This window comes from Akebia trifoliata, chromosome 12 (assembly GCF_017979445.1).
Source record: "Akebia trifoliata isolate Shusen 1 chromosome 12, ASM1797944v1, whole genome shotgun sequence".
NCBI lineage: Eukaryota > Viridiplantae > Streptophyta > Magnoliopsida > Ranunculales > Lardizabalaceae > Akebia > Akebia trifoliata.
Genome location: NC_141386.1, coordinates 33,032,801 through 33,093,748, shown reverse-complemented (window position 1 = coordinate 33,093,748; position 60,948 = coordinate 33,032,801). Strand labels below are relative to the sequence as shown.

Below are 60,948 nucleotides of genomic sequence, written 5' to 3'. Positions count from 1 at the left end.
GTGAGAATCCCAGTAAATTAAAATACAAGTAAGCCTTGGGTCCACCTTCAATTTCTTGACTGTGTGGTAAATGATCAAGATTGTTTAAGGAGGACACATGGTGAATAATATGTGATGCTGACATGGTAGGATATTTTCATTTGCCTCTTGGTGGATGGCTCACATTTTGAATGTGAGGACCAATTGATTCCATCCATGTGAATATAATGTATAAACTTTTATCTTTATTTAAAAGGGAATGCTAACGTCGAAGACGAAAACTCTACAAGGACGTTAGTTCTTTTCATCATGTTTTTTTTCAATAATACCTTTGTTCATTTTATCTTTTAGTGAAAAAAGTAAAAGTATATTAATTTTTTTACATAATAAATGTTTGTCTTTTACATAATAAATATTAAGAATATTTAATTTTTAAACTTAAATGTCTTGTTTACAATAAAAACAATGATTTTATAATGCCTCCCTTGACACACGCCCCCTTGATGTTGCATGTGCTAGAAACATAGATTATTTTTCTCAAGATACACAACGCATATATTTATGGGGATGTACAATTGTGTATCTCAGGAAAAAAAATCTATGATTCTAGTCCATGCCACGTTAGGGGGCATCAGAAAATCACAACTCTTACATAAAAATTATGACAATCAATGTAAATAAATATTTATTATGTAAAAGACCAATACACACATATTATTTTCAATAAAAGACAAGATGAATAAAATTATCATTAAAAAAAAAAAAAAAAAAATTGTGGTAGAGAATGCAAACATCCCCATTTTAACATATCTTAAAAATTAATTATTTGTATTCAAAGGTTAGAAAAGAAACTTCTTTATCATCTTAGATTTATTTTATTGATCCCAAGATAGAGATTTGGCGGTGGTACTAGTGATGCACACCAAAAATCTCGAGAACCATCCAATGGTTTAAATCTTACTATAACATTGGAAACTATCGTTTTTCTCAGCTTTGGTAGTTGTTGCATTATCATGGTTCAAAAGTCTTTGATAAGAATTGAATGAAATGTAATATTAAAATATATAACATTTCTGAGTTGATTTTTATTATTTCACGACAACGGATGAGACGACATATATATGTATATATATATATCTTAATTAAGACATTGTCTTGAGATGAGATTTTAAATACTAAAACAAATTCGATTGATGGACTTCGATCATATGTCCAACCAAAAAAATTTGGTTCGATGTCCATCTCATTTGTAATTATCCTTATTATTAAAAGGGTTATGTCAACATGTGCCCTAATGGCACACGTTAAGATGCATTAAATATACTTTCAAACTTGATTTTCCTATAATAAAAAATTATCGTCAAAAGTTTTTTTTCTACCAGAATTACCCTCAAATGCGTGTTTCCTTTATTTGAAACAATATTAATCTTGAAAAATATTTTATCTTTATACAAGAGTATACATATATATAATTGTTTTTTTTTTTTTTTTTGCTCCAAACAAATTTTCCCTGAATTGAATGAGATAGTGCATGATCTTTTCACACATTACCTTTAATCCCTACCTTGCTAAGTGGTCCGAACCCAATCTTTTTCGGCCACAACAACACTTTTCTTTTAAGCCTGACTCATAAAAACTTGGCCTTGGTAGACTTATATATTAAAAGTTATCTAAAACGACAATCTTTAACCTTGAAATCCCACAAAAATTGAGTCACCCGACAACTTGGAAGGGACACAAATTCCAATCGTTAGGGGTGTTCTAGTCAATTTAAATACTAGAAAACTTATAGATAGAGTAGGAGATACAAGGAAATGGTACACAATTTTGATCGATTATTAGTTTATGCTTAATTTTGTTCTGGTTATTGACTTTAAGTGTAAAAAATGAATTTTTGATGGGATTGTAATAACGTGCAAACCCAAATCTGAAGGTGTAAGAGATATTTTCCTCTTACAGGGAATTAAATATTTTTGTGCTACGTGGTGTGATAAATAGAAGTATGGGACACGTACTCTCGAGGGTGTGACATTGTAATAAAATGGGGAGTGAAAAATATTAACTTCAAACGACATTTAAGACTCTTCGACAAACAAATGATTGAGACCGGAAGATATTTTCTAAATATTCTAAAGTTGAATTGATGCTAAAAACTTTACTAATCCATAAAAGTTATTTATATTTTGTCCCCCATCACAATATGTTGGATTTTGGATATTAGAATTGTCAATGGATTGATCCCTGTCAAATCGATCAGATAGACCCAAAATCAATTTAGTAAGCATCACACCAAATCCTTGTAAGATCACATTATAATTTCCGTACTTCTTCATGTTTTAATGGATTGGGATTGTTGATTTAGAAACAATCAAAACATAAGTTATGATTCTAATATGCGGTAGGAGTTCGTAGGTTGTGTGTTCGATACCTAATATAAGTAATATTTCCTCGGGATCACCTGTGAGGGTGTTCCCTCACTTACTTGGTACATGTGATGTGCTGGCGTTGCACGTGCCTTGGGGAGGGTCCATATGCCTTGGTTTCGGCCCTAACGCATCCAATCCCCCTTGTTGGATGTAAGTCCGGACACCCTTATTATCAAAAATTAATAATAAATAAATAAATATTATGAAATTAAATCCATCTGGGAACTCAAATCATAATTGATCGATATCCAAAATTATTAAATCTCAATAAATTGGATTTTTGGTCTCATTCGACCCCCTTAAAACCCTGTTATGCATCTAAAAATGGTTTGAGATTAAACAATTCCATGTTGACTCACGGGTGATGAAACTAAAGAAACGGAGAGAAAACGACCCTTTTTTGGATCAGATCGAATTCCCACTTGTAAAATGTCCTGTATATGAGAATGATTGAAGCTATGTTAATTTTCTTATTAAATGTAAAAAAAAATAAAAACATACCTTTCATACTCTCTTAATATGGGGATCCTCTGTGGTGGATGAGTCATGTCATGTCACCTCATTTGAAAGCTCCTATATATGTTTCATAACTTTTGCTCTTGATGGTAAGAAAAAGTCTAAATGGTCCTTCATTTAGATGGGAAATATTTCTTGGACAGACTCTCAAAGGGTAGGCTTAAAGGTATCCCAATTATTTTCAAGGGCACCCAGGCCATAGTTTTTTTATTTTATTTTATTTTTATTTTGTTCTTATATAGGTTAAAAATTCTGAAATGGACGAGTCCATTTCAAAACTTCTAACCCCATCAGAAGTGATTAAAAAAATGGATGAATTACTGTTCTTCAATTTGTTTTAATGGGGTTAGAAGTTTTGGAATGAGATGATTTTTGAGAAAGATAATCTCCTCGAATAGAAATCATCCTTACAAAAAATCAGCTCATTCTGAAAATTTTAATTTATACCAGACAAAACAATTCGATTATAACGTGCGGTGTCCTTGGTAATAATTGGAGTGCCTTTAACACTACCTACTCAGAAACTCTTTAATGGATGACAATATCTTCAAACATGATAAGCCAACTGGATCCCATCTGTTTCACCTTATTGTTCTTAATTTGTTGATGAAACACATAGTTTTAATATCCATATATGGCTTCAATAACAGTCGTTATTACTGTTACATGTACTTCAATTGGCTAAAACATTGCTTACAGTATGAATGAGCTATGATCTTTGACCCCCTTTGACTCAGTCAGTAAGGAGGCCTAGAAATAAAAAAAATAGAAATAGAAATATCTTTGATTGATTATTATTAACTTGACCATATCTCCATATATTCTCCATTCAATCGTTTTGAAAGTTTTAATAGAAATAGAAATATCTTTGATTGATTATTATTAACTTGACCATATCTCCATATATTCTCCATTCAATCGTTTTGAAAGTTTTATGTGTTTTTTATTACTATATTTTTTGTTAATAAATACAAGAGAGCTTTACCGAACATGCCTATTTGCCGTAATTTTATTACAAAAGCTTCCTTACTTTATCAAATTTGTTACTGAACAAACCTTGCTTTTATGAATCAAGCGTGATTAATTTAACAAGATTTCAAATCTTACTATAATTCTTTAAACCAACATTAATTATTAGTGAAAACTAAAATTTATTAACTTCAATAGTGAAAATTAAAAATAAAATTCAACAGTGAAAATTAACTTTTAAAAAAAAAATTATTTTATTTTCCAAAGTTCTTAAAATTCCATCCTTCATGACTTTGTGGCATCAGATCATGGTTTTGGATGCGACAAATTGATGTGGTTAGGTTCCACTCCAAGGTATGTTAAGTAACAAATTAACAACATCTATTTGAATTTTATGACGTGGATCCCTACTCGAAGGTTTACTCGGTAACAAACTTGTTAAAGTAAGGTTTGTTTGGAGTTGTCAAAACTCCAAGGGAATTTTATAATAAAAATACAACAGTTAGGTATGTCGGGTAAATCTCTTCGGATACATACCATCTTTATATTATTTTATTAAGTTCCCCATGTTTTCAAATTAATAATATATAACCCTTGACTTTTCGTCATTCACGAGAGGTTAATAAGGAATGACCAAATGCCCCCATCTTCATCTCTTGTAAAAAAAAAAAAAAACCGTGCAAACGTTAAACATGATATAATTTTTAGAAGAAAAAAAAATCAAGAATTTTCAACAAAAGGATGAAGGCAAAGTTCAATGGGTTTAAAGATGAGGGTATTTCGATTATTTTTATTAGAGTCGTGATGAATGCACGAGGTTTTGGATACGTGGTAAGGGCACAAAATTATAGATCTTTTTCTTCAAGACAAATAGAAAAAAGATTTGTGATTATGTACCCTTGCCACATCAATCACATACCAACTGCATATCCAAAACCGTGTGCATTCATCATTATTCTTTTTATTGGTCGCTTACAGGTGTGAGTGTTTTATTGGTGCGATGTCTTATCTTCTAAGTAGGCCCCATTGAAATCGAACACATTTATGGTGAGGGGCAAGGACCTTAAACTGTATACCAAATAGGGTTTTAAATCAGATTTTAGCTAAAATACAGGTGGCCCTTGGTCCATCTTCCATTTAATGACTGTATGACACATGGTCTGCATTTTTTTCAAGTAAGTCAAGTAGTGGGTAAGGTGTACAGCTGACATGGATCCATGTCATGTGTCATCTGTGGTTGGTTTGGCTCATGGTATGAAACCCACAAAGTGAGACCAAAACGATTCAATTGATGAGAATGCGACTTATAAACTTTATGTTATTTCAATGTCCTAAAAATCAATTATTTATATTCAAAGGTCTAGAAACTTCTTGGCTCATTCGTAGATTTATTTTATTGATACCAAAGTAATAGAGATGGACATGAACAATCTCGAGAACCATCCAACGCTCTAAACCTTATGATGACATTGTTACACTATTTGACTAGGGAAACATTGGAAGACGACCACAACAAGAGAAAAAGAGGAGAAAAAAAGAATTAATTAAAAAATTGAGATGAAAGGTAACGTGAAAAAGAAAGATTAGACCTTTGAATCTATAGTAATTTATTAGAAGAATCCAAGGGTGAATTATAGTGGACTTGAAGGTGATTTAAGTTGGACATTGAGAGTTTGAGATTTTTTTTTACTATTTGGATTTAGGATTTTATTAGTTTAATGAGGTTGATTTTGGTAAATTGACTTGAATCTTTTTGAATTTAATGTTATTGACCATGTTATCCATACTACGCTCTATGTGCATAGATCGGGGGACAAGAGTTTGACTTTGAAGCAGTCAAGCCGCTTCAAAATTTTGGAGAAACCCTTTTCATTTTTTATATTTATTTTACGCCCCACTTTTTCATTAAGATTTGGGATACCTACTTGGTGTCATGAGAGGGTTCTACAAAAACTTCTAAGTAAGATGGGTGCTTCAAAGTTTTTTCAATGGATGGTAGGTGGATAAATATTTATACTTTGGACTCATTTGCTCTCCTTAAAATAAAGATAATTATTTTTCGAAGTGCTCATCTCTAAAATTACTCTCCACTTTTTTGTACTAAAAGCATATTTAGGATTCGATAATAGACTTTTTTTTTTGCTTTGACGGACCACACGTACCAACCACCCTAACACGTGTTCAACAAATAGATATAACCACTTTTATGTAGAAGGACGTATAGAGATTCAAAGGTGTGACCTGGGGAGCAAACTCAGTCATCCTTACCATCTCAGCTAAGCCTTGATGATTCCAATAATAGACTTAAGAAGTGTTTCTTATACATAAAAAAAAGTTGGCTCAAACCCACTTTTGATTTCTTGCATTTGGAGGAAGAGCTTTTCATAAACATGAACTTTGATGCCTATTTATCACTTTTTTTTATAGAAATTTTAGAGTTCCCTTTGAACTCTACCACCATGATCACCTTAATATCTTCTTTTTTCGTCTTTGCTTTTACATTAATGCCAAAATTACCCTCCTCAATCATGGCATTATTATATTTTCTTTTTATTTTTTACGAAACCTTCCTCATTCATAGTCATCATCACATCTATCTCTTTAATACTCTAATTCTTATTTAAGGGATACTAGGTCATTAAAAAAAATCTAGTGTGCATAAATTAATTTTCTACCAATAGATCAACCTTACTTTTAGACCAAGTAAAGGAGTTTTAAGCATTGTTGCGTTATCCAAATGATTAATGATTTTCTGACTCCATCACCATTTTTGACATACTCCCCCATAGTCTCCTGATGTGGCATGTGTTAGAATCATAGAATTTTCCTTGGGATACACAAGTGCATATATTTATGAGGATGTGCACTTGTGTATCCCAAGGAAAATCTATGATTCTAGCACATGTTACATCAGAGAGTATGGAGGAGTATGTAGATATAGGAGGGAGGGAGGGAGGGAACATAAGTGATTTTGTAATTTAATAATGATTATAATTTGATATTAATTATAGACGTTAAATGAAAGCAATGAATGTGAGTAACCTAAAATCATTTTTTTCTTTTCATTAGAGCCTTTTAAAAATTATCTTGTTGTGTGATCAGAGGAATTTTGAGATGAAAAAAATGATAAATTTTTTCGCAACATAAATGAAACTTTCACATTTGTCTCGGTAGTATTTTGAAGAAACACATCTACAATTTTGAGCATACCTCCAAGTTAGTTCACTTTAATATTTTTCTTTTGAAAATGAGTCATCCTATAATGACTTTGCAGAACATTGGCTTCGTCACGGAGTTGATATGGAGACGTGCAGAGAACTGTTGATGCATTTTGCTCAAGGAAAGCACATATGATTTCGGGCACACCTCCACATCAGTTTAGTATCGAAACTAATGTCCTGCACAATCGCTTGCTTTTTTCCTTTGAATATATAAAAATTAAGTTTAAAAAAAAAATCGTGATAATTTGACGGCCCCCTCTAACACACTCCACCCTACGCCTTCATCACAGAATTGTAGATCATTTGCGTCAAGATACACAAGAAAAAGATTTATGCTTATGCATATCCCAAGGCAAATGATCTACGTTTCTTTGATGGGGGTGTTAGGAAATCATTACACTAAGAAATAAATTTGCAGTTAATTTTTTTAAAAAGTATCTAAAGAATAATAATAAAGACTAAAGATAACTAAAATATACTCAATGACGTGGAATGTGCAACCATAGATTTCTTTTTCTTGAGTATCCCGAGGAAAAATGGTTTTGTGCACGGTCCACATCAGTTCAGTATTTTTTTTATAGTCAGCTTAGCACAACTCTATTTTAAAAAAACACTACTACCGTCCATTGTAACGGTGACTCCTAGGCCGCTTGTTTTCCTTTATCTTGTTTTAGATTAAAAATTTAGATTTAGATAAGAGTTTGTGGTGTTTAGGGGGAATCTTACAGGGCGTGAATTTAGTGTCCATCGCCATTGGACATTCCATTGTCCACAAATAGCCGAGATTAAAAAATATTCTCTAATATCTCTAAATTATTCTTAAAAAAAAAGTAATCAACGAAAAATTTATATTCTTTTTTTCCATGTAAGGCGTTCGCCGAATATTTTCGGTCCAAGGATGTATGTATTTAATCCTTTAACGCCCAAGTGCGCTCGTTAAATACACGCGTTCTTTTGGTCCAATAGAGCCCGCTCTCTCTCTCTCTCTCTCTCTCTCTCTCTGTGAGGAAAAACAAGGATTGATGCAAATTCGAGAGTTGAATCTTTGGAAGAAAAAGGGGAAGCCCAATTTGATTATCTTCGCCATCATCTTCTCCTATTTTAATTAGGGTTAAAGATTTTGTTTTTCTATTCTCATGGGGTCTGGTTTCTCTGGTCTTGCATCTCAGACTGATAGAAGAGGATCTCCTCCATTAAAGCCAAGTCTCGGTGATATACCCGAGAGTTGCGTTGCTTCTGTTCTTATGTATCTCGATCCAGAAGAAATTTGTAAACTTGCGAGGTTGAATCGAGCTTTTAGTGGTGCTTCATCGGCTGATTTTGTCTGGGAATCGAAATTGCCTTCGAATTATCGATGCCTTATTGAGAAATTGTTGGGTGGGGTTCCAATGAATTTGAGTAAGAAAGAGATTTATGCTAGGCTTTCTCGGCGCAATCTCTTTGATGGTGGTACGAAGGTAGGGTTTTTTGATTATCTGTTTTTTACATAATTGGTTTTTTTTTTTTTTTTGGGTAGTTTTATTGATGGGGGTTTTTGGCTTTTGCAGGAAATTTGGCTGGATAAGAGTACTGGTGGGATTTGCTTGTCGATTTCATCGAAGGCGTTGAGGATAACTGGGATCGATGACCGGAGATACTGGAATCACATACCAACTGAGGAATCTAGGTATAATTTGAACTAAAAATTTGATTTTTTTTTCCCTTGAAATGGATTCCAATTTTTTTTATTTTAAAATTTATGGTTTTTGATGAAATTCCGGTATTTTTCTCTTTTTCTTGCTAAAAATTCAAGTAAAATAGTTGGTTTCTTATAGAGCCTTCCAATCTATAGTGGATTGGTTTGAGAAAATCTTACATCTAAAGCTGTTTGATTGTTTCTTGTGAGGATCCCTCTAATTCAAGAAGCCAGATTATCAATGTGTATTGGGTTCTGGCCGAGGATAGGTTCTGAATTTGATATAATTTAAATGCATAAAAATTATTGATTTGGAAAGGTTCATGATATAGGGAGATTGGATCATCTAGTTTTCTTTGGTGTGGGGTCATAATCTAGTTTATGTGATTCTAACCAGAAGAACACTTTCAGTTTGTTCAATGGATATGGCTTGTTTTATTTAGTTTTAGATTAAAGCCAGTTGACAGTTGTTATGAATTGTTATTTATCTCTTTAATAATTAATAATGATTCCTCATTTTAATATTTTATTTTATGTACTTCTTTAATAAATATGCCCATCCCCAAATATTGGATAAGAGATTGATGATTTGGATCCATATTTGTAAATAATAATATTCTTCAATGCAAATTAATTATAGAAAGAATTAAAACAGATTGACATCTGATCTAAAAAATTAGGGACTAAGGGATTTTTTGAAATCTAATAGAAAATTCTTGGCTTGTCCAAAATCCCCCCCACAAAAAAAAAAAAAAAAAAAAAAGGATCTTTACATTTGATGTATGGTAATAATCAACTTTACTTGGGTATTGTCTAGGAAGTTAATTTGAGAAGCTTGACTATATTATATATGTTGTTTTCTTAACTTTGATGGAATTTATCTTCTATGACTCTTTTTGAGTTATATGAGAATATCACAATATAGCTTTCTATGTTATAATACTTTTGAATATTTCCTTAATGTGATAAAGATTTGAACTGATATAAGGCTCCCTTTCTTGTTTATATAGGTTCCGTAGCATTGCATATCTTCAACAAATCTGGTGGTTTGAGGTCGATGGGGAGGTCGAGTTCTTGTTTCCAGCAGGGACCTACAGACTATTCTTCAGGCTCCAATTGGGCAAGACCTCCAAGAAATTTGGCCGTCGGATTTGTAACTCCCAGCACGTCCATGGGTGGGACAAAAAGCCCGTTCGATTCCAGCTTTCAACATCAAATGGCCAGCATGCCCAGTCCCAATGTTTTTTGGGTGAACCCGGGACCTGGATTGACTACCACGGTGGAGATTTTGTTGTCGAAAATCCCTATGTACCAACCAAGATCAAGTTCTCAATGACCCAGATAGATTGCACCCATACCAAGGGTGGTCTCTGTTTAGATTCTGTGTCAATATATCCTAGTGAGTTTAGAGAAAGATTAAAGTGATTTTGAGTTGCAATTTAGGCTATAATATACATAAGAAAGGGGTGGACAGCCACCAGAAGGAAGAGAAAAGAATCAAATACAGGTTTATTTTTTTTCGGGCTTTCCCCCACCTGTTTCTGAAGCATTTGTAATACAAAAAAATGTGTATATTTTGCTTCTTTGTTTGGTTTAATTTAGTTATTGAACTATGTTTTGTGAGTTTTTTTCTCCAACATATGTCTTGTATAGTTATAGTTGTAGAAATGTTGTGAAGCAGTGCTTGTTGTTGTGTGTCACTCTTGTTTCTTCATTTCCATCTACTTTGCATCATAACTGTAGGATTATTTGTTGTGTGGTTGGTGGATGTGTGGTCCTGACGTCGACAGATTGATGAAAGTTGGTCTTGATTGTAAAGGACAAGGGCGGCTGCAGGGTTTGCCATGTTTCTTGAATCTGTGAGCTTGATCCTGTACACTTTAACGTGGTCAGCTTATGCGATGTGAGGTTCAATGTTGACGTCACTTCAGCATTTTATTCAGGGTTTGCCATGTTTCTTGAATCTGCTCTTGAGCTGGTGCCACCCCAACCCCCACCAATAAAAGAAAGATTGTGGTTCCTGTACACTTTAACGTGGTCAGCTTATGCGATGTGAGGTTCAATGTTGACGTCACTTCAGCATTTTATTCTAAAGGTAAATAGTGCCACCCCAACCCACACTAGATGGTCCCACGTAGACTATCTTTTATGCTCTTAACAAGTTTGATTGGATGATTCTAGAAATTATTTTTTTATATAAATTTTAACACCAAAGAGACCTATGAAATAATGGTCGAGATGGAGAGAAAAAGAGATGGTTTTGATCATTGACATTGGTTGATTTTTCGGCCATAGTCACCCTCCTTGATTGGGATCCATGGATTGTGAATTATTATTCATAGTGTGAGATGTAGTAGTCAAAAGAATCTCATAAGAAATTCCAATTGGAGGGTCAAAGAAATAGAAGTTGTCGCGCGAATATGTACTCTCGAATCTAATAGCGATGGTGTCAAAAGATGTGGTTTTGACTAGAGTGGAGTGGAGGAATAGGATTCGTTTAGCTGACACCAACCCCTTGGGGCAAGGCTTTGATTATGATTCTAATAGGGATGGCAGATGGATCCCTTTCCATGAATGAGATGGACCCAAAAGCCTACTTCTTAAGCTAAATTATAGATATATTTCTTAAATGAGATTGGATGGTTTTGCAGGCAAAGAAGCAAATTCTTTTGAAGTATAAGCCCCAAACATATCTTTCAAATGTCTTCATCAATATATTTTTGACAAAATGGTGTTGATTACGTGTTAGCTTATTCGGTAGATATTTTCTGTGGGAGCTCCAGCTTTTAGACTTGGCATCTCATTCACAAAAAATAAAGAAACTATTAATGTTGCAAAATCAATTTTTCGTTTTTTAAAAAACATACTGTAAAATTTATTTTTCTATGTTAAAATCTTTTTTATTTGGTTAATAAGACTATAAGAGTGTACTTATAAAAAAAAAAGACTATAAGAGTGTAATGCAATTCAATGCATTATATCCATATGTGCTATCTATGGAAAAATGAAATAGCAAAGATAACACATTAGCACAAAACACAAAGATTTACGTGGTTCGGCAATGTGCCTACATCCACAGAACATAATAAGAACAATCACTATTTTCTCACCGGTTTTACAATCCTATAGATCTCTATTTATAAAATTAGGAGTTACTAAAACATGTATATCTCCCCAAAATAGAAACCCCCCAAAAATTGAAAACCCTTAAGAAAATATTACACGATTGCTCTCTGCACCCCCAAGTTCTACTTATCGCAACAGAACCCAAGACATTTACACAATACTATCTATTTATCAAACTCCCAATAAAGACCTAACATTTAAAAATATTTTGTTCATCAATATTAACCATGTAGACAACTTATATGATCTATAACTAAATTACAGACATTTAGTATTAATTGGGTTTAGAAAGGTAGCACAAAAATTCAACACAAACCTAGCTCACAACCAACGAGTTTCTCATAATCAGGTTAGGCCTGAGGATAAAACATGTATGTGCAAGCTTGACCCACTATGTGTGGGTTAATTTGCAGCTCATTTATGCTCTTTAAGACTTATCTAAAGTTTTTGACATGCAAGACAAGGGTGGCCCAAAATTGCTTGATACAATACCGCACTTTTGTTGGACTAAGTGGGCTGATTAAGCAATAGAGGAAGGAAATCGACAAAGATAGAGCTCCACCTTGTTGGACCATGCAAGCGTAGAGAGTCATGTATGTAGTGTGCATAGGGCCAAGATCGAATGGAGCATATATGAGCCCAAAAAGGCGAAATGAGGGGATGAAGCATACAAAGGAGACAGGCATTTTATAGTTTCCCCTGAAGAAAAGTTCTAAGTAACATACATTTTGACACACAGGTATCGATCATCGTTTAATTAATTAACACAGTAGGGCTGGCTTGATTAACACAGTGGAGCTCCCAACCTTCCTAAAGCTTTGGTAAGGCTTCAACCTCAAAAAATTTACATTGGAATCATTTACGGGTTGAACAAAACTGCCTGATTGGCATGCATTCATAGCCCAGGACTAGCCTAGTTCGGGCCAACTCGAAAATCAACCAAGCTTATTTTCCCTACCACAATTAGATAGATATACATGTTTGAATGAAAAGGAAAACATAGAGAAAGAATGAAGATCGCCTTCTTCGTCACGAGGATAATAAAAAAAAGGACCTACTTCATTAAGCCGACAAAACAACGTTACATTGCAAGATGGGCTTAGACCCATAGCTCAGTTGGTTTGACACATTGCAAAGTTTTGTATTTTTTACAATCACCAGACCTTAGACTCTATTGTAGTATTTTTTAGACAACAAAGTTTTGTATGATTTCTTAAGGGAAATAATGGTGGGGTGGACAAAACTTTTTAAACGATCAATTTTAATCTATTTTCAAAGTCTACAGAAAAGAGAGAGTGCGATATATAAATTTACGAATACTTCTTCCCATAAGCAACAAGAGACTAAATAATCAAGACAAATAAACAATAACAACAAAACAAAATTAAAAAAAAGTACAATTAGGAAAGAAGTTTTGAAATATTTTCAATCAAAATTCAAACTCTTTTTTCTATTTTATGTCCTGGGTATCCCCAGCGGACCAGGACATCGAATCTGGGCTTTGCCCAGTCCATAGGCCCATGGTCATGCCCGGCAATACTACTCCCAAGACCACATAAATCATTAATAAAATAATCTTATTAATAAAATCAAAAACTTAATTTTACCTTTTTAACTTTACAAATTCTTGATTGAGATTTCAATTCAACACTTTTTGAATTGAAATGGCTAGGATCACTTATAATCTTCTTAGATGTTTGATTTGATTATAAAGACGAGCCTCCAGAAAAAATTAAATGGGGGAACATGATTCATTTAAGAATCGTGATAATACGCTCTTTTTTTTATTCTCTCTGACTTTGCAGTTCATATAACCATAAATCTTTGTCCTTGTGTATCCCAAAAATAAGAGATCTACGATTCTGTGAAGGGAGCTTATCCAGAGCGTTAGATTATCATGACTCTTCATTTAATTAATTCCAAATCTTCAAGATAAGAGGTTGATCAATGGGCCTAATTACCCATAAAATTTTCAAGGTCTCTTACTTTAGGTTGCCAAGATTCCCATCTCACTCTTAAAACGAAAATACTCTAAAAAAGATATAAAATTAACCCATTAGAGAAAAAAAAAATTTTAATTTAATAATATTTGAGTTCATATAAAAATGAAGATCTAGTACGCACCAGGCGTACAGTAAGTTACAGCACTCAAAGTTTATTACTGACACGTGTACAGAAACTCAGTGGTGAAAAACTGAAAAGCCTTATAAGCACCGTACTCTGAAATATAACTTATGACGGCATGGACTTTGGACATAAAATGATGTTTCTTTGTCCGGTAAAATGAAGCAGTTCGAAAAATGGTGAACAGTTATTCCATACTTCAGCATCTCATGTAAGTTCCATGCTTACTCTCCAATATAATATCTGTACCGTTGGACATTTTGATCACACCAAAATATAAAATTCCTCGAGATTTAGTGGATGGAACACCAAACGAAAATATAAGCCAGCGAAGAGTTCTTATCCTTTGTGAGCGCTGTTGTGTGACACGTGTAAAAGAAGGTGAACTGTCACCATCCATTTGTGTGCCAAAAATATCACTTTCATCTTCCTGAACACCCCCCACCTCCCAAAACGAATAAACCCTAATCTCTCTCTCTCTCTCTCTCTCTCTCTCTGTGTTTTTCTTTTTCTCTTTCTTAGGGTTTTGTTAGGGGAGGTGCTTCGGTTCTTGTCTTCGTTCCTGCAAAAAGGTACATTCGTCTCTCCTTCTCTCTCTCTCTCTTAGGGTTTTTCCCCCAAAGTCATTTAATTTTTGTTGTATTCACCCCCAATAAAAAAAGCGACATTTTTTTTCCAATTTAATTTTATATTTTCGCTCGATTTATTGATTCTGATTGTCCCTCCACTATCACTTGTTCTCAATATTCCCATTATTATTGTAATTTTCCTGGATCCCCCATTGAATAGTAAGGGTTTCAAATTCAATCATGGTTTTAAATCTCGGGGGAGTCATCTTGATCTCGGAGGTATCGGAGCGAGAATTCCAATGTGAATCACCTCAATGAGTTGTTCGGAACCCAAATTATTTAGTCCAAGAAAGAAAACTAGCCTGGGTTGATTGGTATAGATTAGTTTTGGGTTTTGGTTGACTGGTATAGATTATTTTTGGGTATTTTTTTTTTTTTCATGTAAATATGATTGTTTAAAATATATATATATATATATATACAATCACAAAATCACATTTATATAGATTACAAACATCTAATTTATATATATAAATTAGATGTTTGTAATCTATATAAAATGTGATTTTGTGATTGTAGCCTATATTAATCCAGTTTACATCAGAAAAACAATTATTATTGAAATGTGTTAGGTTTAGAAATTGGCGGGTCCAAATAATTTTTGATAGTTTTTATGTGGATTTGGTTTTTTAACTCTCATGAATTCTTTGATTTTTTTTGTTTTTTGTTTTTTTGTTGTTGTTAATTCCATATCATTTGGTCCAAATGTGCTCATTATTGATACTGATGAAAAATGTTTTTATTTTAATCTTAAATGTCATCAGGTTTTGGTATGCAAGAGGTTGTTGAATGCGTGATTATAATTTCGTCCATTTAGACTTGAAATGGAGAAATGTAGTGATTTCCTACAGTTGCTTGACCATGACATGTCAATGGCCATTCTTTCATATTTAGATGATCCATCTGATATTGTTCGTGTTAGTTCTGTCTCGCGTTCTTGGCGCCAATTCGGTGAGCTCAAATGCTATAATAATTCCATTTTACTATTTTGTTAGTTTGATGCCTCGAGTTACTTTTACTTGTATATCTTACTAGTTTTCTAGGGTTACATTGATACAACTATAACGATTAAATTATGGTAGTCATTGAACAAGTCACACGTGGAAGGGTGTTTTACTTTGAATATTGGGTTCGTGTTATGACCATTACTAATAACTCTTTTAGCTTTCTCATTAAACACTTTCGTGTGGTTGGCTTGGCTCTATCTGTTTTTGACGTTTCTTGCAAGTTGCCACCCAGCAATTTTACTTTTGTCCTCATGAAAAATGACCTCAAAATCATGGTTAAAAATATTGGAATGGTTTGTATAGGCCGAGACTGATGTGAAACATTGATCCCGAAACACTGAATGTTTTGGGAATGTATCAGAATATATTGGTTTGTATCGAATGTATCGGCTGATACCTCATCATTGTCATTAACTGAAACAATCTATCGATATTATATTTTAAACCTTGCTTGAAATAATGGTGGGTGGTACTTGGAAAAAGCAAATTTTTTTCTGTTTGAAACCCATTTTCCAGCAACGAATCTTAGACCTAAGATGCATGGACATGGAGGCTATTATGGAAGAGGAAGAGGATACTAGAGAAGAATTGGTAAGGTTCTATGAAAATCTATATAATGAGTTGGCTTTGTATAAACGTGGGATGACTTGCAATTTTATTTTCTTTGTCCTATATTGACTGATTGGCTTGATAGGCCTTTTGAAGAGGTTGAAATCCTTTTTGCAATCAAGAGATTAGATGGAGATAGAGACCTGAACCTTAAATGTTTTTTACGAGTTTTGTTTAAATCGTGTTGGGAGATTGTCTGTGGTCAATTTCTGAAGGCTTTACAAGACTTTCAAGAGCATGGATTCCTAGATTATTCATCCAATAGTAACTTCATAGTCTTAGTGCTGAAAAAGCAAGGAGCTGAAAACATAAATGTTTTAAGACCAATTGGCCTGGTGGGGTCTATATATAAGATTATCGTGAAATTTTTGGTAGTGATAATTAGGAAATTCCTTCTTCAAATCTTCTTCTGGAATGAGGGGATTTTGTGTGGAAAAGGAAGATACCATGTAGAGTTCTGTTGGCCAATGATTGCATCGAATTTAGAACTAAGAAAAGAGTTGTGGGGTATAAGGTGGATATGGAAAGGCCTATGGTTCACAGGGGCTTTATGGATTACCATCTAGATTGGGATGCGGCCAGAAGTGGACAAATTGGATTGAAAAACGTGTTGCCTCTGGCAACTTAATGCTGATTAGTTGTTTTCCAACTAATTATCTCATGTCCAAGGGGTTTAGGTCAAGCTGACCCTTTCTCTCCCCTCCCTCTTAGTAGGTTAATTTCAAAAGCTATGGAGACTTGCACAATAGAAAGTTTCACAGTTACAATGATAATGTCAGAATCTTCCATTTTTGAAGATGGTATCATCTTGTTCTTGGGGAAGTATGAAGCAATTAGTCTTCTTAGAGGAACTACTTTGTAGGTTTGAAGCTGTTTTATGTTGAGTCTCAACTTGGGAGTGAGCAAGGTGTTTGATTTGGTGGACGATGATAATATAGAGAAACTTGCTGACTTCTTATGTTTCACTATCAAATTCTACCCTCCGCGTAACTTGGCCTTAACTTAGGGGCCAAGTATCTCTCTAATGTAATCTGGAATCCTATCACAGAGAGGTTGTAGATTGGCTAATTGGAAAACTAATTACCTTTTACAAGTATGTAAAATCGTTCTCATTAGAAGTACTGTATCTCATCTTCCGATTAGCTATTGTTTCTTTTTAGAATGCTAACTACTGTGGTAAATAGATTGGAGGGATCATTATCCTGATAAGGACAACAATTTTAATATCATCTAGTGGATTGGAAAGCAGTTTTGCTTCAAGAATGTTGGAGTTTTTTATTTTAATAGGCTTAGGAATATGAACAGAGCTCTCATAGGAAAATGACTTTGAAGGTTGGGGAGAAACCTGATAAAAAATTATGGGTGGGGAAGTGGCGCAAGTAGTAGATCCTATGGTTGTGTCATATGGAAGGACATAATCAAGGTTCATGATAGTTTGTTCCTTGGGAGCTGCTTCTTGATCAACAAAGGAGATAGGATCAAATTTTGGGAAGTCAGGTGGTGTGAGTATGAACGAAGCTGCTTCTCCCCCCTCTTCTCTCAAAACCAGGAAAGATAGCTGGTTAATATGACTTCACAATCTGGGAAGGTGATTATAGGTCTTGGAACTTTGAAACCTAAATGGTTAGAAAGTAAATTTAATGTTTTTTTTTTTTACCCCAGTTGGAAGACATTCTCGTCAACCCATTGAGTATGGGCAGAAGAGTGGAAGGGGTGTGTGTTAATGGTGAATTCATTTGACCACACTTTCATCATTCTCTATCCAATCCTTCTCAGCTTCTTCCGTATGGAAATTAAAAGTTCCCTCAAGGAAGGTGTCAGATTGCTAAATTGGTAAAGTCTGAGTTTTGATACCATGACTTGAGTTCAAGACCTGCCTTAACCCACTAATTACTAACTACCAACCCATTTGCTTATTATTTTTATTTTTTTTAAAGTTCCATCAAGGATCTAGTTTTTGGTGCAATCCATCTTCTCAGATAAAATGCTAACAATTGGCTACCAATCCCTCTTGATCAATTTATGCTATGTGCAAGGCAAATAGTGAATCAATAGATCGTATTTTCATAACTGTAGTTTGCTAACATTGTTTTGAATTTGTCTTTTATGATTTATTGGGTCTTGCAAGAGATTGCAAATTGGCTATGGCTCTCTTTTGAGGCTGGTCTATTATGGATTTTGCCTTCAGAAGCTGGGTCATGAGGAGATTTCCCCTATTTCCTATTTTAGGTGGCAAAGAATGTAAAAAAATTTGTTGGGGGGAAGAGAGAGGTCTATGAGATTATTGTGTCCATTAAAAGTCTTCTATTCCAATTGGTATAGGTGCATGTTGTATTTTTCTAGGATCTAGTATTCCAAGGTCTTCAATAGGTAGACATTGTTGGTTTGTTTGCTTTTGTTTTTTTTTTTAAAGTTGTCTTCTTTGTAACTGTGGAGGGTAATAATGGTACGTTATCTAGACTGTACACGTGTCTTAGCCGAGCAAGTGGTACTTGAAGCAAGCCAGTAAATCCAACCCTGCCCAGCAGTAGGGTAGACCAAGGTAGTAACATCTAGTCTGATTGATAGGGCAAGACAATATAAGAGGAGACCTGGCCTACTTAGCAGGGCATGCCTAATCCGAATATCTGCATACTTTTGGACTATGCTTGTCAGATCCGAAGATCTCAGAAGAGATCCCCCAAGAATCTTTGATTCAATCTTAGAGATTCAAATTCCGTTTAGGATCCTTGCAATTAGGGGAATCACCATAATCGAACCCCAATAAAGAGGAAACCCTGATTTGAAGGAAGAGCCTATAAATAGAGGAATCAATGAAGGAGAAAAGATCTTTTGGCCGGGAGAACAAAGGTTGAAACTGTTTTTCTTTTATACTGTTATATCTGCAACTCTAACTTGGGCATTAGAGGATTATTGGTAGGTACCACGCCGGTGCTTACAGGAGGGACTTAGGAGCTATTTCGGATCAGTAGAGCGGAGTCGATCAAGGTAAAACTCGATTCCGCCTCTACAAATTTGGCGCCGTCTGTGGGGATTGTTACAACAAATTGATTTCAGTCGAAACAATGACCAAACGCTCATCCACTTGTTGCACCTACCATGGAGACTATTCCTTTGAATCAGCTTGAAGAGATGAGAAAGAAACAAGTAGAGATGCATAAAAGAATGGATGACTTAGTTAAATAGAACCGAGCATTGAGTCAACGCATAGAGAACCAACAGAAAGAAAGGCAAGATCTCTCACCTCTTGACGAAGGTGATCACGATTCAAATGCAGAAAGTAGTTCTTGATCACGAGACCCAAGAGAGAGGGAAGCTTAGGGCAGCCTTAATTGGGCCAGCGTAAACTAAGATTTCCCTCTGACAACATTCGTCAGGGTGGTTAGGATTTTTGCAAACCCTAACAGATACAAAGGTGGGGATCAAAAAATCTTTACGGAGTTGGACGATCTTGATGGCCATTAAAGAGCTAGAAACTAAAGAGGAGTAAACAGTAAAATGGAAAGTAGAAAATTACCTCTAAACGAGATAAGGTAAAAATGGCTAAAGGTTTGGAAAACTTTAGAGGCACCAAAAGATGAATTCGCAAAGATAAAAGAATAATAGAAAGAGAAAGTGATTGAGGATCCCTTATTTATAATAGAGTAAGGAGGAGGACGTACGCCTGCAGAGGATAACCACCTCTAACCTAATCATCGCAGCCCTTGGGTTTAGTGAGGATGTTAATGGGCACGAGTACAACTACGGATGAGGGACAATTCGTCTCAGTCGTTTAAAAAAAAGTCGAAACGATGTTACAATTAATGTGTCGAGACGTTAACGACAGAAATAATGATAGGAGATACTGACAACCAATCAGGAGAGACATATATGTCTCGAGTAGATGGCAAAACTTCAGGTCTGCTCGAGAGGGGGTAAATGTGGAGGGTAATAATGGTACGTTATCTAGACCGTACGCTTGTCCTAGCCAAGCAAGTGGTAGTTAGAGCGAGCCAGTAAATCCAAACTTGCTTAGTAGCGTGGTAGACCAAGGTAGTAGCGTCTAGTCTGATTGATAGGGCAAGACAACATAAGGGAAGACCTAGCCTGCTTAGTAGGGCAGGCCTAATCCGAATATCTGCATAATTACCCATGTCAAGTTCGAAGATCTTGGAAGAGATCCCTCAAAAATCTTGGACTCAATCTTAGAGATTCAAATTTCGTTTAGGATCCTTGCAATCAGGGGATTCACCTTAATCGAATCCCGATTAAAGGGGAAATCCTGATTTGAAGGAAGAACCTATAAATATAGGAATCAATGGAGGAGAAAAGATCTTTTAGTCGGAAGAACAAAGGCTGAAACTGTTTTTCTTTTATACTGTTATCTCTGCAACTTTAACTTGGGCGTCGGAGGATTATTGGAAGGTACCACACCGGTGCTTACAAGAGGGACTTAGGAGCTACTTCAGATCAGTAGGACTTCTACAGTAACCTTTATTTTTCTTTTTATATTAGATCTTAGCTCAACACTTTCTCACCTTACCTAGCATCCAAAGTCAGCAAAATCCCTAACCACTCATTACAACAAGTAAAAGGAGCTTGAGGTTAGATTGTCCTCAATGGGAATAATTGTGGGTTATACTGTGGTTAGTGTCTTGGTCCTCTGGGATGCTTTTTTTTGTTTTGTTGTACTTGTTATTGTGGTTGACCAATTTTAGCTACAAGCTTAAACTGCAAAACAACAACGTGAAAAATATTTTAATTGCTTCCTCATTTAGTTATGGTAATTTTGATTCTGGATGATTTTTAAGAGCGTTAAGTTTTGTCAAAATCGAGTTTCCATGCTGAATATGATTAGCAATTGTAGAAAGAGAACACTACTATGTGCTGTTTTTAATGATTCTGATTAGTCTCTAAAATGTTCTGCAGTGATCGCAAATGATTTATGCAAAAAGCTGTTCTTAAGATTGTTTCCAGAAGTAGCAAGTGCTTCAAATGCCATTGAAGTAAACAGCGTGATAGATGCTATAGAGGTTTGGTCTAACAATTCTGAGGAACCGGGAAGTTTGGAGAGGAACCATAGAGTGTATGCCTTTCTAGCTCGAGGACTTGCACCTATAATGAGGAAAGATTGCATTTTGGAGGCCATTAGTGCATCCAGCACTGATAATTATCCAGATGAGAGTATTCAGAACACATTGGAACCAAGAGATAGAGTTGAAGAGAAGGCTTCTTACTGGTCAAGTGAAGGAGAAAGTGATCCTACAGTGCCTGAGACATTAACTTATAGATTGATTTCCAAGCTGTGTTTTATTACTGAAATCAACATACAACCATTCCAAGGTTATTTTCTTGATATTTTCATATAAATATATGTGGTAATATCCAAGCTTGCATTTTTTCTTTTGCTGATGTTAAATATGTTCTTCTCTACTACACAGCGTATTTCCAGTATGGTTTTCCTATATATTCAGCCAAGGCTGTGCGTTTTCGAATGGGCCATCTGAATTCACCGCTGGGAATCGGAAGACTTCTCATGGATGAGCTTGCTGCAGGCCAGAAATCTGTTCATGACTATGTATCCTGGACGTATATTTCTCCAGAATTTCCTATGGCCCAGGTGAGTCCTGGAATTTAAGTTGAATGTTCCCTCTCCTTTTATATTATCAGGTATTTATGTCTCTTGACATTGTGAATCTGTAATAACTCATCAAGTGATTGTTAGAATGTAATTATGGAGCACAAGCACCTCTTTCTGCAGATGATGATTTTGGCAGAAAATTTATTTTTGCTTTTTAGCTTAAAATACTTTCTTCCATCCTTGCTGTAGTAGCTTGAGAAAGCGTGGTCAATCATCTGACCTCTGAATCCCTTATGGCTTCTGCCAATCAGAAAAAAGGGGTAAAAACAAAAAAAAGAAAAAGAAAAAAGAAAAAAGAAATCCTATGTTTTCTAGTATTTACATAATTAAAATGGAAGCAGTAGGGCATAAAATGAGTCAGATTTTTTCCGAAATCCAAGTGATCCAAATCCGAATTTGATGGGTTTGGACCCTTGGAGTAGACCCAAATAAAAAGATGGGTCGAATATGGATTGATGTCCCTTGACCTTTAGTCAGATCGGGATCCCGAATGATATATTGCTTTGAAAATTATATTTTTTTGTTTTGCATAAGATATTTTTTCTACTACTTTAATGTAGTAAAATAGAATGGTATGACAATTAGAAAAGAAATATAGCAATAAAAATGCAAAAAGGTCCAAAATTATCCACAACCTGAATCAAATAATTCATCCAGTTGGATCCGAATTTAGTGAAAGCAAAATGGTTCGGATATGGTTTTAGCTAATAGGACCCAAGTTGGATCCGAATAAGAAATCAGATATGGATATACTCATGTCTGACCCAAACCCGACCCCTTTAATCCCTAGGAAGCAGGTACAAATTCTGTAGTCTTTGTTATTGTTATAGGAGTTTGAAATTATTTATCTCTGAAATGTTCCTCTTTAGTTTCAAATGAATGCAAGTAGAATCCAATTTTGTAAGTTGAATTTGTCATCAAAAATTTTAACAGCTTTTATGATGTGTATCAAACAGGAAAATAGGTTACAGAAATTCAAGCTACCAGAGCCTGTTCTGTGCATCGGTGGAATTCTGCAGATTGAGCTTCTGGGTAGGGTCCAGAGACAAGAAATGGATGAGTTGTTCTATATATGGTCAGTCACTCGCACATTCCATTTTTCTATTTTGTTTGAGCATTCAGTTGTGATTATTCTGTGGACTCGTTCTGGTTTTGTGTTCCAAGATAGAACAATTCCCATGCCTATAGATACTGCCTTTCAGATGGGCATTGAACACTTACCCTCCTAGTCATGACCTGCCCTTGGACTACTATTATAGTACACTTGTAAACCTACATGGCTTTACGATGTCCTCGCCAGATATCCTCAGGTGTGAAGATTGGCTAGGATAAGCTGATAAGAAAACCAAAAAATCTATTAAGTTTTTGCTGTAATGGAGTTCAGCACCATAGCAGAAACACCATGGAGTCTATAATACATTAGGATGCTATGGTTCAGCACAGATATCATATTATCATTAAATTTTTATTTTTTTTATGAGACAGGGTGTCCCCACAACTCCCTTTGGAAGTGCGACTATGTTTTCATTAGTTTCATTTAGGGCATTTAAGAATCCCAGAGGGTTTTTTGAGACTGCAGTTGTATCTCATCTGATGGTTAAAAGAGGTTTTTTTTTTTTGGTGCATTCCAAGCGGTAGGCCATGCATTGTTTTAATAGACCTGCATAAGTTAAATTAATCTGAAGCTATTTGATGCGGTATGATTTGCTGATTAATGTTATTCTTGTTTGATTCGATTGGGCATATTGAAGTGTGTCCCATGTTCAAGTTGTGGGGCGGCCTCTATCGCCTGCATTTGATGCGGAAGTCATAGATCATCAATCAGGAAAGTGTGTATTGAAGTACTGCCCCGATGCTGAGAACAGCACATCATCTAGTAGAGCAGCTGTAGATGAGGCTGGTGAACCCTCTGGCTTGCATAGGTTTATGCAGAGAACTGGGTGGAATTGGGAGCGAATGATTCTGAATACTTTACTAGGTAATCCAGGGGTTGACGACAACGATGATGACAACGGCGACAATGAATCTGAGTACAATGAATCAGATGATGAGTCACATACCTAATCCTTATATGAATGAATACATAATAAATACTCATTGTGATTTTCTGTTGCCTGCTAGTACTTCTAGCTCAAGACTCTTTCAAGCCAATTCTCTGCCATATATTTAGAGTACACTATGTAAATTTTGGGTGAGAAGGTATACTTCGAAACATTTTGCTCACATAGCTTTTCACTCTGTTTTCTGCTCTCTTGAGACTTGTGTTTGGAAGATTTGACTCTTGCAAATTTGTAAACGACTTCACAATAGGTGATTTCTGGAAGGACTGTAATTTGGGTGGGTTTACTCGCTCAGGCTCAACCCAATTAATGGGCAAGTGAGCCAAATTATACAGAACATTAGTTGAGCCTAGTTTAGAATAACTAAAGTCGGCCTTGATTCGGGTCGAGGGTTTGAGCAAACTAACTCAATCGGAACCTGAGGCTATATAATAATATGTTAATATTTTTGTATACTTTTATTTATGTTCCAAGGCGTTTTTGTTTAAGATATAAATGTTATTCTTCTATTTATATTTCTTATATAAGATATAAAATCAGGCTTTATGATCAGGTCGAGTTGAGCTAGGTTTGATTACTCTGCCATTTGAGTTAAACTTGTGCCTACTCTCCAACCAGACCAAGTAGATGTCCTAATTTTTGTTATAGAATGGAGCTGTTATGAAGGCAATTGTAAAATTCATGCTGAACTGTCTTGCCCCATCTGCTGCTGAAGATGAATCTTTCAAAATTTTATTATTCTTATTTATATTGACATCAGTCGGAATGTTTCTGAGTTAGAAATAGTTTGAAAGAAACCAAAAAGTGAAAAAGAAACAAATATTTCAAGCAATAGAATTTCCACATCAAAGGAACTTTTACAAAAAGATTAGAGATCCAAATAAAATTTAGAAGGAAATTATTTCACAATTTTTTTGTATTAAAATAAAATGATTTTCCCATTAGAGTACAAGTGTATTTGATAAGCTCATGGAAAGATGAAAAAAAGCTAACTATACTTTGTAATATATCCAACCAAAATCTACTTATATGGGGGAATGTCAAAATCACTTATTAGCAAACTAGGAATCTAAGTGTAGAAGAAAGGATAAATGTTATTTTTGGAGGATCATGTGCTTTCTCACATATCACCATTATTTAATACCAATGGATTAGAGGGGATATACAATTTGAGTAGATAAACAAGTTTGTTTCCTTGTGAGTCTACCTTGATCTTGACACACAAGATTAGGATAAAAAGGGAACTCATATGTTCATGCACAATCTTGATCTTGTAAATACAAAATCCAATTATCAGGATTAAAAGAATGTATCTCGAGAATATAACACCAATCTCTAAGATGAATACCAATCATTGGATTTCACACTTGCATGGGCAGGATTTTGTGTGAATATATAAATTCATTTTCATGAGTCTACGGATCTCAACCCATGTACACACACACCCCATTAATCTCAACGATTGCAAAAGATAAGGTCAATCTATTTATCAAGGTTTACCTTCCATTCCGAAATATATGTATATGTATCAATTGCTCCCACCTTGAAGAGCCTCGTGCTTGATCTCAATGCCCTTACCGGGTAATGGGGTTTGATGTGAACAAACTTGAATCCTAATTTCGAGTGAGGGTGGCGGAGAAAGAAGAAATCTGTCTATTCAGGGAAGAGATTGGACTAGTCCATCTTGAAGGTGGGTCTACCTCATGGTGCGAAGATATCCCATGCTTGGCATGGGCCTGTCGACATCATTAATTGATTAGATCAATAGTTTGAAGTCGTCAGATTAATTCAATTTGAATGAGTGATCTCATCAAATTGAAGAGGGGAGGGAGTTGTGTTGAGAAGGAAAACGTTCACTAAAAATTAGGATTCATTAAGTAATATTTTTTTTTCTTTCTTCACAAGTTTTTTTGACCAGTAAAATGTGAATCCCACGCTATCGATCTTCTTAGCGTGGTCTCTAAAAATACTCCTAGGTGTATTTAATGTATTTTTACGTGTGTTGTGTATCAATAGTTTGAAGTCGTCAGATTAATTCAATTTGAATGAGTGATCTCATCAAATTGAAGAGGGGAGGGAGTTGTGTTGAGAAGGAAAACGTTCACTAAAAATTAGGATTCATTAAGTAATTTTTTTTTTCTTTCTTCACAAGTTTTTTTGACCAGTAAAATGTGAATCCCACGCTATCGATCTTCTTAGCGTGGTCTCTAAAAATACTCCTAGGTGTATTTAATGTATTTTTACGTGTGTTGTGTATCAATAGTTTGAAGTCGTCAGATTAATTCAATTTGAATGAGTGATCTCATCAAATTGAAGAGGGGAGGGAGTTGTGTTGAGAAGGAAAACGTTCACTAAAAATTAGGATTCATTAAGTAATTTTTTTTTCTTTCTTCACAAGTTTTTTGACCAGTAAAATGTGAATCCCACGCTATCGATCTTCTTAGCGTGGTCTCTAAAAATACTCCTAGGTGTATTTAATGTATTTTTACGTGTGTTGTGTATCAATAGTTTGAAGTCGTCAGATTAATTCAATTTGAATGAGTGATCTCATCAAATTGAAGAGGGGAGGGAGTTGTGTTGAGAAGGAAAACGTTCACTAAAAATTAGGATTCATTAAGTAATTTTTTTTTTCTTTCTTCACAAGTTTTTTTGACCAGTAAAATGTGAATCCCACGCTATCGATCTTCTTAGCGTGGTCTCTAAAAATACTCCTAGGTGTATTTAATGTATTTTTACGTGTGTTATTAGGGCACACGTTAATAAGACCATCTCTCTTTCACCTCTACTGTCAAACGTTGTTGGCTATAAAACTAGTCGATCGGCAAAGATATTCGACGACCACGTGGACCACCCATTGCAAATATCGATGTTCTTAAATGGACTGTCAGAATTCATACTGATGCAATGTACAGAGCCGACCGTATAGTAACTAACTATATAACACTAACGGTTCTATCCATAACTATTCGAACAATGACATTTAACCATCTTCGGTACCGTACTTCCAAGAAGCATTTAAATCGAAAAGCCCAAAACACACGAGGACATCAATCCACGTGTCAAAGCCTTTATAAAAAGACTAGAAAACTAGCCCATCTTTACCTTTACTTCTTTACGCCCAACCATGCAATGGTCGTACTATTAGAGAATAAGATGCACTGTATTAAAATGCATGAGATACATTATATTATTGTTAGTGTATCTTACCCAAATGGAAGGTTGTGACAATAGATATTCTTGAATATATATTGATATTTAGAATATATCAATTAGGATATTCTAGAATATTTATATTAGGTAGTTTTCATATATCTTGGTTGATGTAATGCCTATAAATACCCTATTGGGACTTTTGTAATATTCATCCAAGAATCTCAATAAATTCAGTATTTCTACACGTACTAAGGGTATTATTGTAATTTCACAGCATACGACAACATACCAAGATCCCAAAAATCAGCTTTAATTTCTTCTTCTTCTCCTACGGTACATACATATAGTAGAGTAGAAACGTGACATGGGGCTCGAGAATGGGAGTCTCAGTTCTTATTCTTCGATTTCTTCTTTGCTTCGTTGCTACTATACCTGTAAGCTTTTTATGGAGGTTCGATCCCATAACACTACCGAAGCATATCTACTCACCCTCTTCGGGAGCTTTGTTGTCTTACCTCATGTTCGGTTTCTCTTTGAATCTCCATTTTTTTGTTCCAATGTCGTTGGGATACGTTTCGATGCTTGTTCACGTTCTTCGCTGGATTCGGGTATCTTATTGGTTGGTACGTAGCGAAGAATTTTGGGGTTTTTGTATTTGTTTGTTCTTCATTTGAGATGCGAATTGGTCTTCTTAAATGGATAAATGATGTCCCATATTGGATGATGAGTCATTTTAAAAACATGTACGGCATGGTAATTGTTGTGTGTGCCCTGTTTCGATCTTTAACCATTTCTAGATCTTTCTCAATTCAAATGGGGAATCAAGTTTTTAAAAGATTTCTACAATTATGAGCATGGTTTTAAAACTCATCCGAAATCGAGACGTATTGTCCGAGTTAACTCAGTATCATAGCTGAATGAGACCAAGTCACAAACCTATTTGAGACGTCCACGTATGGTGAGATAAGCGAGACGTCTCGGACGAGATTTTGCAAATTCTTGTCCAAGACAAATAATACCTAACAACAATGAATAAATCACGAGACAAACTATATGTATCAGACGAGATTTTCAAAATCTTGTCCAAGTTAAACGAGTTAAATCTTTTCAACTCTATATTCTTTCACTTAGATCGATTTTTCTTCATCTTCTCAACCAAGTGAATAAAAAAAACAAGGTTTTGGAGGAAAACTTCACATTTTTCTTTCAATTCAAGACAAAATTGGATAAAGAAGATAAAACATACGTAACAATAAAAATGAAACATATGTAACAATTAAATATTTAATTTATTTATTTTGATATGTATATTATGATTTTTTTTATTTTATGTTTTTTGTGGCTTCATTTTTTAATAAGAATCATTTCAGAATTTTTCAGATTTTTTAAATGGTTAAAAACCATTGTCTCAATGTCAAATGAGACGAGACGTATCATTCGAGTTAACTTGGTATCGGGCTGAACAAGATGAGATGTGAAACCAAGTTTTAAAAACATGATTATGACAAAATCCATGAGAAGTACACAATACTAAGTTGAAATGTAAGAGAATATGATGCCTACCTCCCTTTTGTGATGAGATACATTGATAATGATACAACGTATCTCATGCATCATATTTTCTTACATGAAATTCAAAGATTATGTCAATATTAATGTTGTTTTAGATTTGATTGAGCCTTTATATCATGTATACTTCTGTATTTTTTCACACTTCCAAATTCAAAAGTTGTTGCAGTATGAAGATTCTATAGTAAAGCTGTGTCTTGATGTCTATTGTTCTTGTTGATCCATTATTTCTAGAGGTAAAAGTCTTGATGTCTATTGTTCTTGTTGATCCATTATTTCTAGATTTTACCTCTGTTTTAGGCAATTTTATGCTAATAAATATTTTTTGTTGATTACCACCAATTTTTTTTTCTTATCTACTGCTTATGACTACCATTTTCATTTAGAATTGATAACGTAGTCCATTATTATTCCATTAAATTATTTTTTTAGTTGTTGTTACAACTCCTCATAGAATAGAAGTATAACGGACACTCACTCACATAAGGTGAATCATTAAAATTAAGAAGGGCATCAAATTATTACGTATGCATAACCAACCTAGTGGACCTTTAAATGTTGTCTTGGGTAACTCTACAGTGAAGCCCCATGACCCTCTTATATTCATAGTTCTCTGCCTCTCCAACAAATCAGTCTTTTGGAGTAGTTGGTTGGTTAACATCAACTTGAACGATTCTTAGAAAATTCAAGATTGGACCTTTGTCTCCAACTCTTTTATCGTAAGGAGAATTTGAAAATCTTTTTTTTATTATTGTGTAAAATTAGTGGCCAGTTGTGTTATATGTTTTTTTTTTTTTTGATAAGTATAATATATTGCAAAGAGGAAAAACGAAAACAAAGAGGCCAAGAAAGCCTCACAAAGAACAAAATGGAAAAGAAAAACACAACAATACTAGTTACAAAGATAATCCCATCTAAAGACAAAATCATCAAAAAAAAAACCTGCGAACTCTATGTTTAGCTTTGACCATAGATATAGGAAACCCAAGATCTCTAAAAAACTTGCATGAAAACTTCTGGTCTTGTCATTGAACACCCTGTTATTTCTCTCGTTCCAAATTCCCCAATCAATAGTCGAAAGGGAGCATAGCCCACAAGTAACGTTTTCTTGTGTGAAAGACATTACTGGACCACTCATCCAACAAAGAAGAAAAGTTACGAGGAAGGACTCAATTAATACTAAATAAACCAATGAAATTTTACCAAATATTATAGGAGAATGAGCAATGAATAAAAATATGGTCAACCGATTCCCCTTCCATCAAGCAAAGGAGACAACAGTTGGGAATGATCCAACCCCGAATAATCAAGTTATCCATCGTAAGAATCCTACCGAGAGAAGCCAACCAAACAAAGAAGGAGATTTTTGAGGGCACTGACCTTGACCAAATGATGGAACCTGGGATGGCTCGTACTGCTGGAGAAGTAAGCCACTTATAGAATGACCTTACAGAAAATCTCGAGTCCTTCGCTCTAGTCCATTCCCACCTATCCTGATCGCTTTTGTTGAGGTGAAACGTATGAAGGAGATCAAGGAAAGATGTGATCTCAGTTAGCTCCCAATCATTAAAATTTCTCCTAAACCCCAAATCTCAAGTATGACCGGTCTCGTTACGACTAAACACTGATGAATTGATCGGTTCTTCTTAATAGAACAAGTGTATAAGGGCGGGAATTGACTCGCAAGAGACGAAGTGCCGCACCAAATATCCTCCCAAAATTTGATTCCGTCCCCCAAACCTGCTTTGAATCTAATCCCTTGCTCAAAATCATTGCTGACTTTTAAAACCTCTTTCCAAACACTACACCCATACGAGACTTTAGACTCACCATTGTACCAACCTAAACCCCTATCCCCGTATTTTGCCTTAATAACCTTCCTCCACAAATTATCCTTCTCCTCGCCAAACCTCCAAAGCCATTTTCCTAAGAGTGCTATATTGGCTAATCTAAGACCCCTTATGCCCAGACCTCTGTTCTTCTTGGGCATACAAATCATCTTCCATCTAACCAAATGATATATTATATGGTTATATGTTCAGTATATCATATATTTTTATATGCATACATGTGTTCCTTTTCCATACCCTTATATAACGTGGACCACAAGAACTCGTAGAATAATCATGTTAGAGCCATAATGTTACTTCCATTTACGTCATTTCCTGGTTGATCTCTCCTTTTCTGGAGGGGGGTGAGTAATAATTGTTCTTCTTCGAAAAAGAAATAACGATAATAATTCAAAATTCTTGACTGGTCTTACATTTGTGTAGGCCACGTATACTACATGAGTGGAGATGCATGGAAGAAAGGAGGCATTGATGCAACTGGTAAACACTATTTTGGACCTTTTACATGTCTATTTTGCCTACTTAATTGAAAATGTCCAAGACACTTATTTTCTGCTTTCCATAAATAAAACACTGGTCTTATGTAACTGCAAGAATTTTCTAAATTTGAAAAGGAAAAGGAAAAAAAAAAAAAATTTGAAAATTCATTGAAACCATAACCAACTTATGTATTTGAATTTTAATTTTTTTAAAATGGTTAGGAGATCAAGTACAAAGCAAGGTAAAAAGAGAAATCTGATGTCCCTAAACTGCGCATCTATGGCATTCCTCTTTATAATTCTGAATGAGGAAAATTTGTATTTCTAATGAGGTTCAGGAACACTTTTATCCTTTCCAGATTCAAACATTTGCCTTAGGGGGACAAGAGGTTTCTTTTAATGTAGATGTGAAAGTATTGGAGCATATGGGCAATTCATTGGGTTTAATGTGCAAAGTCAAGATTTCAAAGATTCTTCGGCCCTAAAAAGTAGATCTTTGATGTGAGAGTATTGGAAGGGTTTTATTAATGGGAGAAACTTGCATATAGTTATTGATCAACATATCTTCATATAAACTGCATATGATGTTAGTTTTATTTCTTCTTAGTATGCTGTTATGAAGAATCATTGGGTTAATGTGCAATAACTATTGGCCACATGGACAATTTTGCCCTAATCTATCATTGACATGTATGTATGCAATCTAATGGTCAAGTCTTTTACTTCTTATGGTGAAGCATTGTTCTTTTGTAATATAGGAGCCTTAATGGTGTTGACACTGAAGGTCATTTCATGTGCCATTAACTACAATGATGGGTTATTGAAAGAAGAGGATCTTCGTAAGGCGCAAAAGGAAAATCGATTTCATCAATTGCCGTCGCTACTTGAGTGTTTCGGCTACTGCCTCTGTCGTGGAAGTCACTTTGCTGGACCAGTTTATGAAATGTAGGACTATCTCGACTGGACAGAAAGGAAAGGAGTAGGTCTAAAATCTTTCTTTCCTTGTTCTTTTGTATATATTCTCTCTAGTTGTATTGTTGAGATACTCAAGCCCAAGCTATTGTTCATTTGGTTTGTACAGATTTGGAGCCACTCAGAGAAAAGACCATCACCATCACCTTACAGTGCAACCATTGGAGCTCTTATTCAAGCTGCTGTGTGCATGGTCTTGTATTTGTATCTGGTACCACATTTTCCCTTGTCGCAGTTCTCTGATCCCTTATACCAAGAATGGGGATTCTGGAAACGGCTGAGTTACCAATACATGTCTGGCATTACTGCACGTGGGAAGTATTATTTTATCTGATCAAACTCAGAGGCTTCATCATCATCTCTGGTTTGGGGTACAGTGGTTGGACTGAATCTTCTCCACCAAAAATACAGTGGGATCGTGCAAAAAATGTTGATATTCTTGGGATTGAATTGGCGAAGAGTGCTGTTGAGTTGCCACTTGTGTGGAACATAAAAGTCAGCACTTGGCTTCGATATTGTGAGTGTCTTTTGATTCTTTATGGATGTTGGAAGCATTTACGAATTAAAAACACACTTTCAATAACAGAAGATGTGGCTCAGGACAGAATGGAATGAGCAAGATTCGTTTACCTGAAACAAATCTTTGGGATAAGGCTTTGATGATGATGATGATGATGTGTTCTATTCCATTGTTAGATTAGATATGTAAATGCAGCATACATGTTTATACGTACGTATATGCGTGAGTCTGCATACACACATGTAGAAGAACAAGCGTGTGTTTACATTTCAATGCCAAGCAAACTTGGCACAGCTCTTGATTTTGCAATTTACTTGGAAGTTTGAACAGAAACGAGAACAAGAATAATTATTTTTCAAAGTTGGTACAATAGATTGACATATATTGGTTCTAATTCGTTTTTTATAATAATATATATGAACATTTATCTTATATTCACGTTGCAACAAAGTCACAGATCCATGGATAGCTAGTTAAAATGATATCTTTTTCCAGACAATCTAATAAATATGTTGTTTCAGATGTTTATGAAAGGCTCATTCAGAAAGGGAAAAACCCTGGTTTCTTTCAGTTGTTGGCTACACAAACAGTCAGTGCTGTTTGGCATGTAAGTGCAATCTTACCTTCCTTTACATTATCCGTCAAAAGCCCTAGTCATTTCGATTAGTATTTAAATATCCATTCTAATCTTCAAAACGACACTGCTCCAAATCTAAATCCTTCCCCCCTTTTTGTTGTTTCATCAAACTACAGGGATTGTATCCTGGGTACATCATATTCTTTGTTCAATCGGCATTGATGATCGCAGGTTCAACAGGTATCCTTCTACCCTCCCTTTTTCTCTTGTTTTTAAGGTTTTTATTTTATTTTTCAGCATTTGTTTAATTGCTTTCCTTTTCATTTATGGCAGTTATTTACAAATGGCAGCAAACTATTCCTAAGAATATGGGTCTGGTTAGGAAGATACTGACATTTACAAACTTTGCTTATACAGTATTGATTTTAAACTATTCCTGTGTTGGTTTCATGGTTAGTTCACATCTTACATACATCTTTTTCACTTCAATTCAAAATTTTCGAAGTGAGGATTATAAGATTTTTTTTTGTTGACTTCTGTAATTGTTGTGTGAAGTTGTTGAGCATGCAAGAGATGCGTGTATTACATTGGCACCATTGTTCCCTTCATGTTGATCTTTCTGGGTTACATAATCAAGCCGACAAAGCCATCTAGCTCTAAAGCTCGGAAAGAACAATGAAGTGTGGACCCGCATTTTTGTGCTCTTGTTCAGAATCCTACTTCAGTTCCTAACCATTTCTTGTGCATTCTTCTGAGCATGCCATCCTTGTTTTGTACCTCATATCCATTCTTTTGATGGGCTCCCAAGCTAAGTAGAAAATAATTGAGATGTGTGTGGTTCTACATGAATTTAAGCTATTTCACACTACTCTTTGGGACCTAAAACCCCAAATGTTTGCTCCACTAGACCTTCGCCCCAATAACATGTGCCCTGCGTGTATTGAATGCACCCCCAATTTTCAAAATTAGCTTGTATGGCTTGACGTGGCACGCGTTAGAGAGTATGTCAGCACTGCGACGAGAAATTTTGTGACCAAAAAATCATCAATAATTATTTAACGTTAATGTATATAAAGAGTTTATAGTGCACACCAATATATTATTATTATTATTATTATTTTTTTTTTATAAGTATAAATTCACCAAATTAATGTATTTCAGTTATGAAAATAAGATACACTAAAAGGAAGAAATGGGGTTGCTATCAATTAATTAACGAAAATATTTGAAATATAAAGTAAGATGAATGGATAATTATGAAATTTCAGAGTTTTTTTTTTTTTTTTTTTTTTTTGTGGGGGGGTGGGGGGGGGTGTAGGGTTGAGGAATAAACTTAGAGTTGTGATAATCTAACTTAGGCATGTGGCATACTTAGTCAACTTACCCGAGGTGACAGGTTCGCAAACCGGAGATGTGCTCTCCTTAGTATACAAAACTGCATCTTTTTATGGGGAATCATAATCTTGCATCCCGAAAAGAGCACATCTAGTGTTTCTAAGCCTGTCATGTCAAGTAAGTCAATTGAGTTGTAAGATAATTAGTGCTCATAAATTTAATTGAAAAAAAAAAAAAACACCTAGTTTTGTGATTGGTGTTATAATAAATATATATATATTTTTTTTGGCATAATAAGCTCTATCATACTACTCATCATCAAAGATCAAAATAAAATGCCACGTGGCTCAAAAAGGAAGAAGGTGCGCTCTCCATCCATCTAAATATGATATAATTGTTAATTTGTTACTAACTGCGGCCCTTTCTTCCCCGCCCCCCCCCCCCCCGCCTAAAAAAAAAAAAAAAAAGAGAGAAAGAGAGAGAGAGAGAGAGAGAGATGGAGAGCATCACTTCAAAACCGTTAATTCCACTGGGCTTTCCGTTTCGATTTCGCGCCAAAACCATTAATAACATTAGTATTAGTCGTAGTAGAAGAAGAGGAAGAAGAAAGATAACCATATCATCTCGTCTCGACGATTCCACAGAAACAAAACAACAACAGCTCAACCTCTCTGTTCTTCGTTTCACACTTGGTCAGTGAATTTCCCTCAATTGTTGTCTCTCTTTCGTTTCTTTGATTAACTGTTGAGGGTTTTTTATTTTTGGGGTTCAGGGATTCGTGGGTTGGACGAATCATACTTACCCAGATGGATAGGATACACTTTTGGTTCACTACTTCTCTTGAACCACTTCATCGGTTCCACTTCACCTTCACCCACCACTCCTGCGCAGCTCGTAAGTGAATTCTACCTTCATTGGTACTATCTTTGTATAATAATTATGGATATTATGTTTGGGTTTCTGTCAAATCGCCTTAATTTTGGTTTGTTTTGCTTTTATCATTCAGATATCAGAGGTTTTGGGTCTTTCTTTGGCGGCATTTTCGATTGCTCTCCCATATATGGGTAAATTTCTCAAGGTAATATTTATATGCTTTTTTAAATGTGATTTCTCTCAAGAAACGTTAATGGGTTGGACGTAGTAGTCTTAAAAATGGGGAAGTGATGGTGCTTTAATTTAATTGATAGGATCGATTAGCTTGATACATTATAACTTGTGGTGGCTTAAATTCTTCACAAAATTGCTGGGAAGGAACCCAATGATTATTTAAATTTCTAAGATAAGGGTATTGCATTTATGAATTTTTAATTGTCTGGGAGATGGGAAGAGTTTATCTATAGTTCTATACGCTCGTGGGTATCATAAGACAGAGAAATTATATGAGCAGCTACCCAGCCAGCCAAGTAGCTGACATTATAGGATGTTTACTTTGAACAGGAACGGAGCTAGGAATTTTTTGTAGAAGGGGCAAACTAGCTAATGGTGTATGCTTGAAGATGAATAGTTTTGGAGAGAAATTCAGTGATTTTTTTTAGAAGTCGAAAAAAATGATATTTAGGTCATTTTCAATTTGTTTATGCAAGAAGGCCTAGTCAAGAGACAATTTCATCTTCAAAAATTTGTGTGTGTGTGTTGGGGGGGGGGGGGGGGGGGGTGCAAAATTCGAGGGAGGTGAGTTGGTGGGGGCAAATAAGGCATGTAATTAATTGAAAATAAGGGGTATCTCAAAGTTCTGTGAAGGCAAGTGCTCCCACTGCCTCCTTACTAGCTCCGCCCCTGACTATGATGTGGGGCTCATATTGGTACCACTTGAAATTGTAGCACCCCTATCCCTCTTGACTCTAATCAACTGAAATTTGAAATGTCAACCATATCATCAAATTGGCGTGTTGGTTAGATGCGTTTTTTAGGGATTACTTAATGAGCGAGCACCTATGAATATGTTGATAAATTGGACAAAGACAATGTACTTAAGACAGCTTGGGAATAAGAAATTTCACTCGCTAATCATTTCTCTGAATTATCTTCTTTAGTTTAAAGAGGATTTGAAGGATATAATCACCAATTACTTTATTTACTTATTGTTCTTTGTTTTTTAGGACCTCTTCTGTTACATTAGTCTCTGAATGATTCATAAGGCAGTTGTTTATGTTAGTTACATACCTTTTCCAGGTGAGTGTTTTGTGAACTTTGGAAACACACGAAAAGCTCCAAAAGTGGAATACCTCCCTTATAAACTTAGAAAGATGTGCAGGGTGCGACTCCAGTGGACCAAGGGACTCTCCCTGAAGGCAACAGGCAAATATTTGTTATGTCAGAACATCTCTCAGATACTCAGAAGGAGGATTTGGCCTGGGGAACATATGTTCTATTGAAGAATACGAACACCATATCAGTGGTACCGTCCCAATTCAATGCATCTTTAATTAATAAGAAAAATAATGTAAAAAATATTGTATTCTTGAGGTAAAATGGATTGGTCTCTCATCTTCTCTTGTCATCACTCATCAGCTCATGGCAGTTAAAGATGCATTATGTGTACGTGGCTACTGGAGTTTACCCGAAGATGCATCAAAAGCTCGCATACTTGATTTGTTTGAAAGACAGATTCAACAAATTGGCCTTTCTGATCTGAAGGACACACTCTATTTTCCTCGGAGTGGTATATTTTACATTTTTCTTTGGCCTAAAGGAAAAGAAGCCACCTGTTGAATTGGGTTTTTCTCTTTTCCATATTTTGGTTTCTCATGGTAGTGATAAGATCATGTTTAAGTTTTAAAGTAATTTTAGGTACTATGTTTTTGTCCACCGTGTCAGATGGATTTGCATGTATTTCAAGAAATTGGATATTATGTCTTTTTTTTTATTTTTAAAAGATCAATTATGGTTCATTTGTTATTGTTGTGGGTAATGGTCACTTATGAAAGTTCAACTCTATCCCTGAAACAAGAATGCTTTTCTCACTTCTTTGCACTCTATTAGTGGATAAGTCCATCCTCTTTTCTTGTTTTCATCTATTCTTTATTTTACGAAGACGGACCCTCTATGACGTATATATATTGCTTGATCATTTCTTTTTAAAAGCTTATGTGTATAACTTGGTACATATTTAATACTGCCTATTAATGAATCAAATTAATTTTAATAGTGAATAATTGTATCACATTTACCTTGGTTTGTGCTTGGACTGTGCCTATGTTGGTTAGTAGTAGCAAGCTCTTACTTGCTACTCTGAGTGACTTGAAATTGTCTTCGTGTTGATTTATGACCATCCAATGCTTTTGCGATATTGAGCATTGCTTGCTGAAGTCATTTGGTGTAGTTTGCTAATAGAAATTACGAAAACCATTATAAATATGTGCAGATACTGGGGCTTGGGAGATGCTCCCTGAGGGGACTCGTTCCCTTCTAGTACAGCCAGTTCCGGGAGCTCTTGATTTGAGTCCCAACGAGACATCAAAGAAGATTGGGGGGTTCATTCTGTTGGCTTCTAGCATGAGTTACGCATATAGTGATAGAGACAGAGCTTGGATAGGAGCTATTGCAAACAAATTTCGAGGTAAGAAATGGCATTCGTGCTTTATTTGAGTTGACTTAACTGCATAACTTGTTAGTAAAAGTCATGTTTGGCATTTACTTGTTTATTTGGAAATCATTGCTTGTAGTTATAGACAACTACAACGATCTACGAATAAAGAGAGCAAAAAGTATACGTTCTGTCAATGGCCATGTCTCATCAAAGCCTAATCCTAAATATCTGTGTTCAATGGGAGGATTCTTATTCCTCCATTCGATTCTGTACAAAACTATTTCTTTTATCAAGTTGTAATCGATTAAGATGACCGTACCATCGTAATCAATTTTCCCTTAGTTTATAACCTGTCTGGGTGATTTACATTTTCACAAATGTATACATTTTATTTATTTATTATTTACTAGTATTAAATTCCACTCATCCATCTGAACACCCTCATCTTTGCTATGCTCATTCTGATTTTTTCTCGATATAATTTCTGTTGCAAGACCTAATGTTGCGTTAGAACATTTCGGGCAGTGTAAAATATCTTGAGAAGTAGAATGTTCTAAAATAAATTTTGGATTTTGGGAAATTATTAAGTTTTTTTTTATCTTTCTCCTAGTTCTTCTCACTAAATATTTTCTATCAAACGTGTTTGCAGGATTACATGGATAGCTAATGGAATTGAGATCAAATTTTCCCGTGGAATAAAGCACTTCTCGGACAAACTCATAATAAGCAATCAAAATCTCCTCTCTGTTGACTTCTCTTATAAAAGAAGAGTTTGACGAACGCTCAAGAATCTACAAAAATTTCTCCAAGCCAATACCAAAATTCTACCAAGGAAAAAGAGGAAGTACATTGTAATTTCTCAAGAGCTGAAACAAGTGACCCCCTAAGAAATCAAGATATAAACCTTTATAATGACTAGGATTGGACTTTGTATTGGATGCTGTAAATATATGACATTGTATTTGAAGCTATAATTTTTTTTTTCTGGATCAAATTGTGATGGTATGAGAGAACTATTTAATTAGTAGAGTCATCATATCAAAGCCTTTTATCTTGAAAATCTGCATTCTGTTGAACGAACCGTACTCCCTTCATCCAATTATATGTGAATCTATGTATTGTTTTTCAATACTAGATGTTATGGAATTGTTTATAAGGTGATGATGGCCAGCCACCAATTGCATCTTGAGAGATTTACCGGGCATACCTATCTGTTCCTTTTTTATTACAAAAACTCCCTTTTTCTTTTGTTACTCAACAAACTTCGAGAGATTCACGTCATTGTAAATGATGAAATACCTATAATGGTCTCGGTTCTTTTAATCAAATACCCTACATGTAGAGTATTTGATTAAAAGAATTGTGGGTATCAAAGGTATTTGATCTTTCTTTTTTTTAATGATGTAATCCCACTCTAACGTTTGTTAACAGAAAAAAACACTTTCTTTACTTAGTAAGGAAAGTTCATTGGCCGCATCAAGTTTCTCACTCCACCTCACTTCCCAAAATCAACAGAAATATATCCCTCTCCCCTTCCTCAAAACGCACCCCTTCTCTCCTCTTATCCTCCACTTCTGTCGCAGTGTCCTTACCCCTCCCTCAGAGAAGAGAGAGAGGGTGGTGCATTTTGATGGGATATGGGTGTAATTTTCTTTTAATTGGAGGGCATTTTAGAAGAGTGCGTTTTTTATACCAGCACATTCCCCTTGAACACCCTAAATTCCCATTTGTCCACGTGAATAAAAAATGCATCCAACCCAAATTTTCATTGGGTGTGATATTGAAGACTGACCTTGTTGTGTAAATGTCTTATATTCTATTGCGCTATACAAAGGTGCAGGGGGCAGTGCCCCCATCGTGGTCGTGTAATATTTTCTAAAGGTTTTTTTCTTTTTTCTTTTTTTTATTTTTGGGGAGTTTTACATGTTTTGGAAACTCTCGGTTATATAAATAGAGATCTCTAGCACTGTAAAACTTATGAGAAAACAATGATTGTTCTTGTTCTGTTTCGTGGACATAGGCACACTGTCGAACCATGTAAATCCTTGTGTTTTGTGCGATTGTGTTGTCTTTGTTATTTCGATTTTTTCACAAATCTTTGGAGACCACACCGAGACATTCCCATTACTACATGTGTATTGAAAAACAATCCAAAGTCCATAATTTTTATAATTTTGTAATGTCCTTCAATACACATAGACCAATAGGAATGTGTGTGATCTGGGTGGGTCTCAAAATACTCTTCACTCTTCAAAGTTCAAATTTTCCTTTGTACTTGTTTAAGTTATTTTATGCAAGTTACATGTGTTTTTGTGTGCATATTCGTTTGTGTAATCGAAAGGGGATTTCCATATTTCTAACAGTCGGCCAATTTGTTAAGGCGAACTCTATTTGTTTATTTACTGTAATGAGGAGGTGTTTGGGTCCTGATCCTCCGAAAAATGCCGATTCAAGGTAATGGGTTCTGCGTTTCCATAATGGCTATTTTCAATGTAAAAAAAAAAAAAAATGTGAGATATCATTGCAGTTCCCAAACATTTTGCAAGATTACACATACTTTTCATATAATAAGAGTATACATCATGGTTTTAAAACTTGGTTTCACGTTTCATCCCATCTATGCCTGATACCAAGTTGACTCGGATGATACATATCATTTGAGTTGTCTAGTTTCAAAATTGAGACAATAGTTTTTAACCATTTAAAAAATCTGATGAAGTTTTCCTCCCTATTTGGACCCTAACCCTTTGTTCTCTGGTTTTTCTGGTTCACTTGGTTGAGAAGAGGAGCAAAACTCGGTTTGGGGGTGAAAATGATAGGATTTCAATAATGAAAACTGATAAAACTCATTCATCTCCGATATCTCGTACCAGATTTTCTATATCTCGTCTGAGACATATCGTTACTCTCGCGAGATTCCGCAAAATAAAAAAACCTTGTTTGTCTGTCTCATCCATGCTTGATACCGAAACAACTAGGGCAAATACGTATTGGTCTTGGACGAGTTTTGAAACCATGGTTTCCCACAAAAAAAGCATCTATGGTTCCTATACACTTTCACGTTAGGATGGGCGATATGAGGTACAATATTGAGGCCACTCCAAACACAACTCTTAATTATATTGTATGTTTTATAATGTTTCCATGTGAAAATAAATCTTTAGAAGGAAAAAAAATACTAGATACCAAATGGTTTATTTTATAAAAAATTTCAAGTTTCTACCAAAATATTTCCCACCAAAGATTAGTTTTCATTGAAACACATACAAGGTGGGTTCAAATATTCTCCAAGACAAAAACTAACCCATTAGATATTATTTTGAAATAAATTTAATAAATGTGAACTTAATAAAATAGATTTAACAGTTCTTCATGCTAAATCTTCTCTATCGAAAATTTGTTTGTCGGTCACATGGATAGCTCATGTAGTCATACCAATTCTCACCCTTAACCAATGCACTTCTCGAAAAAAGAAAACAAACAGTCAAGAATCTCTTCTCCCATTGCATCGGTTAAGCATAAGAGAATGAAGAACACTTTCCCGGGTCTTTACAAAAATTTCTCCAAACCATAAACCAGATTCTGCAAAAAAAAATATTGATCGGATGAATTCCATTACAATTTAGGAAATCAAGGTAGAAAACATGAAATTATCATTTACCTTCAGGCGAACGACCTTCCTAATAGCTAGGATTAGCCCTGGCATAAGACACTTGACATCTATGACATCGTGTTTGATGCTGTATACCTGGAGCATGGTTTTTATCTTTGAGATAAGATTGTTATGCCATGAGAGGACTGTTTCAACTTGGAAATGTCCAAAATAAAAAAATAAAAACATGGATGTACCTCCCCCGGGGCAGAGAAGTAAACTGTGGTATTGGAGGGAAGCCCTGGAAGGACCAAACTGTGAACACGTACCCCATCCTCTCCTAGAACTTGACCCCTCGCCTTCACAAGCAAGAATAATCATGAGTAATACCATAGTTCTCAAATTGAAACATGATTTTCATAGTTTAAATTTATCTAAATTGATAATACTGGTCAACAAGGAGGTACTGTACATCAAGCCATGCCTCACGCCAGTCGAGCTCAGCGTTTAGTTCACTGGGGTTCGGGGGCTTCGCCCCCAAAAGACAAGAGTATTTTCGTCATTTCACTAATATTATGTAAAATCCTAGTTAGGTTTCATGGGGTATTTATATTTCTCATTTTTGGTGAAAGGGTGAAATCTGTAACTGCGAGCTTTCTCTTCATAGTGGAATCAGTGGATCTGTGGACATACCTCAATCTTGAGAGAACCACATAAAATCTGTGTAATTGCATCTTGTGTTTGTTTTTTGATTCATTTTCTTATTTCGATTGCACCTGTTTTCTTAACAGAATCCTCATTAAAGCACTTCCAAATTAGGAAGTTCATGTGTAATCATTCGGAAGTGAAACACCAATCATTTTTATCTTTTTTCTCTCATTTATAAGTTGTACATTGAATCAAGTGAAGTGGTGAATTTGCTAGCGTTTCAAGTATCCGTGGATTAGCTTATTTATTCGTTCAAGCATGCTTTCCAACAACGGGATTAACTTATTTATTCGTTCAAGCATGCTTACCAACACATTTGTCGAAAGATCTTCTCTGTTGTAAATCTGACCAAGATTGGAGAGGTTGTTCGCTATTTGGATTGCATCTTGTGAGGGGAACTCCTGTCCATGAATGTAAGCAAACTTAGCATATTCTACTATTTGAAACAAAATGAAACTCACTTTGTAACATCTTGAGTTCGATATTTAATCTATGAAAAGAGAAACCGTAATGACATGTTACAATGTATATATCAATGAGCATTCAAACACTAAATGTATGTTTATTTCGATAAGAGCAGATACTTAGGTATCTATAGATTCAAAAGAAAACAACCCGACTTCTGATGTGAAACTCGACCAATTCAAATTGACTATCCAATTTTGATTTAATATCGCAAGAAGAAAAAATAAATCATTTCGGACAGATTGTCATTTTTTATGATTGAATTTGACTAATTCAACTTTTGATTGAATTATTGTTGAACTTACTGACGCATCTGGCCTTGATTCAACAATCTCTACATTATTGTAGTGAAAAGAAGCAGAAATTGCAGCTTGTTGGAGTAGTATAGATCCAATTGACAACGTTGGGGCGATCAAACATCCCTGACATTTATGCCAAACAAATGTTACACAACAAAGCAGATTCAGTAAGTTTGAACTCTCATGAAACACACAAAACATTGGAATTAGCAAAATAAAAAAAAAACATCTCACCCTGAGCTCACCATGCTGGCCTTCTCGCAGAATGCAGATAATGCCGTCACCGTATCTGAATTAATCTTAGGCACGTAAACTACACTTTTCATGCCAAAGGCTGTGGCCTGTCGGACAAGGGAACCAAGCAAGATTTTAACTATGTAATAGAAATATGAGAAAAACATCATAGAAGAGAACCAAATTTGTGTTCATGGAAGTCAATTTTTCATCAATGCCAATTTAGAGAACAACCCATGAATCTACTTCCTTTGTTTAAGCTTATTTTAGAGAAAAATAATGAAATTTAAATGTTGAGAGAGCCCAAACCTGTTTTACATTGTCATAAACAGTAGAAGGTTCAGTAAAATCGACGACAACTCCATTTGCTTTCAACTGGCAAGAATTCAATTTAAGGTTTATTTGAGAAATAGAGACATTATAAACAATCCAATTGAAAAGAGAAAAAATAGAGTGGTGGATCACTACATTACTTGTGAGATTGAACCCAAAATCATGGTGAGATCATTTATTATGGGTATTTCAAGTGCTTCCTCCATGTTACAAACCTTCTCATGAAACACATACAATATCAGTAGCATTAACAACAAAAGCTTTCATGAATAAAAACTTAACTACAGAAAAAAAAAAAAATTAGAAAGAAAAGAAGGAACCTTTCCAATATCTTCTCCTACAAGATGAGAATCAACAGCACCAGCTATCTCCATTCCTCTAGCTTTGGTGACTGCAATTACTGCAGCCTTACCAATTTCCTTAGTTGCACCATTGATCACCACCTCTTCCCCACAATTTTTTTTTTAAAAAACAAACCTTAGTTTCTCAACAAAGAAAGATGGAAAGTAAACAAATGGTTTTCAATGTAGGAAGAAAAAATGAGATCTATGATGGTACCTTGATATTGTTTTGTGAGGGTTGCATTGAACAAGAGATTGGAAGCTTGATTTGAATCTTATGTGTTCTTTTGTAGTTTGTGGGCTGAAATGGGGAGCTCAAAGTTGCCATGGAAGTTCAAATTTCAAAGCTCTTCAACTTTTCTCAGTTTGATTGGTTGTGAACCCACCCAAGAGGATAAGGGATTGTGTTTCTTGATAGGTTTTGAATGGACTTTGGAGGGAAGTTGACTGTAGTAAGGAGATCTCATATACCCATTTAACCAACTATAAAACTTCCTCTGTTTTCTCAATTTTTTTTATTTTTTTATTTTTTTGTGAAAGAGACTTGAGTGATCAATCACCCTAGACTTCTGAACATTATACTCCAAAAAATAATTGGGTAATTTAGTAATTCCTCTTTGAAATTGGTGATATTAAGTTTACCCCCACCAAATGCAAGATTGGGTTTACACCTTTATTAAAGTCAATGTCTTTTTTTATTGATGAATTAATGGTGAGATTTTGACTTTATTCCTAATGTCCTTCAAAAACTCAAATTACTAAGTTAAAATTTGAATTATATCAAAATTTAATTGCTAAATCATCGAGAAAATGTAACTTTTGACTTTCGATTAAGGGATAAATCTAATTTTATATTTTGCAAGAGGTAAACCCAGTAATACTGATTCACAATCGGTATTTACTTAATTACCCAAAATAATTTCTTTTGATCTTTTCTCGCAAGATAGCATTTTGCATTTTAATCAAAAAAAAGGTTTTTGGCACTCCAAACAACTTCTTAAGATATAACTCTAAGAAGTGCTCCCCCACTTGTGGGGAAGTGGAAAATGGGCAATGGTGAGTTTAACCCACTTTCCATTTCTAACATTTGTGGATTTGAGAGATCAAGACAATTTGCTGAATCCCATGAAATCATTTCATAAAAGTTCATTGATATCTTCTTTTTATAAAGCAAATCGATTTTAATTCTTGAATAATTCACATCACTTTTGGTTCGATTGTAACAAAAGATTCCCTTTTTATGTGGAAAAAGCCCGTATCAATAATTATAATTTTATATATGGACAATTTCCTTGTTCATTGTTTTAAAATAGTTCTATATGGTCCTTTCATATTCCTTCTATGTCGTAGAGTTGAAACCAAAAAATTTGTGTTGCTTTCTAGATGTTTTCTCACGTTTTTTATAAAGTCCACTCATAGAAGTATTTTAACAATGATTCCAGTGATATTAGTAGATGCTATTTGAACTATTCCTTTTTTATTCATGTCAACATTTCGTAGAAAAGTTATTATGTCGGCAATAGTGTCCTTACCCATGAACTTAAAAGTGTTAGAATAGTATCATATCACCTAGGTACTATTGGGATATGCAATGTATAAAGCGGGGGCAACCCCCTCCTTGCAAGCCGATTTTCAAAGATGAGTGAGGCCCCCATAGGCTTTAACATGGAATCAAAGCGGGTGTACCTCAATGATGGGTTGGATTAGTATCTCCAACCCTGCGTGGAAGGGGAGAGCCAAGTGTCTCCAACGCTAGCACTGAGGGGAGTGTTAGAATAGTCTCATATTGCCTGAGTACTATTGGGATGTGCAATATATAAAGTGGGGGCAACCTTCTCTTAGAAATCCGATTTTCAAGGATGAGTTAGGCTTATGGGCTTTAACAAAAAGGTATAGTTTTGGGCTGTGCTTTTGTGTTGATGACTGAAATACCTTTAGATTATTCTTAAGATATATAACCAATGATCAAAGACTTGGAGTGACATTAAAATTGACATTGATTCACACATTGCTCATTATGCATAAAATCATAAATGCTTTTCACTTATATCTCGATGAAAATCATTTATGGATCCGTACACACATCCACATCAATCATGTATGAATTGATGGCAATTTCAATGTCACTTCAGTATTTTTCATGATGAAATGTCCATAAAATATAAAATAATACTGAAGTGACCTCAATATTGGATTTTGCAATGCACACCCTGACATGAAAGTGTAAGGGACCATAAATGCCTTTCTTCAAGATACGAGTGAAAAAGTATATATGGTTCTTATCCACTTTCACATCAAGATGTATGATATGAGATCCAATCTTGAGGTCACTCCAATGCGACTCAAAACAAAATATCCAAAAGAGCGATTTGCCAAGAATCAGTTTCTAAACACCGTAATCAAATACCAATTGCACAAAAAGCACTTTCGTTGATAGTGCATTGAAATGAACATACTTCTATAGAAACACTGTTCAAAACACACCGTTTTCCAAAGGAGACCTAAGTGATTGATGTGTTTTATATTGGACATCTTCATGCGTCCTTATTCCCATTAAAGTTTCTGGGTCCCACCAAACTCATTCTAAAATCAGAACCATCGATCAAGTATGGGGTCCACCCACTGGATTCTTCTCAGTTATAGCAACAACGATACTGCCAAACACTTCCTTTAACTCTTAGCACTATTTATCAACTTGGGTGAGCCTAGCTAATATATCCACCACATAAATGATTGGTTCACATCAGCATCAATTGGGACAGATCAATTGGTGGCCCACCATTTCTATGTCATAGTCTCATAGTCAACAAACCCCATCAGCAGTTCATGACCTTAAAGCTCGTATGGCTAAGAAGATAAAAGATTTGATTGTTCAGAAAGGAAATCAACCTTAATAGAAAATCAGAGCCGTCCAATTAACCCATCTTTTCAAATGTAGCATGTAGACAGACTGATTGAACAGCTTTGATCATTGATTTGGTGGACCATTTTGAGTTGACCTTCCAGTATCTAATTCTACTGCAGAGAATTCAGGGGAACTGGGATCGAAAAATGGGAACACGTCCTGAATATTATATGCTATATGATTGTACACGTGGCAGATATTCAGCTTGTTGTTGTGACCACTAATTGGTCTAGCTGTGTTACGCATGGACTGATAATTAGTTTGAAGTGATGAGTCATAAATCCCACCAAACTCTGATTTTATTAGATGGGCTGTTATTCGGTCGGATCATTACGAAAAATCCGATCCAATAACTTTCCAATTTGAGGATTTTCAACCCAGTCAGATAATATAGGAGGAAAAAAATATAAATTAAAATAACCCTCATGATTGGCCAAATGGCAAGTCAGCCTTGACAAACTCTTCAAGAAGGGTGGGTCAAGTGTTCGAAACCTTTCCGCGAGGGCAATGAGTGATTGTGGGATTAGTCTCAGTCGAGGGGCTATTGTTGTTTTGCTTTTGTCAATATCAACGATGCCCCTTACATTTTGGCAATATTAGAAGTAATCAATATTTCGGATTTTAGAGATATATTTGCGTTTTCAAATTGATAACATTTTTTCTTGACTTAAATTTTCTCCTTCGAAACTAATAAAATGACTTAAATGCCCTTTAGGAAATTGCCTACAAGAGTCGGATTCATTTTAATGTGATGAATTACAAACCGCAAATCCAAATTCAAACTAAGTAACATAACATTGCCCTCATTTTGATGAAATGCAATGTCGTACGTCAACAAATCATATTGAAAAAAATTTACAAAAATGTTTGAATTTAAATTTTTTTAATATACACAAAATTAACCCAAGTCTACTAGGATCAGATTTAGGCTTAGCCAAGTTAGACCCAATTAGAATATCGAACGTCTCTAAGGTACAACCCACCTCTTTCGCATTGGGCTACCGGACAACCTAGCCCGACCCAAACCCACCGTTGACAGCCCTAGCATGGGCTATTGAAAACCCCTTTGGATTCAAACCTTTTTCACCAGCCCAGAGTTTTTTTTTTTTTTTTTTAATTTTATTTTATATAAAATGTACTAGAGAAATATCTACATATAACCAATCAAATCGATTTTGTTGTCTAGGAGGGCCCAATGGACCCTAAATTATGCGACAAATGGCTCTTTTAGGTTGTCGGGGCCAAAAATGTTTCAATGTCAACATCCTTATCGAAGGTGGTCCTTTGCTCTAATTGCCATATACTATAAAATCTTTTTGTTAGCATAATTAATCCCTTGGTCGGCAGAAAGATGACTCTACATTTACGTGGAATTTTTATTTTTTTATTTTTTTTTTCAAATTTAAGTAGTCGATTCTTTAGTGGTTGATAGAAAATATTCTCCGATTTAAACCTCAAAGGAAATAATTTTATTTTTAATGTTGATAAATCCTATTATTATATTCGTAAGATTACCTAAACCCCAAAATTAAATTCCAAATTACTCTCTCTCTCTGACTTTCTTTAAACACCAAAAAAAAAAAAAAAAACTTGAAAATTTCTCAAAATCAATTATAATAAAATTGATTTTTCTAAATAAAAAATTAGTGTCGGTAAGCATGAGAAGGGGTATTCTTGTACTCCAATTGAGTCAACTTTCAAAGAGGACTGAATTGACTTGTGTATTAATATTAAATTAATTGAAAATAGAACTAAATAAAACATTTAGGTGAGTTGACTCCATGAACGTATAGAAAGTGAATTGACTCCCTAGATTACAAATCTCTTTCGAGATCGAGACGACTCACCAAACTCATCCTGGTACCATTCAAGAATAAGATATATGCTTATTGGGAATTGACCCACTCGGTGTCTTGTTTGAAAATCAAGATGACTCGGATAATATTTTGGAAATCTCAAATGAGTCAATTGTGATTTTGTATTTTTTTTATTAAACTAATAATATTTTTTATAATTTAAATACTTATTATCTAAATAAAATAGATTTTTTGTGACTAAACATCTTTTAATCAATCTTAAATTTTATAAAAAAAAAATTACAATCATTTATGCTAAATAATTATAAATTGAGTTAAATGATTTATTGTGTACAAGAGTCAGAAGTGACTCGTCGATTAAACTCAGTCTCATCCATGAACGAGATGAGATGTGAAACTGAGATTGAAAACCATGCCTTAGAGAGTTACAACTTCAAGTGAGTCAACTTGATCAAAATTATAGAATTTGAAGTGACTCCCTGAAATTTAAAGCATTTAAATTTCCCCCCATTTAAAAGAAAAAAATATTCTTTTTGTAAGTCATATAACTTTATGTCAATATTTAAATTAGGCCTCAATAAAAAAAAAAGGAAAATGTTGGAATGACACAAACAAAGACACAAAGGTAACAAAAATGATGTGGTGGCGTGCATATAACCATAGATGCATTTTACTCGTATCTCGCAGAAAAGCATCTACGATAATGTGTGTAACACCACATCATTTTTTCACCTTTGTGTCTCCATTTGTGTCACCCCCAGCATGATTCCTAAAAAAAAGTAGTCCACCCATCTAAGGGTTTGAATCGAAGCAGAGGACATCCTTACGTGTACAATAAATTCCCATTTAGGAAACAAAACCATCATCACCACCATCTTTAAAAGCTCCTAATCTCCTCTCACTCACAATTAACTCATCACCCAAATCAAATCCCAAAAGAGGAAACCTAAAGCCACTACTTTACAAAAGAAGCCATAAAAGATTAAAAGATTACAAAACCTAAATCCTAATCCTAAAACTCAATCATCATAATATCATTTTTAATCATCTCTGTCTCCATGATAATGTCAGATACACGTTTTATATCTTCAAATATATAAAAATGCGTAACATATAAAATACAGACCTGACATTATCACGTCCTCATCAGTGGTTACGTTGTCCTTAATCAAATGCGTTAGAACGTAATAATGATAGAGATTAAGGTGTATTAACTAATATAAATAAAAAAAACCAAAAATTGTTTCAGAATTTGTTACAGCGTCTCTTTAGATCTATATAACAGCTCAGGTCCAAGGGGTCCAAACCCACTAAATTCAGATTTGAATAAAATTCAACCCATTTTATGCCATAATACAGTGGATCATACATATATATTCATATTTTGAAAGACAAAAACTATCTCAACCAGATTAATTATGCCATTATCCTTAATTCCTAAATTTTCAACTCTTATCTTTACAAATTTTTGCATTAAAGGAAATCTAATTGAAGATCGAAATAATAGTTTTGAACTTGATCATACCAATTAAAGTGTAACTTGCTTGTTTATTTTAGAAAAAGAGATTCTTATTGTTTGATCTCGAAAATGATTAATTGAAAATGGAAATATAAGAATCAATGGTCATGGACCTTGCTAACTTAAATGAAAAAAAAAATAAAAAATTAGGAGCATTGTTTGCAAATGTGGCATTTGTAGCTTGAGTACAAATATTGTAGTGCGCTTTGTATATATATGTTACATGTCATTTGTACTTCGACATCTAAGTCAATTTGTATATAAAGTTCAATCGATTTTCAAAAGTTATCCAAACTTATTCTCTACCTTTCAACCAAACAAGTTATCCACTATTTAAAATTTTTTTAGGCAATCAAAGCTTATTTAAGCAATAAATCTTAATGTTTCTTTTATTTTATATTATCTTCAAAATTACTGCACGAGTAATTTACAAGAATCTTTATGGGATCTCTTACTTTTCGGGGATATGAATACTTTTTCTTTTTAGCTAAGCTTTTATTTGTGTTATTATGTCCATGGGATCTACATGAATCTCTTCTAATTTTGCATTAAAGAAAGATTTATCCAAAAAAAATCAACTAAGAAGCTTGGGTTATCATTAGAGAGTTGATATTGCCACACTAACTTTTGCTAACCCCATACCAATTGTGTTGGTGAATTATATAAGAATTTGTGTGGCATTAGTAAAAGTTGGTTTGGCAATAGTAGCTCCCTATAATTATTTCATTCTAATTAGATCATAAGCTTTACAAGAATCTTAAAACTTATGGTAAATAAATAAGAAAAAAAATATTTACAACTTACAAACTCATAATAGTGATTATAAAATAGGAGATTTAGACATTTTCAAACTCCATACAAATAATCCTTGATTTTTCTCCCAAATATTTTTCTGGAGAAGACTGAGATCAAGGGACACAAGGGAAAACTCAAATATTCACCAAAATATGGAGGTAAGGGGGAGAATCTAAGAGATATTAACTAGGGGGTATAGAGATAGTTTTGACATTTTCGGAAGAGAAAATAGCTTATCAAACTTCGATACAGACATCTGCATCAGAGTTCCAAATAAATTAAAACGTTTGGTGTGACACAGGATTTTCTCACAATTCTGACGTGGAGATGCATAAATAACCGTAGATGGTTTTTACTCGTATCGCGAGGAAATACATCTATGATTATATGCTCATCCCACGTCAGAATTGTGAGAATCGCAGTAAATACCTTGTGTCATTTCAGCATTTTTCAAACAGATATTAGAGTGACACGTGTCAATTCCTGGGTAAGAAAGCAAAGCGTGTGGAGGATCGTTTAAGATCCGCTATCAGTTTTGGTTGAGAGAGAGAATCGTCGGTGGGGTTTACTTTTATTTTCTACTTCATCTTTAGTCCCTCTTTTACGATATTTAGTCCCTCTTTTACGATAGTCAGCAAAATCATGAGGGTAAAACCGTAAATAAGAAGCAAACTTTCCTTTTTCATTATTTTTTTTTTTACCTTCAAACAGAAGCTTTTGGCGGCTTCCGTTGCATTCTTCTCTCCAAGTTTATATAATTATTATAAAATCCTCAACTCTGGTTTTCACTTCTGTTCGCTGGCCATTCCTTTTTTTTTTATTTTTTTTTTATTTTGCTCTTCTTCTCTTCTTCGTGGCTGTTCTGAAAGAAGAAGAAAGAAGCACCCTTGAAGAAAAAAATCCTTTTTTTTTTTTTTTATTAAGTAAATATTTGATTTCTTCTGTTACACATTCGGCGAGATCATGGTTTCGATTTGATTTCAGAGATTAAAAGATCACATTTTTTTGGCTCCATTTGTTCAGAGATCTGAATCTTTCGAGGTTTTTGTTTCGTTTTCGTACAAATTCTTCAATCTCTGTCCGAGATTCTAGTTTCATTAAGCTCTTAAAAGGATCGCTTGGTATAAAAATTATTCCTTTCTTTGCAAATTCGACTGGTGTGATGCTTGGTTCCAAGGTTTTTAACTCTTGTTGTGGCTTTTTAGGCCAGAAATGGTTCTCCTCGATCCCATTGAACATTTTCGCAGAAAGGGTTTTGGAGAGATCTGAGGTTCTTTCTTCGTTCTTGGGTTACCACTGACCCAAGAAACAATAAACAACATAAGATCTCGTGTTTCGTCCTCAGGAAGAGATCATAAAGGAGAAGGTACTGCACAAGAAGTTGAGATGATTCGAATGCGGACGAAGAGCGGTGCGATGTCGCCGAAGAAGAATGGGATCTCCACAGGAGGAGGAGAAGGAGGAGTTGGGGAACCTGGGGTGGTAGATTGGGAGCTTAGACCAGGAGGAATGCTGGTACAGAAACGAAACCCGGATTCGGATCGAGCTTCGATCCCTGCTCCCACCATCAGAGTTAGGGTTAAACAGGGGTCTTCTTATCGCGAAATCTACATCAATTCTCAAGCTACCTTTGGTAATTGAAGCCAAATTCTCAAATTTCTTCTTCATTAATTGACAGTTTATGTATTTTGTGAATTTGGGTGATAGGAAATGGAGGTTTGTTAATGGTGAAGTTGGTTTTAATTGCAGGGGAGTTGAAGAAAATGTTGGAAGGGCCTACGGGGCTGCATCCACTGGACCAGAAACTGTTTTTCAAAGAGAAGGAGAGGGATTCAACTGCATACCTCGACGTCGTGGGAGTGAAGGATGGATCGAAGATTGTTCTTGTTGAGGATCCGACTAGCAAGGAGAGAAGGTATCTTGAGATGCGCAAGACTGCGAAGATGGAGAAGGCATCAAAATCTATCTCAGAGATCAGCCTTGAAGTCGACAAGCTCGCGGGTCAGGTATTTGCTGGACAAGAACTCTATTATCATTTGAAGATGAACAAATTAATAATATTTGACCAATCAAATTAATAATGTTTTTTTACTTGCAATTGGGTTTGGGTAGGTCTCAGCTTTAGAATCTGTGATCTCTAGAGGAGGGAAAGTTGCAGAGACAGATGTATTGAATCTGATTGAGCTGCTGATGACCCAATTGATTAAATTGGACCAAATTATGGTTGATGGAGATGTGAAATTGCAGAGGAGAATGCAGGTATAATTTTGAATCGTGATAATCCAATTGAATTTAGCTTTGATTTTGGGTTTTTGATGATTCTGAACATCGTTAAATCCGTAAAATGAGAATTCTCAACTTTTCACAAATAATATTGAAGGTGAAGAGAGTGCAGAAGTATGTTGAGACACTCGACCTACTGAAGATTCGAAATGCTTTACCCAACAGCAATGGAGGTCAAACCCCAATGCAGCAACAACAACAGCAGCGGAGGCATTCAACAGGGCAAATGCCAATACCAACCACGCGACATCAGCAGCAGCAACAACAACAGCTGCCTAGAAATTCTATAACTGGGGAAGTTGTGGTGACGACGAAATGGGAGACTTTTGATCCAGCACCGGCATTGGTACCATACCCATCCACCTCGACCACCACCACCACCACAACTACCTCGGCTAATAAGCTGAATTGGGAGTTCTTTGAGTAAGGAAATTCCATAGTATATATCTCATTCAAATCAAGGATCTAGTCTATGTTTGTGTGGATGTGCTTGTGTGTGGGGGTGTGTTTATCATCTGTGATGATTTGGTCTGTTTTATCCATTCTTTTCTGTATTTAAATTTTGAGAACACGCCCCTTTTTGGTCCTTCCCTCACTTCTCTCCCCCTTATTCAATCCATATTAAGAAATAAAATGGGGTTGTACTCTGTTCTTCTTGCCATTTGTGTGTTTAAGTAGTGTTTGTGGAGATAAAGATAAAAATGTATATGTAGGGGTCGGTTGTTTACATTGCAACATTGGGTTTATTTAGGTGAAGAAAGCAAGAAGTGTAGTTGAGAATTTGTGGTAATAGTTGTTGTTATTTTCTTAGTAGATAAATCAATCCAATTTTTGGATTTCTTTTTTTAAATAGTTCTACCAATAAATAGTGGAAGATGGAGGTTTTTCTTTCGGGAGCGGTTCGGCAGCCCTAAAGTTTGCCAAAGTTTGGTGCCAAACATTTTTTGTAAATCACTTTTGATGGGATTACAAAAATTGGACGGTCCACGATTCTTCAACTTGTAAACTAGGTTTAGAAGTTTCAAAATGAGCTGATTTTTTGTGATGATGATCTCTACTGTGAAGAGAGCATCCTCACAAAAAATCAACTCATTTTGAAATTTCTAAACCTAGTTTACAAGTTGAGAATCGTGGACCGTCCAATTTTGTAATCACTTTTGATGGGGTTAGAAGTTTTGGAATAGGCTGATTTTTGTGAGGGATGATCTCCTCATCATAGAGATCATCCTCACAAAAAATCAGCTCATTCTAAAGCTTCTAACCATATTTTGAAAATGTTTGGCACCAAACTTTAGGGCTGCCGAACCGTTCTCTTTTCTTTATCAGGGAAATCTAATAACTAAACTAAACATCCGAATGATAACACGTGAGGCATTTAAGAGAGAGAGAGAGAAAGAGTGTCAGAAACTGTTTGAATCTGAATCTCTAGAGATGATATCGAGGAATGTATGGTTAAGAAAATTTACATTTTGAGAAAATGATAGTGTGACAGTCTAGGAAAGATAATATTCCTTGGGATTTGCGTCCTGATTATTGAATGGCATTCAATCTTTTAGCCCTTGAAATGAGAGCTGACCATCTAACTAAATCAGCTGATTCTGAATCCTGGTTTAGGTAGTGGGCGAGTTGTGCTGGGATGACACAGGATTACTGTGACTCTCACAAGTCCGACGTGGAGATGCATATATAACCGTAGATGGTTTTCGGTCGTATTGCAAGGAAACACATCTATGGTTATGAGGACATCACACGTCAAACTTGTGAGAAACTTGTGAGAATTGCAGTAAATACCGTGTCATTGCAGCATTTTCCTATGTGGGCACACCTTTTAGGCTCACTAATTTTTGGGGCCACCTATTGTTGCTTCTAGGAACAAAAAATTGGCTTAGCTATTAGAGGATCCAAGTCCCCAACAGAAATTCCAAAACCCCAATGGTTTGAGATCATCATTGAAAATGATCAAACTCAATTAAAACATGGAGTTAGTAACCCTAGAAAAGTGTACCACATGGTATTTTAGAGAGGAAGACAAGGAGTGCTTCGGTACAAGTCAAGGGCTTTGAAATGAAACGAAACGACAAGAAGAAGATTGAACAATGATAAAAACAGAAATAGTAAGAAATGATACAGAAGGAATATGCATTTATTGAAAGTATGGTTTTATGATAATTTTTTTTTTTTTTTTTTACGGGTGTTAAATGATGAAGTTAGATTAATGTTTCTGGCCCGAGTAATCAGGTTAAACGTAAATGATGATGGGGACAATACATACTGACTTCAACAAAATGAGAGTTGCAGCTCCTTTTAATGAATATGGTGAGACAAAATCCAGCGAAACGAGGGATTGAGACAACTGGGGCATATTTTCAGGCCGATGAGCTTGGGGTTAGCACATTTCATTGGTCTAATAATTGTTATTCCAAACCACACATTGATCCCAAGTACCCAGTATGGACAAAGACAAGAACAATGTGGAAGCAAGTGAAGCCCACCAAGAAACAACCCATGTGTTCATGTGGATGGGTAGTCGAAAAGAGCCTACAATTGAGGTGGTTTGATTAGCCACATCATAATCATCGGTATGATAATGGGTATTGATCAAGCAATGAAGCTGGCCAATGTGGACTTCGAATTCAAACAAGAAACATGAGCTCCAATCTCGGCTGTACATGAAAAGTGACAGATTGGGTTGACAAACAAAAAGAGCCAACCAATTTTTTTTTTATACACATGCCACATCCAACAACACTGCCCCCAGCAGTGCGGTGACGTGGTGGTGTGCATAGAACCATAGTTGCTTTTCCTCAACATACGACTGTTGTACACTCAAGGAAAATCGATGGTTCTCTGCACAACTAATAATATATGGAACCTTGCACACATAATGTCAGCAATCATTAAAAACCTATATGGAAGACGAAGACAATCATCTAATGGTAGAAGCTCAACCATATACAAGGATGGAGAGTTTGAGGAAGATATTGCCCATAGGATCAGAGAGTTGGATGGTTAAAGTAAAGGCTTTGGACAAAGTGGAATGGAGGAACTTCATCTAACCAATCTCAAATCCTTGGGTTAAGGCCTTGATGATGACAGGATGATGACAGGTAGAAGTCCCATTTTAAGAAAAAAAAATTATAAGTTTCCATACAGATCCTAGGAGACTTAACAGGATACACAAATCTGATTCTTAACCGACCAAGTACTCCCCAAGACCAATCTGATGGAGAAGGGGAGAACCATGAATGTGACTGGGGTATGACACCCGAGAGTGGAGGAAAATATACACTCAACACTCCCCCCACCCATAAGACTTGAAAGATTCGAATCCATGACCTATACGAACTTAGCACTTTAATACCATGTTAACCAACCAACTACTTCAAAAGACCCATCTGATGGAGAAGGTGAGAACTATGAACATAAGAGGGTCACGGTGCTTAATTGGAGTATGACACACCCAGGTTGGAGGAAAATATATAATCGACACTGATAATCAAATTTCCAACATTGTTACTTAATTCCATAAATCCAAATACTCTTTCATGGCACTTGTATAGAAACCCAATGTACCATCAGTAAAAGAAGGTGAAGAAGTGTTGATGGTAAGTGAGAGAAGGAAAATGAGTTCCTATCTTAAATGTTGATAGTAAGTGAGAGATTTGCAAGGCAAAGAAAATGCATAATAATTTTCACTATTTTAATCTTATTGTAAGGGTGATCTACACTATCGATTCGATTAAACCCAATAGACTGGATGAATATATTCAATACGTGCCTCGGTCTAAGATTACAACTTCTTTCTTGTTATCTGATTTTGTTTATAAATTGGTGATTAATCCATTGTGGATTTAGATATAAGGTAACACATTTATTACTTTTGTTAAAATTCAACTTAATAGGAGATCATTTGTTAAAATTCCATAATTTTCATCCTTTTGTTGTCATCGTATAACAAATCAAAATCAGAGAATATTAAACAAAAAACAAACATACTAATCTAATAAATGAAAGAGTAAACCCTAATCATCTACAATACTATTAATAAATAGAACGAAATCGACTGGGGTATGACACCCGAGAGTGGAGGAAAATATACACTCAACACTCCCCCCACCCATAAGACTTGAAAGATTCGAATCCATGACCTATACGAACTTAGCACTTTAATACCATGTTAACCAACCAACTACTTCAAAAGACCCATCTGATGGAGAAGGTGAGAACTATGAACATAAGAGGGTCACGGTGCTTAATTGGGGTATGACACACCCAGGTTGGAGGAAAATATATAATCGCACTGATAATCAAATTTCCAACATTGTTACTAATTCCATAAACCAAAATACTCTTTTCATGGCACTTGTATAGAAACCCAATGTACCATCAGTAAAAGAAGGTGAAGAAGTGTTGATGGTAAGTGAGAGAAGGAAATGAGTTCCTATCTTAAATGTTTGATAGTAAGTGAGAGATTTGCAAGGCAAAGAAAATGCATAATAATTTTCACTATTTTAATCTTATTGTAAGGGTGATCTACACTATCGATTCGATTAAACCCAATAGACTGGATGAATATATTCAATACATGCCTCGGTCTAAGATTACAACTTCTTTCTTGTTATCTGATTTTGTTTATAAATTGGTGATTAATCCATTGTGGATTTAGATATAAGGTAACACATTTATTACTTTTGTTAAAATTCAACTTAATAGGAGATCATTTGTTAAGATTCCATAATTTTCATCCTTGTTGGTCATCGTATAACAAATCAAAATCAGAGAATATTAAACAAAAAAACAAATACGCTAATCAATAAATGAAAGAGTAAACCCTAATCATCTACAATACTATTAATAAATAGAACGAAATCGAAATCCATATGTAGCAGAATTGTTGTTGTAATTCTATAAGAAATCATAAATTTTAGAGGAAATAAAAAAATATACAGATCGATAGAAATGAAAGAAAACCCCAAAAAATCGACTTCAATACTAATTAATTTAAGACAACAAATCCAAATTCATCAAGAGAGCAGAAACAAAAATAAATAAATCAGATCAATAAAAATAGTACTCGAAAGTCGAAACTGTGAGTAGATCAATGGAAGAATAAAAATAAAACCTGACTTTCAAGCTTTGATTGAGAACCGAAATAGTTGGTTTCCCATGCCAACCAAGAGTATCCAAGAATAGTTCAAACTTCGTACTTCGATAACGAAAGCAGAAGCCAATAAGAAGAAAACAAAGCAAAATAAGAAACAGTTCACATGGGCTGGGCAGGGCAGGGCTGAGCTCCTTGGTCTTCTTGAGTTTGGGCCTATTAAAAAGCCCAATACATAATTGGGCCAGATCTTTACGGTTTAAGACGATGACAAAGGTCTTGGAACAGGTTCTCAATTGCTTTGATGGTGCCTCTTTCTATGTTTGTTAAAGTCTATGAGTGTTGAGTCTACGAACTAGCTTCAAAATCCTCCTTCACCTACTAATTATACGACTACTAATCTCACTTAATAAAAGGATAGTTCTCTGTCGCTTTGTTTGGGTCGATATTTGTAACTCATGTGGACCAATTATCGTTGATTTACATCATTGTTTGGGCATTGGGTTTTTAATTTTTCGGCTCTTCGTTGACAATTGACTCAAAGACCACTCTTAACAAAATTTTCATCCTCAAATGATTGAAATTGACTCCAACTCTCCAAGCATAGAGTAGATATGGTATCATCCAATGGCCCTATGGTTCAAGTCCATAATCAATTGGAATGCAACTATAACCTAAAAAATCTAAATTGTTGGGTGTGGTGGCCAGGGCCTCCCTCAAAAAAGGGAGAGGTCTTGAGTTCAAACCCCCTCATTGGCCACCCACAGCTTACTTGATATGTGTGGTACCCGAGGAATTTGGGCGATATATGGAGCTCTAAGAGGCTAGTTGCCCACCCCCCCCGGGTCCCCGTAGTTAGACCTACAGATCTGGAAACCTGTCATTTAATAAAGAAAAATTGAAAATTGTTTTGATGTTTATGATGATTGCGAGAATAATTATGTCAATGCAGAGCTGTTTTTCCATTGACAATATGTCGAATGATGGACATTTTGATTGATGAGAGAACATGAAAAAGACAGTATTCTAAAACATAGACAATAATTTAACAAAATATCTAATTTAGGAATTATTAGTTTTCCAATCTACCCTTCCATTTGCTAGAAAAACATTATAGTTATGAAATTTCATGCTTTAAATTTAAGCAAGCAACTTGGGTAGGTCGGGGTCTTCACAGAGCCCAACTCGAGCCCCATTTTTCTTTTTCTTTTCTTTTTTCTTCTTATTGTGGGTACCCCACCCTTCGGTTGAGAATAATCCCACGGTCACACACACCGTCCCTCGAAAGTCCTGCGTGCAACTAGTTGAGTTGGGTCAATCGGACCTGGAGGGTAACCCTAAGGAATTCATAGTTTCAAGGGGTCTCGAACACTTGACCTACCCTTCCTGGGGAGCTTATCAAGGCTCGGCTTGCTACTAGGCCAAGTCGACAAACCACTTGGGGTTAACCCAAGCCCAAATTGGAATGCATCAAACTGGGTTGGATTAATAGGATTGGTCAAGATGCAAATTGTGGAAACAAGAAGAAAAAAAAAAAAACAGACTAGACCCAAAGTTGGGGATTGCCAAGAGACCCTGATAAGTCAAGACAAGTTCATATATCTCAGCACCCCTGCAACTAATCCAACTAGACAAGCCTATGCTACAACCAGAGGCCCCATGACTATAAATAAGTGATCGACAAAGGACCAGGTACTCTTTGACGTGGAAATTCTTCTAAAATCAACTCTAACTTGATCGTCAGTGTGTAAATACAAAGGTCAACCAGTCATCCCTAGTATTGACAGATATTATTAATCAAATTTATTATTTATTTCCATTAATCCTCCCTCAATCATTTTGAAAAACCTCCATCTGATATTTTTAAATAGTCATATTGAAAAACGAAAAATGAGATTGAAAAATTTAAGAGTGGTAAATAGTCAGGAGTTGGTGCAAAAGAACTAGGAAAATTGCAAATGTATTGTGTGTTATATACATGGTGATAGGCTCAAATTGCCCACGTCCAACCTGAATTTTGTTTAGTTAATTAAAAAAACCTAAAATGAAACCGATTCTAAATCCAAAATATTCTAGCCCAAGCCCAACCTGAACACATTGGGCTTGCCCAAATGCAACACTAATTTACAAAAGAAAGAAGAATGATGTAATGAATTACTTAATCAGTTTAAAAAATAAAAAATTTGATCTGTGCTTCCTTTTTTTTTTTTTTTTTTTTAATCATGGGCTTGAATCCCAATCATTATTAACTGATGAAGCCCATAATTTAAAAAAAAAAAAATGCTAAAATTTAATGATAATAAATCATTAATCTGTCTCATTTTATTAGGTGTGGTGTAGAACCACAATAAAAAAATAAAAATAAAAAGTTGGACCAAAAACTCATTAGGCCCAGTAAAAAATCCCATATAAAACTCCCACTTCAGATACTCATATTCAATTCCTGACATCCACTTCAAATAGCTATTGGGTCCCTATTTTGATGAAAAAGTTTTATCAAATTACTCCAAATGGTTTTGACATGTGTGAATTTAATTTATTTTTTCTTCACAAGGTTCAAAATCAACTGAAGCCCAATCAACCATGTTAAGGCAGAATTTGGGCTTATCCA

General features: G+C 35.1%; 5 protein-coding genes and 1 pseudogene across 6 annotated transcripts; 5 read left to right on the top strand and 1 right to left on the bottom strand.

Moving 5' to 3' along the window:
• The first annotated feature begins 8,068 nt into the window (after nucleotides 1–8,068).
• On the top strand, nucleotides 8,069–10,486 carry LOC147389651 (F-box protein PP2-A12-like). The gene is made up of 3 exons (XM_086419127.1): nucleotides 8,069–8,568; nucleotides 8,659–8,777; nucleotides 9,797–10,486. Exons 1-3 carry the CDS (start codon nucleotides 8,248–8,250, stop codon nucleotides 10,209–10,211), a joined length of 855 nt encoding a protein of 284 aa, XP_086275253.1. The 5' UTR covers nucleotides 8,069–8,247; the 3' UTR covers nucleotides 10,212–10,486.
• A 3,961-nt stretch (nucleotides 10,487–14,447) lies between these two features.
• On the top strand, nucleotides 14,448–24,224 carry LOC147389650 (F-box family protein). The gene is made up of 6 exons (XM_086418154.1): nucleotides 14,448–14,608; nucleotides 15,430–15,616; nucleotides 21,190–21,603; nucleotides 21,702–21,880; nucleotides 22,858–22,976; nucleotides 23,653–24,224. Exons 2-6 carry the CDS (start codon nucleotides 15,490–15,492, stop codon nucleotides 23,963–23,965), a joined length of 1,152 nt encoding a protein of 383 aa, XP_086274280.1. The 5' UTR covers nucleotides 14,448–14,608; nucleotides 15,430–15,489; the 3' UTR covers nucleotides 23,966–24,224.
• Nucleotides 24,225–27,453: 3,229 nt separating this feature from the next.
• LOC147389649 (lysophospholipid acyltransferase 1-like) lies at nucleotides 27,454–33,735 on the top strand (annotated as a pseudogene). Its single transcript, XR_015171003.1, has 8 exons — nucleotides 27,454–27,733; nucleotides 30,957–31,013; nucleotides 31,771–31,991; nucleotides 32,094–32,501; nucleotides 33,026–33,111; nucleotides 33,258–33,321; nucleotides 33,415–33,533; nucleotides 33,637–33,735. The product of XR_015171003.1 is annotated as a lysophospholipid acyltransferase 1-like (transcript).
• Nucleotides 33,736–34,857: 1,122 nt separating this feature from the next.
• HCF208 (chaperone (DUF2930)) lies at nucleotides 34,858–38,939 on the top strand. The gene is made up of 7 exons (XM_086419506.1): nucleotides 34,858–35,108; nucleotides 35,189–35,310; nucleotides 35,423–35,494; nucleotides 36,671–36,814; nucleotides 36,928–37,078; nucleotides 37,781–37,975; nucleotides 38,595–38,939. The coding sequence occupies exons 1-7, from the start codon at nucleotides 34,913–34,915 to the stop codon at nucleotides 38,606–38,608; spliced, it is 894 nt and encodes a 297-aa protein (XP_086275632.1). The 5' UTR covers nucleotides 34,858–34,912; the 3' UTR covers nucleotides 38,609–38,939.
• A 2,320-nt stretch (nucleotides 38,940–41,259) lies between these two features.
• Nucleotides 41,260–44,354, bottom strand: CRR1 (Dihydrodipicolinate reductase, bacterial/plant). Its single transcript, XM_086419933.1, has 10 exons — nucleotides 44,135–44,354; nucleotides 43,897–44,019; nucleotides 43,717–43,791; nucleotides 43,553–43,618; nucleotides 43,255–43,350; nucleotides 43,016–43,132; nucleotides 42,554–42,646; nucleotides 41,795–41,896; nucleotides 41,607–41,693; nucleotides 41,260–41,527 (listed from the first exon to the last, which is right to left on the bottom strand). The coding sequence occupies exons 1-10, from the start codon at nucleotides 44,243–44,245 to the stop codon at nucleotides 41,495–41,497; spliced, it is 903 nt and encodes a 300-aa protein (XP_086276059.1). The 5' UTR covers nucleotides 44,246–44,354; the 3' UTR covers nucleotides 41,260–41,494.
• A 7,396-nt stretch (nucleotides 44,355–51,750) lies between these two features.
• Nucleotides 51,751–53,897, top strand: LOC147389646 (BAG family molecular chaperone regulator 1-like). Its single transcript, XM_086418858.1, has 4 exons — nucleotides 51,751–52,586; nucleotides 52,703–52,959; nucleotides 53,066–53,212; nucleotides 53,334–53,897. Exons 1-4 carry the CDS (start codon nucleotides 52,340–52,342, stop codon nucleotides 53,661–53,663), a joined length of 981 nt encoding a protein of 326 aa, XP_086274984.1. The 5' UTR covers nucleotides 51,751–52,339; the 3' UTR covers nucleotides 53,664–53,897.
• Nucleotides 53,898–60,948: the final 7,051 nt, after the last annotated feature.

Coding starts and splice junctions, on each gene's coding strand:
- LOC147389651 (XM_086419127.1), top strand. CDS start 8,248: ATGGGGTCTGGTTTCTCTGGTCTTGCATCTCAGACTGATAGAAGAGGA. Junction 8,569..8,658: donor TCTTTGATGGTGGTACGAAG/GTAGGGTTTTTT, acceptor TGGCTTTTGCAG/GAAATTTGGCTGGATAAGAG. Junction 8,778..9,796: donor ATACCAACTGAGGAATCTAG/GTATAATTTGAA, acceptor TTGTTTATATAG/GTTCCGTAGCATTGCATATC.
- LOC147389650 (XM_086418154.1), top strand. CDS start 15,490: ATGGAGAAATGTAGTGATTTCCTACAGTTGCTTGACCATGACATGTCA. Junction 15,617..21,189: donor GCGTTCTTGGCGCCAATTCG/GTGAGCTCAAAT, acceptor AATGTTCTGCAG/TGATCGCAAATGATTTATGC. Junction 22,977..23,652: donor GATGAGTTGTTCTATATATG/GTCAGTCACTCG, acceptor GGCATATTGAAG/TGTGTCCCATGTTCAAGTTG.
- HCF208 (XM_086419506.1), top strand. CDS start 34,913: ATGGAGAGCATCACTTCAAAACCGTTAATTCCACTGGGCTTTCCGTTT. Junction 35,109..35,188: donor TGTTCTTCGTTTCACACTTG/GTCAGTGAATTT, acceptor TTTGGGGTTCAG/GGATTCGTGGGTTGGACGAA. Junction 36,815..36,927: donor ATACGAACACCATATCAGTG/GTACCGTCCCAA, acceptor ATCACTCATCAG/CTCATGGCAGTTAAAGATGC.
- CRR1 (XM_086419933.1), bottom strand. CDS start 44,245: ATGGCAACTTTGAGCTCCCCATTTCAGCCCACAAACTACAAAAGAACA. Junction 43,792..43,896: donor TAGGAGAAGATATTGGAAAG/GTTCCTTCTTTT, acceptor TTTCATGAGAAG/GTTTGTAACATGGAGGAAGC. Junction 43,133..43,254: donor TCTGCGAGAAGGCCAGCATG/GTGAGCTCAGGG, acceptor CATAAATGTCAG/GGATGTTTGATCGCCCCAAC.
- LOC147389646 (XM_086418858.1), top strand. CDS start 52,340: ATGATTCGAATGCGGACGAAGAGCGGTGCGATGTCGCCGAAGAAGAAT. Junction 52,960..53,065: donor TCGACAAGCTCGCGGGTCAG/GTATTTGCTGGA, acceptor GGGTTTGGGTAG/GTCTCAGCTTTAGAATCTGT. Junction 53,213..53,333: donor AATTGCAGAGGAGAATGCAG/GTATAATTTTGA, acceptor ATAATATTGAAG/GTGAAGAGAGTGCAGAAGTA.